Source organism: Amblyomma americanum, chromosome 6 (assembly GCF_052857255.1).
Source record: "Amblyomma americanum isolate KBUSLIRL-KWMA chromosome 6, ASM5285725v1, whole genome shotgun sequence".
NCBI lineage: Eukaryota > Metazoa > Arthropoda > Arachnida > Ixodida > Ixodidae > Amblyomma > Amblyomma americanum.
This window is the reverse complement of record NC_135502.1, coordinates 60,748,350-60,819,931: the sequence shown is the minus strand read 5'-3', so window position 1 is coordinate 60,819,931 and position 71,582 is coordinate 60,748,350. Positions and strand designations below refer to the sequence as shown.

Genomic DNA, 71,582 nt, shown 5'->3' with positions numbered 1-71,582 from the left:
GCGTGTAAACGCGGTTCACTAAAGTGAACGGCCCCCTATGTTGTGTTGTAGAACTGTAGTTACTCATGGTGATTCATAGCTCTCGCAAGGAGGTATACAACGTTTATTGAAGTCCGTACGCTTCGTGTGTCGCTTCATGCGCATTTACTGCCCGATAACCGCCGACTATGAGGGCCTGTCTGCAGTAGTTCACATAGCAGTTGGTAGCCTCGGGCACTAGCACGTTAAAACAACGCAAAGCACGCTTATAAGACGCCGTGCTAGGAAGTTTGCTTCGTACGAAGGTGTATGAAACGCGGCACTCTACTCTGTTTTAATCCTTCACAGGAAAAATATCAGTGTCACTGCCAATTTTGTTTTAATAATGAGTTTGAGGTACCACGCCGAGCTGGAAATCTCAATACCAGTGAAATATGATTCTTCCCGCACATACAAATGTTCCCGTGCGCTAGCTCAGATTGTTGAGCATGTTTGTGTGATGAATGGCAAATTAACTGTGATCGCTAATTGGATGAAGGCCTCAACTAGTTCGTAGAATATTGTAAAACTGCAGCAGAGAAGAAACGGCGATATAGGAGGAGCACACAGACGAGGACGATGCTGCACGAGCAGCTAAAATTTTGTTCAAAGAGCCACTCTCCTAGTTAAAAATATATGGAGATTTTCTTTCCTTTTCTTCACCTGCCTGCAGCAACGGGCAAGAGACTTCCTTCTTTGATAGGGTTGCAGATGCTCTTCTGGCACAATGCGCACCAGATTTTCGGATAGAGGAGGCTTCTAAAATCTCGCGATTCAGCCTGCGTGCATTTTTTTTTTCAGAACTGCACGTTATGAAGGCCTGGTAGGCTTGTGAATTTTTGGTTTTCTTAGCATTTTGTGCAGTCCATCGTCATGTTGGTGCCTGAAATTCCTTTTACTGCTGATGCGTACTCTCTTGTTCGATTTTTCACAAATTTTTCATTCTGTCCAGCGAAATGCTTTTCACTTAGGACAGGTAATCACCATAAGCAATACCTAGAACGCATTCAGGGAACCTTGTTTGGTGAGCGGTTTGGCATTTCTATATGTTCTTTTGCCCACTGACTCCCGCACACGTGCTTCTCGCTTTATCAGATTTCGCGAATATGATCCGGATGCCGTGACTATTGCCGACTTTCGTAAAGATGTTGGATTGCTCATGGACGCACGGAACAACCGAAAAATTCATTTGCGTTGCTTTTTCAGACATACCTTCTTTTTCTCTGCCACGCCTAATCTTCAGTACGAGGCTTTTTGCTGCGTTGCATTGCACCATCATCGGAAATCCCGCTTCTACAAGCTTAGCGATCTGCCGATGAAAGCTTCGGTCCATCTGATGATGGCACAAATGGCTTAGAGCGGACTGTAACGCCGCCCTTGCAATTCCTCTTTTAACCATCATGGAGAGGCCTGACTAGGATAGTTAGGAACTGCTAGTTTTCTTGTGGGCGGCAAGTCCAGCAGTATGCCATGGTAAAATTCAAGGCTATGTCCAGAAAGCGCAATGTGCCGTGGTCTGGAAACTGCACATGAATTCAAGCTCAGGGCAGCTTTTTTAAAAGTTGGCCATTGCGTCTCTTTAAGTTCTTTCGTTTTTCTAAATTTGTCGCCCTGGCCACCATTTTATGGGTCAGCAGCCGAGCACCATGGCCACCGAGCCGTCGCTCCAGGTTCCAGGTCGCATTTGTCTCCGAAGTAGTCAACAGTGTTACGAAAAACATAGCCTTACTGTGACAGCATGAACTTAGACTCTACTTCGCCGCTCAATGCTTTCCCATACTCAATATCATGAGAAGGATGTTTTGCAGCGGAGTTAAAATGGCGTAGAACATCGCTTGCCAAAGTACCTCGCTCTGGCCAATTTCTTGCCCTGCCCATAGAAACCCACTCGGAAGTTAATAGAACCCTCGTGTTGTTTCTCATACAGCGCCTGCATGAAAAATTACGAAATATTTGTCGTAACTCGGATATTTATTTAAATACCTAGCCTCCGAACACATCCCTGACGTGTATTGTCATAACTCGGACATTTCTTTAAAAGCCTAGCCTCCGAAAACATCCCTGTCGTGCATGTAGAAACAGAGGTGCTGCAAGTTTTTGTCTACTATATCGGAAATACGTATGTCAGGCTTAAAAAAATTGAGCATGATTCGCAGAGCACGGCATTTGCACAGAGGAAATCAGGTACTGCGTTAGACAGATTTACCGCGATCGGATGTGGATATTCAATTGTACACATGGGGGCTATATCTGTGCAATACACTGAGTCAGGCGCATACTTATGCACGCGGCGAGATATATCTAAGTTTGTAATTCCACGTGGAATTGGACGTTTCTTCAGTCGGAAAGAAAATTCGGGAACCTTCAGAGTGTTTCTTACTCGCATACGCAAATGCTGTCAATCACGCCACACCTTACCACGTCATGTCGCATCCAATTTTTTTGTGCCGCCTAAAGGGATACATGTGGCAGGTCGGTTGTGCCTGGTTGATGCGTGATATGCATACTAAGCCTAGTTACGTTACCAACGGCAGCCATTGTCCTTGTCAGCTCTTGTCATCTGTTTAAAGGGGTACTGATGTCAACTGTGTACTATTTTTCTTTTAGATAAAAATGATTTTTTCTTTTATTTGTGCCTATGTCGATGAGTAACGATACGCAAAATACATACGCATATTTATTGCTCGGAAATTTAAATTTTAAAGTGATATATTGCGTAACGTCATGGCAGGGAAGGATTCCCGTTTAGAAGTGAATGGTTTTGTAGCTTAGCCTTGGAGATTCGCGTAGGAAATCGGTCTTCTTGTCGTCGCAGTTCGCTCGTAAAAATAGTTGAGGGTGACGTCCCCAGCATGTCAAATTCTCAAAATTTTTTAGCTTATAAAGACTTCTTTTTCAGCTTAAGTAGCATATCAATCATTAGGACACGATAATCTAGCAATGTAAGCCGGCTTCTATTTGTAGTCCGTGTTCTTAAAAGCCATGATTATTGCTGATTCAGACAAGCTATACAACGGGACCTGTCGGGACGAGAACGCTGAACATGCTACGAAGCCTATGACGTCATTGAAGGTGATGATATTTCTACTGCTCAGGCAGTGACCTATACGGAAGAAAGCAGGGCGCGTTGCCGGCAGGCGCATCGGTCCATGCTCACCGCTGGAGTTGGTTGCACTGCCGAGCGCCGCAAGCGCCACCACCAGCAGCCAGAGCAGCATCTGCGAGAAAGCGCCCTCTTTATCTCACATGGTCAGTTTTACTGCACACGCAGATCAGCACTGATCAACAAAACACAAGGCTGAACAAATTAGAAATGCGGAAGGACGCGTGCCTACTGCTTTTACTTTTTTTCTCTGAAATTTCCTCGAGGGCTACCGCCATCCCACGTGCTCTTGAAAGTCGCGTACGTAAGCACAAATACGGATAAGCTGAAGAAGTTTCGCCTGAAGAATTTCAGACGTGTCAGGCGGCACCGCCTTGGTTTCCGCATAACGTGCCAGCGAGTCTGTCGCGACAATTATCTACTTATTGCCGGCCGATGATGCAGGGAAGGGGCTCACAAGATTCATACCGACTTGGCCAGAGCGTGTGCGATGCGGTGCAACTGATTCGAGCAAACCCGCGGGCTTGAGGGGAGGTGACCTGCGGCGCTTGCATTCACAGCAACCTCGGTCCTAGCGGCGGATGGCGGCAGCAAGTTTTGGCCAATAATGGGCTTGGCGCACTCGACCGAGGTCGCGTCTAAATCCCAAGTGACCAGAGGCGGGCTCGTCGTGAGAGGCAAAAAGGATGTCGGCGCGCAGGTCTGACGGCACGACAAGGAGGTAGGCGCGATCTCTGTGGCTCGAGTTTTTCTTCAACAGGATTCCATTGCGCATGCTGTTGCGTAAGTAATAAATTCAGTTTATAGTTTGCGCTCTGTCATCTTCTGCTCTTTCCTATGTACGTCTTGTCGTGTGCGCAACGCCATCCCAAGAAAGGAGTAAAGGTTCTGGGAAAACTCTCGGGGTGTCGCAGCAGTGCCGCACTCCAAATGGTCAATGAGAGATCGTAAGTTCATGTCACCTGGCTGCCATACCATTTCGCCGAAATCACTAACTATTCCAAGGAAACGACTGTCGTCCTCCATGCTGTCATCAGTTAGGTAGACCTCTTCGCGAGAGAGCGTGTCGTCATCTTCGTGCTTGCGTCCAGATTTATACGCAAAGGCGTAATCAAATGCCATCAGGTGGAAGCTCCACCTTGCTAGACGGCCTGACGGGTCTCGTATATTGGCCAGCCAGCACAAGGAATTGTGGTCTGTCACGAATTTGAAATGGTGGCTGTTGAGGTAAGGTCCAAATTTCATCGCGGCCCACACAATGGCGAGGCACTCCTTGTCGGAGGTAGAGTAGTTCATTTCGACGCGAGAGTATGTATACTGAGCAGACAAGGGAAGGTAAACGAGGGGCTCGTTATGACAAACATGAAGGAAACCAGCAGTCTATGAAAGCAAGGATCATACAGGATGTTTTTATTTCTTTCTTGAATATGTGGTGTTCATAAATGGGAGTTTAATAGGGTAATTGTTTAAGGAAAATTGGTTAGAAAGCACTAGAAAAAACAACCAGATGCCACTGGTAGGATCCGAACCCATGACTTGGTGGAGCACCGGATTCGAAATTCAGAGGTCGGGGGTTCGGATCCCATCGGCGGTGAAGCAAGAGCGCGCCTCCAGATATGAGCCGGAGGTGCCACTCCCTCAGCCAAGGGTGAATAATAATAATAATAATTGGTTTTTGGTGGAAAGGAAATGGCGCAGTATCTGTCTCATATATCGTTGGACACCTGAACCGCGCCGTAAGGGAAGGGATAAAGGAGGGAGTGAAAGAAGAGAGGAACAAATAGGTCCGTAGTGGAGGACTCCGGAATAATTTCGACCACCTGGGGATCTTTAACGTGCACCGACATCGCACAGCACACGGGCGCCTTAGCGTTTTTCCTCCATAAAAACGCAGCCGCCGCGGTCGGGTTCGAACCCGGGAACTCCGGATCAGTAGTCGAGCGCCCTAACCACTGAGCCACCGCGGCGGGGCAAGGCCAAGGGTGTGCAAAAACCGGATTCCCGCCACTTCTTGTCGGCGCGAGCCGCCTCCTGTCGTCAGACGAAGAAAATAGAGCGCCTCACCTCTCGACGGAACGCCCTGGAAGCTGCGCGAGCTCCATGAACGTGGCTGTGACACTGTGCGTCTGTGAGTGCCCGAGCTCGTTGGTATCGCTGAAAACGGCGCCGCTCACAGCTTTTCCAGACACCGACGTCGCGCTGGGAAATCCGCCTCGGCCGGTTGCATTTAAAGATTTCGACCTCTCAGAGCGCATCCTATTGCTTCGCCTTCGCATCGGGCGCATGCGCACGGCCAATAGCCACCACCGATTCCGAGGCAAGGACGATGCACGTTGCATCAACTGTGGCAAAACAGAGGCGGTCAGTTACCTGTTGCATAAGTGCTCGGCTTTTGTGCGCGAGCGTAACATTGTGCTCTTTGGTTACAGGGAGTTTGGCCTCTTGTTTACTTCGGCCGGATAGCTCTTTTTCCCACAGACCTCAGCCCGCAAAGAGCGCCGCGCTCTTAGACAAGTGGTTCACTTCGACGAAGAGGTGCACCTGTTTAGTGTGTACTGGGCTGTGCCTACCACCCTACTTCAGTGAGTGCAGTGCGTGTGAAGTCCACTTAGCGAGTCTTTTTTTTTTTTTTTTTATTCGAGAAGTGTGCCATGAGGCATAAGTTGAAAAAGGAAAGGGGGGAAGGAATGCACGGGATTGAAAGTTAAAAGAAGGAGTGAAGAACCGTTGCGCTGAGGTAGTCGCAGAGGTTGTTAATGAAACGGTTGTCCATTGTCCACTTCACGAAGTCACTTTCGCGGTTCCACCGCAGGCCAACCTCCCTGAGGAGCCGTTTTCTGATAGCAGCCGTCGCTGGGCACGTCCACAACAAGTGCCGCACATCACATATGTCCGGTGCAGCGCCACAGTGAGGGCACCTGTCAGGTAGTGGCAGATCTTTGGCACGCCACCGATGACGGACAGATGGTGTCAGAGCCGCCCCTGCCCGAATCCGGCGCACGGATACCTCCTCCTGCCGAGTAAGACTACGGGGGAGAGGGTGCGAACACGGAGGAATTAGAGCGCGTGTTCGCTGGCGCAGAACTTCGGAATCGGAAACGTGGGACAGGAACGGATCTGGGGGAAGAGGGGAAGGTGGCGGATCGTCTAATGTATGAAGATGAGTCATAGCATCCGCTTGAATGTTATGTGGATCCTGGGCATGGCCGCGAATCCAGTGTATGCGCACAAGACATGGATACTTTGCGCAGAGCACATGAATAGATTGTGAAATCTGGAACGTTCGTCGAACAGCCTTCAGCTGTTTAAGGGCGGCGCGGGAGTCGGTGTAAATGTGAACTGTATTGAATGTTGGAACGAGCGGAAGGGAAGCAATGGCATTGTAAATGGCTTGAAGTTCCAATGCCAGGGGAGTGCACGTATCCGCAGTATACGTCGCGCGAGAGTTGAGATGCGGATGAGATGGACTATACACAGCAGTAACTCCCCTCTCTGCAGAATGAGATGCATCCGTGTATAATATGCACCCTTCAGGCAGATACGCTGCTGATATCGACGGGGAAACTGTGGGGCGATTGTCAGTGAGCTGGCAATAGGACCACGGTGGAAGTGTCTTTAAACGATGAAGTTTGAGAGACTGTTTTCGAGCTCTATTTGCCACCCGTTGGTCGATGATCTCACTGAGTGTATTAAGTTGGGCGAACTCCTGTAGCACAGGTATGGGTGTTAAACGAGGCAGATATGTTATGACGCGCATAGCCTCACGATTGATAGCTTCAAGGGAGTCCCACTGTCTGCGGGTGAGACGTTGAAATTGAGCCTGATATACTATCCGTGGCTGAAGGATAGAGCGCACAAGCTGGCGGGCCGTATGAGCACGTGCGCCACCAGAGCGCATAGCTATGCGACGAATCAGACCTAGAGTAGCGTGAGCCGATTTACGAGTCAGTTGCGTGCGCTTCCCACGTGGGGTGGCCGTACTTTTTACACCTTCCGCTTCCTCTCTGCTATCCCTTCTGTTCCTTACACCGCGCAGCGCAGCCAAAGTGACCTTTTCTGGGGCGCAATGCCACGCACTGCGACACTTTCCTTTCCAATTTCGTTGAACAATAAATTTTTCGCTACTCTCCGCGTTGGCTGCCCTGCACGTCTGCCCTTTGCAACGCACTCACGGGGTCAGACGAGCCTGTAAGGCCCGCCGGCGACAAAGCCTACGCACGACAGTGTGTGCCTCGTCCGTCGGACGCAACTTCCGTAGGCGTCGCCGAGCGAGTTCCTTCTCTTCGAGCACCACAGCAGCCACACTGCGCGGACAACGGCGAAGCGCTTGCAACACGCTGCGGAAAGGAGAGACACTGCGTGGTCAGCGTCGACGCCATTAGTGGTGGTGTTGGTGGAACCATAGTGGAACGGGCACGGCGAGCGCCAATCGTCTGGACCGGTCGCCACGCTACGCGGCGATCGGATTGCAGCGCATCGGTCAGTCGATACGTGGTGGGTCCTTATTTGCACGGCTCTGCCCAAGTTGTCGGCCGGCTGGTGCTTTTTTGTTCTCGGATTTTCCACGGAACGCAAAGTACGCCGAGAACCGGACGGGCTCCTACGTGACAAGGCACTAAGTACGGGTGTCACTCTGTGCGCAGCCTGCGGTGAAGGCGAGTCTCCGAGCCAACCACACACAGGCGTTAACTGTGTGCAACCACCAACCCGTTCAGCAGCATATCGCAGTCTAGGGAGCTCGGACGAAATGGGCGGACGCTGACCTCTTTAGAGATTATTATTCCCAAGCATAAAAGACACTACGCGCCGGAAGATTGTTGCATCCAGAAGAACAAAAGGTAGGGGGCTTACCGTGGCTGTCGGTCGTCGTACGAGTCACGGACAGGGGTGATGGCCAGGGGCGATGACCAGGGGCAGGTGAAGCGGGTTCCTCGGCGGCCTAGTGAGAGATGCCCTTTCCGCAAAATCGGCGCATTTTAACACCTTCCCATTGCTCGTAAGAGCGGCAATGCATGGAGGAAAGAAAACACGGGAGGAAGCTTCGTCCGATAACCTTGAAGCCTAGTCACAAAAAGTAAAAAAGAGAGAGTCGGTTTGCACCCATTCCAGCCAGCGCGCCAGCGCCGGAGTCGCGGTGGCATCCTGAAAAGGGAGAAGAAGGTATGCCCTCCTCGACTCCATGGTGATACGTAGTTTGCATTGTGTAGGGTTATAGTGCTCTAGAATACAGTAGTGTGCCTCGATGGCCTTTCGCCTCCGCTTTCAGGGTGGGTACACCCTTTCTACCACCACTCTCCGCCGTTTCCCTATCGCGGCACCATGTTGGGTCCCACGCGCTGGTCGTGTGTACTGCTTGTGGAGTAGTTTCTGTGCGGTTGCGTGACGACTGCAATGATGCGACTCAACTGGAAATTGGCACTAACAGTTTTTTAACTCGTGGAAGTAACGTTCGGGACGTTTTGAGGCTGTTTTATGCATAATTCAGACGGTCCGACTACGCGGCAATAGAAAAGTTATAATGGACTGCTGTGCTCCACAGTAACATTCTGCACTGAGGGAGAACAGCAGTTATTTGTTTTCCTTCGTAGTAGTAACGTAGAGTAACAGGATCGCCGAATTCCGCAGCATTATGCTTCATTTGTTGTTCGAACGCAAGGTCTGCTCACAGGGCCCCTATTAAGTTTCTTGGGTATGTCAGTAGCGCGGAGGATGACCTGCCAAATATAGCTATTTCTTCGGTATTATAACAACCGTTTTTCTAACAATCTTTGAGATCCCCCGTCTTATTACTGCACCAGATGTGACACAGTAACGACAAATTTCTCTTCGAAATGGTTCGTCGCCACGCTGCTCTTGGGTGGACAGCTGAAATGTCTGAAACAATATTGCCCCATTTTCTGAACTGCTTCCCTTGCTGGCTTGTTCCGAACGAAATTATGCAGACAGTTGAGTTTATCTCTGGACGGTGTTTACACGTGGATTGATTGTACGATGCGATGACCTCTTGCTGGTTTGTAGTTGCAAAGGAGCCTTATTCGTGGTCATTTTTAACTCAAACGCATTCTTTTTTTCATAACACGAAGAAAAGAAATTATTACAAACGACTGATTCACAACGAAACGAGAAAATATTCCCCTGTTAACCACTTCTTTTGAATGACTGCCAGGCTAAACTAAAAAAAGGGGAGTCGAAGCAACACAGTCTGCCTTCCACGCTTCCGCGGAGCCGTCTGCTCCAGTTGCCAAGAGGCGCTGGTTTTCCGCCTCACTCGATATGGTTCGGGTGAGCCATTAGATCTCTCAATAAGGGGTCGGTACGGGCCAGTTGCAAAACTGCGTTTGGCGTAAAGCGCGCAGAAAGACACGGACGATTGAACACAACAGTCGAGTTCTGATCCCCGCTGCTGTCGCCAAGAGCGGCTAAAAAGGTAAGCTTTAGTACTCTCAGGCCCAGAAACGCTCGTGGGAAAGTTTACTGATCAGGCTGCTTGACGCCAACATGAAGGAGCTTTTCTTCCCCACGGCTGTGATCTCACGTCTGCAGCAAAATGTTTCTGGTCGTAGCAGGTGTTTGTTGCCACAGGGAAAACCATGCACCAGGCCGGGGACACTTTTCCCTCAGGGAAAACCATTGGGTTGCGAGCTAAGCCACTTGACATTGAGCCCGGTACATCCCGCACACGACGCAACTGGTGGGCCAATATTGATCGTCGCAAACGTGAGTCGTGTCACTCAGAGACGAACCGTGCTCTTTTATTTATTTATTTATACTTTCATGGCGAGAGGGCGTTACACAAAGCAAATGTGTGACAATGTGTCAGTGCAGAAAGGAAAAATAAAGAAATTGCAATAAGGCGTTGGTGATGGCGGTCATGATACTAGCGGATTGTGGGATGGGGAGAGCAGACAGGAAGTTGCCTGAATTTAATCCAAGTTCTCGGAATTAAACAATAGTCGTTCATATTCTCGCGACAAGATAGCACATGTCCACTGAGTTCTTTCGTTTTGTACTACCTGGGAGCTTCTATTAATGGCTACTCGTTATGCAGTGAAAACGGTCAAACCTCCTACTTGCTGCTTTTGAGAATTTTGTCGCCTGCTTTCAGTGCGAGTGGATGCCACCGACACAGAACAATGGTTTCTCAGCTCTGATCATCTGCGTCGGCATCCTGATTCTGATAAACTCAAAATGCTGCCGCACTGACCTCTTCTGTGGTTGTTCTCCAGCAGTGTGATGAATTGATCTGGTGCATGTTGTGAGGCATGAGGGAAGTGGACAAAAAAGTCGTTGTGCGGGTTTAACTAGTTCCTCTTCCGGACTCATTCTTTGAGCGCCACTAGTCTCCGAATAGAAGACGTTCATTTGATTTGTATGTTCACATTTTATTTTATTTTACAACGATGCTCTTTGCTCGTTGCTCTGTCTCGAGTGGTTAATTCACGTTCAAAACAGTAGGAAGCGCGAGTTTAATACTCTAGCAGCCGATTGGGTTAATAAAACTTGGATATAAAGAAGTGTTGCTGAAGGCTCAGATAGGCAGCCCAGACGCTCTCGAAGCATGCTACCGCAAAAGGAGCATTGAAGGTAAAAAAATATACAGTTGCTATAAAATACCAGGAGGAAACAAAAATGGAAAAAAATATTGGTGATAATGTATAACGAGAAATCGACGCATTAAACAAGCTTTAGAAAAGTCCCAAAGCTTTGTGTACATTGGCTCTCTCAGACGTGGTGTTGGAGAGTTTTTCCTAGAAAATGAGCAGTTAGGTGTGTGTCTCATAACGCGAAAAAGAAGATATGTTTTGGCAGTCCGTTTTTCTACAATGCATTTGTAGGACATGCGCATTATTTAGTCAGTGATCCTGTTTTTAAACTATGAAAGGTGCACTTAATGAGACCGTCGTAAGTAGAGAATTAACACGTTTGTATATCATTATGTGATGCTTTTATTGCGATAACCCAGCTGTACTCTTTGTTCGCATATTTCTCCACATGATTGTGTCTGAACGCTGTTGTGCCAATGGCAGTTGACTATACAGTTGAATGGGAGTTCAGCATCCCGAGCACCGTAGTGCTATTCGTGGTCTTGTATTTTTACGCTTGATGAGGGCAAGGTTCTTTTTTCAGACGCTTCTTTCTCTGCTTCGAATTTTGCTGCGTGTAAAGAGAGAGAGAGAGAGAGAATGAATATTTATTGTGCAAAAGAAGACAGGACTGGATTGTGGGTGGGGTTGAGCGTCGAGCGTTTGAACGCTTTTATCTCAGATTTCCTAGTCCTCCTTTGAAGGCCTGCTTTTTGCCGAACTGTTGCACAGGAAAGCTTGTTCTCGTTTAGACAGCCGTAAGCACGGCAGTGTGCACCTCGAACTTCATATGACACCTTTTCAGTTTATGAAATCTGAAAAATTAGAGAAAAACGCTCCAGTAGTTAGGCTCAGACCGACGCTGTCTTGCTCGTTTACCACGGTATTTTTTTCTCTGGACTTCAGCAATAGACTGGCCTCAATATTGTTTTATCGCCCCCCCCCCCCCCAAAAAAAAAAAGAAAATCAGCGGCGTGTTCTCATTTTAGTGCCACTTTGTGAATTAAGTCGAATGGTGCGCTTTTGTTGCTCCACTGATAGTGATCACATTATGAGCTCTGACCGAAAACACGGAGGTCTAACCATCCGGGCAGTGATCTACGAAATTCCGGGCGAGGAAGCGAGAGAGAGAGAGAGAGAGTGGGGATATCACAACACCATTCTTTTGATTCTATGAACGTTGCTTAACCAACTCAACTATTAAGAGTCGTCCTAATTTATTGCGTGCTCTTTTGTTTGCGTCGAGGAAGGAATGCAAAAGGAGCGGCAAGGTTTGGAAAGAGTGGGGGAGGACTCGCGCAGGCTGGCGCCTGTGTAAGGGCTCCATCAACCGATGAATTTGTCACACAGAAAGTTGAGCGCACGCATATATGCGTGAAGGAGAGAGAGAGAGAGAGACGGACCATTTTCTTAGGCGAGCAAAGCTGGGCTTTTTTTTTTATTACTGCGCCGCGCCCAGCTCGTTGCGCAGCCAGTCGAGGTACGCGGAGACGCGGGTGTAGACGCCCGGGAAGCCCGGAATGGCGCAGCCCTTTCCCCATGAGATGATGCCCACCACGTAGTAGCGGCCCTCGTACGGCAGCAGCAGTGGACCTCCGGAGTCGCCCTGCAACGTCGCCACAGAGGGAACAATCAGCGGGAAGAGGAGGAGGAGGAGGAGGAGGAGGGCAACGTCCACCGGACATCCTCCTTGGTGCGTCCCGCGAAACACACCGGTCACAGGGCAGTTAAAGCAGGACGCGTTCTGGAGCGAAAGCTCTGCTTCACGACTAAAGCTGCAAAAAACTGGCCATCGCTGAAGCCTTGACTTTCACCTTGATTAAATGAATAAAATAAACATGGCCGCTACTGGGATCGGAACCCGCAGCGCCGCGATCAGATCAGCTTCACTGGTCACTGCACGAAAGCACTATGCTATCGTCGCACGCCTCGTGTTAAACTGCAACACACTCTCGAGCTGTGCATTACACGTCGTCCTCTTCATAACTTCTGTCTGTGGCGTGAACAGACCAGATGAGCTTATTAACCTCGATCAGAGCTTAATTAACCTGGGTCTAATATCGTCGCCAAACGTGCCGACGACCCAGCAAAGCAGTACCATGAGCTTATAAGGCTAAGGACATGCTTTCACACTTCTACTCGGTTTATCTGCGTTAAAACCGTACCATTTTTTGCGTAGAACGCAAAAGGCTTTCTTTTAATTAAACGGAAAACTTTACTAGGCTATGCTGACAAGGTCGTGTCGGCAAAACGTGTCCGCTGCAGTTGTGAGGAACTTAGAAGAGGTAGCATCAAAGGAATGGCTGTAAATGAAAGATGATGATGTGAGGATGCTGCGCAAAAAAATTATATCGATAGAGTGATTAGTTAATTAATCAGAGCCAAAAATTCCCAAAAAGTTGTCGGAGCCAGGGCAACGTGTGGCGCCAAATTTGAAAAACCGGAAGCTTGGGCGGAGCCAACGCGTGGAGCCAAATTTGAAAACGAAGCGTGGCGCCACGTTTGAAAACTCAAAAAAGGCAATTGATGGAACTTAAGTAAGACAATTATTTGTGGTAATTGTGAAATTGGATGAATTTACATCAGTGTTTAATCGAGTGAATATGAGAAGGGACAAGTGAAGCAAAGAGAGGCAAAGAGAAACGAGGAGGCGTCAGTGCTTTCGGATCCCTCCAATGTGAGTTGCCGCAGTGACCTCAAACGTTTTTGTTTTCAAATTTCCCGTTTTGATACCTGTACTCTACTACATACCTGCGAAATGCACTGCGAGTGAAAGGAAGAAAGCAGCGACCTCCATTTGCAAGATTCAAAGTGAGCAGAGCGCACACATGAAGCGGTTATACAGGGTGATCGAAAGTTAGGTTTACAGATTTATTAAAATGAGGAAGTGAGAATTACGTGAAATCAACCTCTGCACAGAAGCTATGTGGTCAAGCGGACAAAAACTATTTGGAAAAGTTGCCAGGGGCATGCTATAGGTTCACAGACAAGCGATGAATTTCTCCCAGTGTCGTTGAAGGAACACAAAAAAAAAAGAAAAACTCCACTTTACGACAAGGAATTGGCTCCATCTGTTAACTTGAAACATTTGTATTAAAATCAACATAATTTAGTTTGAAAGAATATTCCGCGTATTCGCGGTTGTGTAAGATATATCGATACAGGAACATGGAGGTACTGTATGCTAAACATTTCGTCGTTTTTGTGGCTTCCGGGAGATAAGCAGTGCACCACCACTTGCAGCCAGTGAGTGGATAGGGCTGGCGCTCGCCACATGAGGGGCCGTTACAAGACTGACTGGCCTACATTCGCTTCTGAAAAAGTGAATCGCAAGGGGCGGCAAAAGCAAATTGGATGTCAGTGAATCCCAGGCTAGCAAATGTGTCTATTTTTCCCAGCGGCTCCTGAGTTTTTTTTTTTTCTCGAAAAGCTGTATTTGGCAGCATTGTTAATGTCGATTCGAAGCATCTGATGAGAATATGTATCCTGATTTATGACTGCTGTTTAGTGACAGCAAAGATGGCGGCACATGAGCAGACTGCAAAAATAATTGTTCGAAAGTGAAAATTATACGCAATGCAGTGGCAGTGCAGTGTTTTACAAAAACGTGCCCACTCCGTCGACAGTGACTTAATCAGACCATCCGAATGACAGTGCCCGCCAAATGCCTGAGCTCTTCCGATGTTGAATTAGCCGAGAAGTTTGTGCCGCCCGGTGATTGCAACGCCTCAGAAGGTGAGTGCGTGATGTCGAGGCTCAGGGTTCACTGCACTTCCTCGCAAGGTGTGCCGCGAGTTTCGACGCTCTGCTCTATTACGGTAGATGGCGCAGCAGTACAGTTTTGCTTCGCTCCACCACGCATCGCAGGTCCCGCAAACTTTTGCGGCCGACTGAACCTTAATTCAGCTCACACAAGTTTGATAATGCTTGTAGAACCCACCAGTGGATTAATTTCGATTGACTGGGTTCTTTAACCTGTAGTGACATCGCGCAGCACAAGAAGTTGCCACGTTTCGGCTCCATCCAAATGCGGCGGCCGCGGCCGTGATTTGACCTCACTACCTCTAGCTCAGCAGCCGGACGTCTTAGCCTCAAAGCCACAACGGGGTGTGTATTCTGAAGATTTCTTTACTTGAATACTATGCGATGGGGTTCCTTAGAGCCTCGCCTCCCCGCACCAATGCGGGCAAGCCATTAAGCTCGTGACCATTTAATCCCTCTGCCAGTACTCTCAAGAGGGGGTGATGAGAGTGATTCGAGTGCTGTATCACCTGGCAGGCGTCGCTCTCGCCACGATTGTCTCCTGCGCACAGCTGCTCTTTGGTGATGACTAGGTACCGTTGGTACGCCTTCTTGCAGTCGTCCTCGGTCCAGATGGGGATCTGCGCTTGCCGCAGCTCGCTGCTCCCATCATAACCTGCACGCGCGTGGCTCTCTTAGTCATAGCCATTTTTATCCTTTGAAACCGTGCCGATAACATGAACAGGGGGGGGGGGGGGGGGGTACGTTCCGCATGCTCCCGGCTGAGAAAGTAAGCGAAAGCGAGGCGAACCTTACAGGGAGACTCAAGAACATTCCTTATTCCACAGTCGTTAGCTTTGCAAAACAGGATGTACAGAACGCCAAGTAAAAGGTCCACTATATAGTTACGCCCCTGAGCAGGACAAAGCGACAAAGCATTTTTGACACCGCTTATTGCCGCTTCTAATCTAGAGCATGTAATGCGTGCTGTGAGAGGGGTGTTAAACCCACTGCCGTATTCCGGGATTGGCTGTGTAAGGTATTTGTTCTCTTCAGTAGGAGTGCATCCATGCAGTAACAAACGATATAAAGCAGATCAATTTACATAGCGGGCGACGGTGCTTTCGTGTCTTATCCTCATTATTACTAACCATCCACCGCAACCGACGAACTTATCCCCCTTATGGTATGCAAGACTGGAAAGGCATTGATAGCTTGTTAGCTGTACGAAACGGATCATAGTACGTAATACACCTCGGAAATAGAACACGCATGGGAGCTTCCAGCAGTTAATTGAAAAAGAAAATAGTGTGCTTAAACTGGAGATAAGTCAGGATATTAAAGGGGGCAAGCTTCACAAATAGGCCTAAAAATAGACATCATAATGATCATCATCATTAGCCAAGAAGCGGAGAAGAAAGCCAGGAAATGAAGAAACGAAGAATTTCCATCCTTCGTAAGTCTTACACGCCTTATCTACTGAAATTTCCTTTTAGTCTCGTCTCCGCAAATGACGCTCTGCTGCCCGCGGTTTCATTCATTAGTATGCACTTTGTTGCCCCTGCCCTGACCCGATAGAAAACCTATAAGTTATTTTGGAGACAGCTCTGCTATGCATGGAAAGAAAAACGGTGGGTTTAAAAACAAGAAATTAACCGAGAAGCGTGGTTTAGGGAACCAAACAACTTAACGGCACCCGAGCTAAAAACCTATGGTTCCTGGTAATAATGCTGTGGCTGTTAAGAGAATGCAAATTTAGACGTGTGACAGCCGAGCGTCAGTTGGGCAGACGAGGTTTAATAAATCCACGAGAACAGAGCGGCCACAGCTGGCGGAATACGAAGCTAAGTGGAGATCAGTGGTAGTCGCCGTGGGAGTAACTGAGCCACTGACGGCGATGAAGTATCTGAACACTTCACATTGTTCAGCCAAAAATCACTATATGCAGCGTGGAGGCGAGGTTTATATCTATCTTCGGCAGCGAGACCGGTCGTTACATTTCGTCCGCCTTTGGGCGCCTGCCGAGGAGCTAGGCCTGGCAGAATGGCCCTTGCACCCTGCACTCACCGAATTTGGTGGCGCCCCAGCCAATGATGAAGGCGTTTCTTCCCTCCAGGGTCTCGGAGGCCAGCGGACCGAAGGGCAGACACACGGGCTGCACAAAGCGGCTCCAGGTGACTGGCTCGCTCAAGACCAGCAGCGCGATGTCGTTGGTGTATGTGCTCTGGGCGTAGTCCGGGTGGCGCACCAAGTCGGACACCTGGACGTCCACGGGCGCCGTCTGGTCGTTGGTCGAGTTCAGGTCGTGGTCGCCCAGCCGCACGGTCAGCATTTGGGCGGTCGGCCTGCGTGTGTGTGCAGAGTCAATAGAACACTTTAGCATAGTGTTACCGTACAACGTTACCACCACGATTTAAATGCACTTGGGCAGATTGCCCCGATAGGGCAAGCGCGGGTCGTACCATCGTACCAACGGGGTCGTACCAACGTAGGTGCGTACCTGTACCGGACGCCACAGATCCACACTGAAAATGCGCAGGGACCAGATGTGGGAGAGCTCGCGGAACTGTGGATTAGTGGCAGCCCGAGGCTATACTGTTATCTGTCTACGCTGGTGGGCCTCTGGCTGTGATAAAACATTGTAATGTCTCTTACTGGGAGCTGGATGCCAGCACGGGCTTCTCTCAAGCTGATTCATGAATTCGTTCGCCACAGACAATATATAAAGTGTTAGATAATGCCCCCAAGTGTATTAAGCAGGCCCAATAACATTGATCTTTGCGTAAATTCGTTTACTGAATGTTCTTTAAAATCCATTCTTGGTGGCACTCAAGGCGGTTGCTGGTTTGGTTGCGTTCAAAATGCACGCTTCGCCTCTAAAAAAGTTTCTGCGCACGTAAGATTGACGCCCTACAACGGCAGCTTCCTAATAAGATCACAATGCAATAATGGGAAGTGTCAATGCTGAAATGAGAATATTTTGCATGCCCGCAGTGAATACCTTGCTACCACTAATATCGTCACAAGTGAAAAACGTCAAGAGTACAGTTTTCAGAGAGTAAAAAGTCAATGAAAAATCGAGACTTGAAATTTTCTACATCACGTTTTGCAAAAACGGAGCACACGCAATCGACAGTCAATTAAATGTGAGAATAATTACTATGAGGGTAATTATTGCAAACTTTTGCAGTCGTTCAAGCTGCGCTGACCGACACAAGACCATATTTAAGAGAAACGGAAAGAAAACTGGATAGATTTTTAGGCGAGCCAAAATATTAGCTTTATGTGTGCAGAGTCATATCGTTTATTTATTCCATACAGCCACCATGCACGTATGCGTCCGAAACTAGTGCTTCCACTGAACATAGCTTCTTGTCCTTTTCATAACCACTGTAAACTTAAAAGGACCGCTCCAGTCGCTGCTATGCTGTCGTTAAATTTTTGTCGTGCATACTTGCTTCCACAGTGCGAAATATTATTAGCGGAAGCAGTTCCGACGCTACTTATGAATGTTTTGTACTTTTTAATTCTCTGCTTCAGTGGGAGGCCTTGGCTTCTCAATGTCACGCTCTTTTGGCCGTCGAGGTCAGGAGCAATACGCGCTATTTTGTCGAGCCTTGAAATAGCCTTAGCTGAATGTGATGTGTTTTTCATCGCTTGCTTTTTATGCAGCGTGCAAATGAGCCGCATTGCAAGTGGCGCCGGCATTGAAGTACTATAAGGCAGCAGACCGAAACGAGGCCCAAAATGGCCATCAGACGGGCAGAGGAATAGATCGACTGGGGCTCAAGCTTTGGCAGCTTTACAGTCAAACTAGAAACAAAAAAAAATGCAGTTGTAGCTCGATCTTGTGCTATATTCTGCAGTCCAAGGAAGATTTTTCGAGGCAAACGTTCCGGAAGAGCTGGAGCCTTATTTGTCGGCACTGACATTGACGAAACAAAAAAGCTGTGTCATTGTGAAGCAAAGATGCCGACTTTTGTATCAGATGGTGGAGAGAGCACTTATGAAAGTGCGTTCTTTTATTTTTATTTTCCGGTAAATGTGGCAGCGTTTAGACCGCCACTGATGCGCTAAATTATTGATGGACCACAAACTACCTTGTTTTTGTTTAACAACACAAAACAAAATTTGGACGACGCTTAACCTATCCTCGTGTCATACCCATGCGACAGTATCAGAGATTCTTCCCGTGACAGTAGACCTCTGTCGCCTAGGCTCTGCCTACGCACCCATATTTGCACCAATTGGTCATTCTAAACCTTACTTTAACTACCCTCCGTGGCCGGTTCCTCAAAACCAGGTGGGCAGGTTGCCACCAGTTGTGATGACGTCACGACGTCTCTCGCCAAATCAGTAAAGGTTGTGATGATGTCAATATGTCATGCGACTTCTCTTTTCGTGAAACCGGACGGCGGGTTTTGCTCCTGACGTCAACTTTAATGTTGTCACACTAAAATCAACAAGGGTCGAAAGGGGAGTCTTACTCCGCTAGCCAACATTTCGGCACCAGTAATCGTATTCGTCTTCTTAAATACGAAGACGACGGCAAATCCTTTTGTCGAAACTTTGGCTAGCGGACTGACATTCCCGTCCTGACGCTTGTTTGTTTTGCTTTGCGTTGCCAAGAGTTCCGCTTGCTTGCCTTTCTTTAGTTTGTCAGCCTGCGCCTTTCATGCACCACTCCTTTATTTCTGTTTACCTCCACCGTTGTGCTTGTATTGCACCGCCCAATTCAAGTTGCTCTTAAACTGGTCTCCTTATTTCAGTTCATACGTATATGTATTTCTGAACTCATGTAGCGAACAGCAAGGTGTCCGAGCTAACGAAAGAAAACGAACCGTCGCCACATGCGAAGCCAACTTAACATTGTTAGTCTTAATTTGAAGTTGCAAAGAATACCGTCGAGCCCACCTATAACGAACTTGACGGTCGTGCAGATTGCTTTCGTTGTATTGTTGCATTTGGGTTGCAAGCCCCAAGGGTAGCGTTGGCCTGGCGGCCTGAGGCAAAGCTGGAAACATCCGAAGGTCCCGGCAAAGGATGAGTCGACTGGCAACAGAACAACTTGTTTATTCTGGCATCGCAAAAGAGCAGCCGGTCAGGGCGACCACGTTACTCGAAGGACGAAATCGAAGTCTCTCTCTTGCGTAGTAAGTGGATGAAAGGGGAAGAGGAAAGGAAAATGCACGGGCCTGTGACTGGTGTTAAAGCACCACCACCACTGCCGGCGTGCAGATAGAGAGAAGGATACCTCTTGCGTCCGGCGCAGCTGTCTTTTTTATACCCTCGGAGTCGAGGGCAAGAGGGAACGGCTTGGGAAGAGGCGCCCGATACGGCGTCGCTTCAACATGTCCAGACGTGACGGGCGCGTCCGCCAGGCCGGCGCCGGTCAGACCTCCTCGCCTCCCAGTTGGGGAGCTCCTCTCCCCGGCTGCCGCGCTTTGACAAGCGTGGGCACCAGCATGCACACACACACACACGCACGCACGACGACACGTGGCACTGAAACCTGCCTGGACGCGCTTGGCGGGAGGCGTTGCGGCAGCGATGAACGAAGCCGCGGCATCAGTTGCATCCGCGCCGGCTAAACCGCGCGTCGTAGGCGAGACGTAACAGACCGCCCCGCCGGGAGAAGGAGATCCCGATGGTCAGGGGACTGCATCCGCTGTCCAGAGGGATGTCGCTCGATGATGCTCGTAAACGAAACCGGTCGTCCCTCGACGTTGCTTGAGCGCAGCGCACAGAGAAGGCCTCGTTCTCAGGTCCAGGATCACACAGGGCACTGCAAAGTCACTTCAGGAGAGTTGCCATTTTTGTGCTCGTTCCCAGCAAGCGTTAGAACTACGCCGAAACGCAACCGCTCAGTCAGCAAGCACGAGACAACCCTCACTAAGCTCTGCCAGGCTCTTTCCCCTTTTATACTACTGCCTAGTTCCTTACAGTAGTCAAGCAGCACTCAGAACGCGTCCACAAATTGGAAAATTGCACTAGAAAGCACATAATCACGTTGAAACACTAAACAAAAGCAATATGTTAAAAATCCTGCCTCAGGAAGAAAACATCAGTAACAAACAACGTTGAGGCGGATTCCTACGTTAGGGGCTTCGACTTAAGCCATCGGCGTTACCGTTGAGACTCCCCTTTTTGTAACGCACCTCAAAGGAATATTGTTGCAAAGCGAGGCTCCAGCGCAGGAGGCGGCCATTTTTGGGAGATATGGTCTGCAGCCATTGGAGAGGGCAGTGATCCGTCTCAATGATAAACCTCGAGCCGGCTAGGTAGCATGACAATTTCTGAACGGCCCACACGAGACACGCACACTCTTTCTCGGTGGCGCTGTATGCCTGCTCACGACAGGTCAGCTTACGACTAGCATACAGGACGGGGTGTTCCACTTCTCCATTGTCCCTTTGGCACAGTACAACGCCCATGCCTCGATCACTAGCATCGCACTGAACAACGAACCCTTTTGTGTAGTCTGGCGATCGTAGCACAGGCTGGCTTGTTAGGGCGCTCTTTAGGGCGCTGAAAGCTCTTTCCTTGGTCTCGCTCCAGACGACTGTTTGGGGCTCTGTTTTTCTTAGAGCATCCGTCAGGGGAGCCGCGATATCGGAGTACCTGGGGATGTACCTCTGATAGTAGCCGGCGACACCTAAGAACGACCGAATATCGGTCTTCGTGCGCGGTTGCGGGAAGTCTCGCACAGCGGCCACCTTTATTTCAGAGGGGCGGCGACGACCCTGTCCAATCACGTGACCGAGGTAGACAACCTCGGCCTGTGCTAATTGGCACTTGGGAGCCTTGACTGTCAAGCCCGCTTCGCGCAGGCGGGTTAGCACTGCCCGCAAGTGTGCCATATGCTCAGACCAGGAGGCGGAGAATATCGCTACGTCGTCTAAATACGGTAAAGCGAATTCTTCCTGTCCCCGCAACACTTTGTCCATGAGGCTTGAAAAGCAGTATGGCGCGTTCTTCAAACCAAAACTCAAAACTTTAGGACGGAATGTTCCCATTGGTGAAATGAAAGCCGCATACCTACTAGCCTCTTCTGTAAGTGGAACCTGCCAATAACCCCTGACAATATCTAGGGTGGAAATAAACTGAGCGCTACTAACTTTCTCAAGGCGCTCCTCGATGTTAGGGATCGGATAAATTTGATCCTTAGTGATGGAATTAAGCCTGCGGTAGTCGACGCAAGGACGAGGTTCCTTGCCCGGTACCTCAACTAAAATCAAAGGGGAGGTATAATCACTCTCACCTGCCTCAATAACACCGAGCTGTAGCATTTTCTTTACCTCAGCCTCCATAATATCGCGCTGGCGGGGTGACACCCGGTACGCCTTGGATCGTACTGGCTCTGGGGAGGTAAGTTCTATATCATGAGTAAGGACAGAAGTCCTACCAGGCCTCTCAGAGAACTGACCTTGAAACTCTTGTAAGAGTTGGTGTAGTTCGGTTTTCTGCTCAGGAGACAGCGGTGCTTTAATGATTAAGTCACTAATGACCTGATCAGTGTCTTTCCTGTTCGACACTGAGCTTAGTCCCGGAAGCTCGACCGGAAGCTCTTCTAACTTGCCCGTGTCGGGCATTTCCTCTCCAGTACCTGGTGCCTTCAACGCTACAGGCTCAATTTTATTCAGTTCGGACGTGCTCTGAATATCAGCTTGCTGCGCCTCCGACCCTTTCTCATTGTTCGACAACGTCGGCCTCGCAACTACCGCCTTTGCAGCAAGCTCCCGAACTCTCGGTCTGGTTAAGGCCTGAACGCTAGCCTCACCAAACAAAAGACCCTTCTCGCGCAGGAGGTGATCGGACCGGTTCGAAAATAGGTACGGGTACTGGGGGGGGGGGGGGGGGGGGGGGGCAGCCTAGATGACACTACGGCCTCCGTCTCAAGTGCTCCGAAAGGTCCTTCAATGAGCACTTTTGCTACGGGCAGACACACGCTATGAGCTTCCACGGCTTGCTTGATCCATGCGCACTCGCCCGTGAACATATCGGGTTCTACGTAAGAGGGGTGAACTACATCCATTGTAGCTGCGGAATCACGAAGCACTCGGCACTCTTTCCCGTTCACGAGGAAGTCTCGCATGTAAGGCTCGAGAAGCTTCATGTTCTCGTCAGTGCTGCATAATGACAAAAACCCGACTTTTGTTTTTGTTTCTGGACACTGCGACGAAAAGTGACCCGGCTTCTGGCACGTATAACACACGCGCGCTTGCCTCGCCTCGAACCGCTTTCTGCGTTCGGCTTCGGCTGCCGCCGTCTCCTTACGTTCGGTCGGACTGCTTTCACTCGCATCCGCACTACGCGTGACCCCCCTTGCTCTCATGGGTGTGAACTTCGGCCTCTCAGACTTGGAGCCAAATTCACCCTTTTGACCGTCCTTAGCTCCGCGAGCCCGACGCGTCACAAACTCCTCGGCTAGCTCGGCGGCTTTAGCCACTGTACTAACGTCTGGCCTATCCAAGACCCAATACCGCACGTTCTCAGGTAACCGACTATAAAACTGTTCCAGCCCGAAACACTGCAGAATTTTCTCGTGGTCACCAAACGCTTTCTCTTCTTTGAGCCACTCCTGCATGTTTGACATAAGCCTGTAGGCAAACTCTGTATATAACTCATTTCTGCCTTTTTCATTTTCCCGAAACTTCCGACGGAACGCCTCCACTGACAGCCTGTACTTTTTTAGCAGACTCGATTTCACTTGGTCGAAATCCTCTGCCTCCTCTCTCTTCAAGCGAGCGACTACGTCGGCCGCCTCGGCGGGTAACAAAGTGAGCAAGCGCTGTGGCCACGTTTCCCGAGAGAACCCCTGCTTCTCGCACGTTCGCTCAAAGTTAACCAGGAACAAACCAATGTCCTCTCCAAGCTTAAACGGCCGCATCAGGTCAGTCATTTTGAACGATACTCGTTCTCCTGCACCGTGTGCCTGACTTCCATTACGAGCGCGTTCCATCTCTACCTCGAGACGCTTCATTTCTAAAGCGCGCTCTTCTTTCTCTTTTTGCTCTTTACGTTCGCGCTCGTCTTTCTCTTTTTGCTCCCTCTCCTCAATGGTCTCAAGGCATTCCGACAGCTCGTCATCCTCAGCCTCCAACTCAAGAATCGCCCTTAGCAGTTCTGGTTTTCTGAGTTTGTCTGAGACATCAAGACCCAACTCTCTTGCAAGCTCCAGCAATTTCGGTTTGCGCAACGACTTCAAATCCATGGCTGCTCCGAATGCTGCTTTCTCTACTGCCTACTATTGTCTTGCCGCAAACTAACCCGGCAGCAACGACAACCACAATTACCAGCTCTGTTTCTGACACTAACAAAAGCCTGGCAAAACTCAGAAGAAGAAAGTCCCGCACTCACCAAACCTCGCAGCCAAGAATTCAGCGCAGTCGTTCCGCTGCAGGCAACCAGTCATCACACAGGGCTCGTTGCACTGCTCCCGGATGGTCGTTGTGCTGCTCAGCATACAGTTGACCGCATATCTTCGCTGCTGGCCTCCGTTGTCGGGATCTCACCGCTGGCAACCAGTTGTTGCATTTGGGTTGCAAGCCACAAGGGTAGCGTTGGCCTGGCGGCCTGAGGCAAAGCTGGAAACATCCGAAGGTCCCGGCAAAGGATGAGTCGACTGGCAACAGAACAACTTGTTTATTCTGGCATCGCAAAAGAGCAGCCGGTCAGGGCGACCACGTTACTCGAAGGACGAAATCGAAGTCTCTCTCTTGCGTAGTAGTAGTAGTAGTGGTTGGATGAAAAGGGAAGAGGAAAGGAAAATGCACGGGCCTGTGACTGGTGTTAAAACACCACCTCCACTGCCGGCGTGCAGATAGAGAGAAGGATAGGTAGGGTTTCAGAGGAAGAAGGAAGAACGCGCGCGCAGGGGCGCGCGGCCTCTCTCTTGCGTCCGGCGCAGCTGTCTTTTTTATACCCTCGGAGTCGAGGGCAAGAGGGAACGGCTTGGGAAGAGGCGCCCGATACGGCGTCGCTTCAACATGTCCAGACGTGACGGGCGCGTCCGCCAGGCCGGCGCCGGTCAGACCTCCTCGCCTCCCAGTTGGGGAGCTCCTCTCCCCGGCTGCCGCGCTTTGACAAGCGTGGGCACCAGCATGCACACACACACACACGCACGCAAGACGACACGTGGCACTGAAACCTGCCTGGACGCGCTTGGCGGGAGGCGTTGCGGCAGCGATGAACGAAGCCGCGGCATCAGTTGCATCCGCGCCGGCTAAACCGCGCGTCGTAGGCGAGACGTAACAGTATCCAATGTTCGTAGTAAGTGGTCTTCTCGTTTTGTAGTCACAAATGCGAAGTCCAACGAAACTGGTGTTTTCTTCTTACAAGCTTTCGTTATGCGCGTCGGCTTTTTCAAAAGAAATCGTATCACGGCACTTTCCAAGCTTTCAAGAGCGGTCATGCTTCATGTTCCTCGACGAGCTAGGCTCCAAGTGCCGACAATCAAGCTGCTTTAAGAACAGGACATAACTAATCGTGGTTAACGCGTTCACGGCAACTAGTGGCGGGCCGTCCTCCTCGTCAACATCAGATTATTGGCAGCTGGGCAGCATACGTACTTCGCGTGCAATGGCTTCGTTAGTGTATGCCAATGCGCTGCCCGCATCATAATCCCCACCAACGCAACCATCTCAGACGAAATCACATACGGTCTTTTGTGCATTAACAATGCTTTTCTACAAACCCACATGTGGCCAATCAAAGAGGTGTTGAACAGTGTTATCATTCGTTCCTTAGCCCGTAAAGTATGTTATTTATTGAAGCAATTCCTGATATACTCCGCAGTCAGTCTCATCCGTATGGCCTTAACCATTTCCAAAACAGCAAATATATCCAAACAACAAAATCGTCATCTGGTGTTTTAATTGCTTTCAGTATGAGTTAGGTGATGCATCGATGATAGGAAATCTTGAGCACGTGAATGGCGCACATTTCCTGTGGCTGGAGCTTGCGCTTGACATTTAGTGGCGAAAAGGTAGTTGTTACCAAAGCCAGAGAAGTGTGCACGTGGTGCTTTCCAAGCTCCCAAGCACAAGTTGGAATTCGTATTTTTTATCCATGTCATGGTCGAATTTCACAAGCTACCCAGCAAGCAAATCATGCACAATACACATCGCGCATTGGAGCTTCTGCCTGGTTCCACGCTGGTCACATGAATGAAAAAAGCCACGGGCTATCCAGACCTTTGTGTTCTCCCTTTAGCGTCCGAAAACGTAGCTCCCAAAGTACCGAGCATCGGACCTACCTCGTGCGCAGTACGGTGCTAACGCAAGAGCTTGCCCTCTCTTTCACTAGTGTACATTACGCCTCTCAATGCTTGCGTTTTCGACGGCAGCATTTAGTAACACTGTGCGTTTTTGTCGGCAATGTTCTTTTTATTTAACAGCGTTTATGGGTCCCGCCGCCATCTACGAATGTAAAGTAGAGAATGACCAATTGTGCATATATGGGCATTAAGTCACTAAAGATATCCCATCATACCTGTAAGGCAGAACATAAGTGACCTCCCCAATGGAAGAATGAACATCTGATTTCGCACATGTACTTGGTTTAAATAAGTTAAACGCTTTCCGCCTTTCTGTGTATGTCAAAAACTGGTGTGCAGAGGTTTTCCTTTTTTTTATTTCTGTAATGTGATCGAGCGCTCTCGGGCAGAAAGAAAGCAAACGGGGGGAAGTATGCTTGCAACGATATTGCAGTGAATAGCTCTCAGACGTCTCTCTCAATGCCGTGGAAAGAAGTGGGAACAATGGCGCTTGTGGGGCCCCGCCGTCTCTACTCGCCCCTCTCTCTCGTACAGCACCTTTTACCGTTTCATTTGTGCATCCGCCTGTAGGCTGGAGGTCCAGGGTTCGATCCTCAGTGTAGCCGGGTACTAATTGATTATCCAATGTGTGCAAGCTTTCCAGCGGTCTTATCCTCGCTTTCTCTGGGGTCACATGCTTGGTAAAATGAGTATTTGACCCAACCTTGAATATTCCGAAACTTCTTATGCGATGGCACTCTTTGGCAAGATGCCCTTGCGCCATAAAGAAATCAACATCATCATCGCCTCGTCGAACACCGATAACCTTCTCATCTACCTCCATGCACTTGGACGAAGGAGTTTTCGGTGCCAGCTTACTGCACTGACTGCTTTTACCTCGAGAAAACTTTCTAGTATGCCGCGTACTGCTACCGCAATCCGATATCATCAGTTGTCAGTGCGCGTGTGCAGGTACCCATGACATACTAGGTGCAGGCCAGCTGAAGGCGCATCTACGTCATTGGAATCATCTGCGCATGATTTGTGAATGGCGCTCGCGGTATGCTTCACGGGTACACGCTGTGCTACAACTTCCTAATAAAGTATCCTGAGCAACGAAGGCCATAAATGAAAGAAGGCGTACTCACTGTTTCCCTCCTGTGTCGCGGCTGAGGCAGGTGGCCGCGGTGAGCACGTGGCGATCCGTGACGAGCGCGCCACCGCAGATCATTGCGGGCTCCGCCCCCTCAGTCTTCTCGTAGATGGCGGCCTGCGAGCGAAGGCACAGACGGTCGCGGCTGCTGTAGATGGCGTACGCTTTTTCCGCAGCCGAGTCGAAAGACGAGAGAAGCCTCTGCTACGCGATATTCGCTGAACGTCCGCCGTTTCGGCGCCCATAGTCGTTAACACACACACACACACAAAAAACAATAAATGAAATGCTTTTTTTTTTAAACAGCATGACGTAACAAATTCTTTGCTTAAATCCAACTTCCCTGTTCACTCACATAATTTTCAATGGCTATGATGTTCCAGCTGTCACTGCTAGCACAATGAAGGAATACAGTCGAACCCACTGATGACGGCTGCAGTTGCAACGAACGCTCACTTATTACGAACGAGGTTGGTGCTACCGTCGGAATATATATTAGGACAATAGCATTGGATCTAAGATACAACGAACACCTATGGCTGCATAACTCAGTTACAGCGAAAGAGGAGGTGCCGTAAACTAGGCCCCGCGGTTGAAAACCCTCGCTTCATGCATGAGCGGAGAGCGGCGAGCGTCTCCTCGCAACCATGCCACCAACTCCTCCCTTCCAACGGAAATAACGCGGTGACCGAAAAAAAGCAGTAAATATAAAAATAATTATAAAATAGCAAATACATCACTTATCGAATGCCGACAACACTTTTTACCAGACGCGGCCTTCAAAAATGCACGCCTTGAAAGGCGATGCATAGCGCTGGTGGAAAGTGCACCAAGCTTCCGTTGCCAGCTTTCTATACATGCGCACGAATGGCAGCGGCCGCCGCTTGTCATAGAGGAGACTCGCAATGCGCAGTTTTTTGGAAGCTACGTTCTAGTGCGCTGAATGCACGGCACAAAGGACCGATAGATGCGCGACTTTTTTAATGCGTACCTATTACTTGCCTCACGCGTGATGTGTGCAGAAAGTGTCCACACTTTCAGCAGAAAGTGTCCACACTTTCTGTCCACAAAGTACCTCGTGTAAGCTCGGGTAAGTTCGGAGGGGCGCCTTGATAGTTGCAGCCAATTAGAGGATCCTCGGGTAAGCTGTGAATGTGACTGCGCTGGAGTGCTTGGAAAGCACTGTAAAGGGTGTGACTTGAATAAGCAGGCGCGCATAACACTTACAGTGTCCGATTTTGTACTTTTCGCCCTAAATTGAGAAGTACACTTTTCTACGAACTTCGGATACAACGAAGGCAACATTGCCACCGTCAGGGTTGTGATAAGTGGGCCAGACTGTAATTAGTACTTATATTGCTGTCTTTATGCCAATGATATGCACAAGTTTTCTTCACTACAGTGTGATACTCTTTCTTGGTTGCTTGAAAAGAAGGCGAAAACTAAGCGCGCATTTTCACAAAAGAAAAAAATTATCAAAAGGGTCTCGATTACTCCTTAAGAAATTCGCTAAGTGTTGTTTGATACTTGTATCCATTTTGCAAATCTCGATGAAATATCAGACAGCATGTTGATTAAAGACGCGGTTACTGTTGTGTGCAGAATGCAATTAATGCGCAATTTCTTAGAGTTAATGAAGAAACCACGGCGCCCGTAGACCACGTACCATCCATGGCCACGCGCCGACGTCAGCCACCCGTCCTCCAACCACCCGAGACTCGATGACTCTGGCTATGCCGCAGCCTGCGTACCAGACGTTGCACGTAATGTGTGGTCAGTCACTCGCCTTCGAGCGCCAACGGCTTGAGAGTGGATGTAGAAATTATACGAAATCAAACGCTGCTACTGGGCTTGCCGAGCAGATGTTAAGACGTATACACACGATCCAAACAGGTACAGTACTACACTGCACTGTAGATAGTTGCGCCTAGGTGCATTCCTTGAAGTCGTCATTGGCCGCGTTTAGACTCCGCGAATTTTTCGCATCCTTGTACACAAGACTCTTATAGGCTTACGAAAGAATGCGTCCCACAGATGAAGACACAGGAGCCCAACACCTTGGGGCTGGAGCTGTGGTGTCGCGTGAACAAATTATCTCGCTCATTGCCCGACTGTTCTCAAAATAGTCAGCCTTGACCACTTCAGTCCTTGACCACTTCAGAACACATGCTAGCTGATAGTTGCATCTCCGGACAGGAAAGTTCGCTGTGGGATAGGGCCGTATGCTCTGATACTAGGCCCTCGGAAGCAGCCGTAAGCTGCGCAAGAGGGTAGGCCGGTGTCGAGTTGATCTACTCTTCTGTTGCCTTTTTAAAACCAAAGAAAAGCCTTAAAAAGGTGAAAAAAAAGAGAAGGAATGGCGGTTTCGAAAAGTTTCGTTTCTTCTGTTTAAGAGCCCTGTGTGTAAACACACGAGAGCTCTCGTAATCACTTTTGGCTTCGAAGATGTGTGTGACGCTAAAAATTCATAGGAAAATATTGATGATGGTACTCGTGGCAAAAACTGTTTGGATGAATATCACGGGGGACGCACTGGAATGCTCAACCTTTTGAGAAATATTTTGCTGCCTTCGCTAGATGACATAAAAAAAGGAAAGACACTAATGACACGAATGACACGAATGGCGCTAAAAACGGAAGAAAAAAATCGCTGCTTGGTGAAGCAGAATCGGACAAAAAGCTGCAAGTTCCCAACTATGTGCGCAATTTTTGACGTAATGCCGCAGACAGATAACTGGAAAACAGCCGAATGTGTGACGGCTTCAGTCCGGCCTCTCATGTGCCTGGCACAGAACAGCTATCCTCGCCCCGTGTAGGTCGACGCCATATAGTGACTGCTTCGCCAGCGTCTGATTTGCAAAATCACTCAGTGGAGGCCATCACAATGTGAAATGCAGCTGGGAAGAGAACATTTCAAACGTTTTCACTCCAGCCTAACATCTTAAGATTTCCTCACTTCAACTCTAAATTTCACACGTTCATGCATATTTTTTGTTGAAGGCTATAGAAAGTTTATTGGAACTATTCCTTCAAGAAAGTAGAGCGGGATGCGCTGAAGGGAGTAGGAGCTTTTCCCCCACCAAAGTTCGGGCTTACTTGATGGGAGCGCGGAATGGGAGTCGATGGGCAGGGGGGTGTCAGTGGGAACGGGCGTGCTCGGTGGAGTCGGTGCTCCATCCGTGATGGCCTGGAGGGTTACGGCATCCGTCGAATTGGCCACCGCCTCCGGCTCGGGAGCGCAGCACAGCTTGGCCTGCCGTCTCCGGTAGCCGCACACGAAACTGAACAGCTCGGTTCTCGAGAGGTTGGACAATGACGTGCACTGCGACGCCAGGATGCAGTGGCCGTCCCGGCCATCGGGGGTGCGGCAGTTGCTCTCTCCCAATCGTCCGGCTTCATGCGCAGGAAAGACGGGGGCACTATAATAGCATCACGTTTGCACTGGAGCACACTGCTAAAAAGCTGGAGGGGACGCTGCCGCGTGTACAAACTCTTCGCCAGAAAAAAAAAATGATTATTGTCTTGGTACACAACACCATAGTCTCTGTTTAAGCTGTGGACAACGACGCCATTTTTGTGCCCTGCGAGCTTTCGCGCGATGATACTACTGGCGGCAGCATTTTTCGCCTTGCTCGACAGCACACCGCTATACACTGCTGTCAGGCCTCTAAGTTTTATAGCATGTAAAATTTAGAAACCTCGTTTCCATACATAGCCCACCGCAGTCTACGGACTCCAAAACTGCTTGTGGAGGCCAAGCGAACAATGAATGTCTTCCCCTTAAAGCCAGTAGCAAACAACGAGGCACTCCAGGACGACTTGTCAGAGGCGCTTAGGAAAGAGCAGCCTCGTGAATTAATTAAAAAAGTAGCAGCAATAGATGAACGCGCGGATAGAGAAGTGAGTGCGTTCTTCCGTTATCACGATGGTCACGATAAAAGAATTCACGTTTTTCGTTTTATCAGTGTCATGCGCTCTGGTGTAAACCTCAGAACAGCGGGGAAACTTGCCCGGTTGTCGATGCTGGTATGTACACGGCGGGCGTTAAGCGCTTATCGAAGTCCGCACGCTTTGTGTGCTGCTTCCCATGGGTTTATTTCCGGATACGCGCCGAAAGGGGGTTTCTCAGCAGCAGTTCAGATAGCTGTTAGTAGCCTCGTGGGGAAGCAACACAAAGCACGCTGAAAAGACGGCGTGCTGGGAAGTTTGCTCCGTAGGAAAGTCAATAAAAAGCGCTTCTCTACTCTGTTTTAGTCATTCACAAAAAAATTTGTCTCACTGCCGATTTTGTTTTAATAACGAGTTTGAGGTACCACGCCGAGCTGGAAACTTCAAAACCCGTGAAATATGGTTCCTCAGATACAAATATTCCCGTAGGGTAGCTCCCATTGTTGCGAATTTTTGTGCGTATATATGGCAGTTCAACTGTGATCTTAAATAGGATGAATGCTTGAGCCAGTTCGCACATTATTATAAAACTGCAGCAGGCAAGAAACAGGGATATAGGAGGAGCAGATAGACAAGGACGATGCTGCATTAACAGATAAAATTTTATTGAAACACCTGTTATTTCATATTCAAAATAATGAAGGCATAATCTTTATTTTCTTTCGTTTCCCTTACCTGCCTGCAGTGTTGCGCAAGAAAATCACCTCCTTCTTTGATGGGGCTACAATTCCCGTCCTGACACATTCCTCTCAAGATTCTCGGATGGCCAAGGCTTCTGCGTACAATCTCGCGAGTCAGCCTGAGCGCATTCTTTTTCAGCACTACACGTTATGAAGTCCTATGGGGCGTGTGCATTGGTATCTTACTTAGAATTTCCTCAAGTGCATTGCAGTGTTGGTGCCGGATGTTCCTGTTTTTGCTGATGTGTACTCTCTTGTCCGATTATTCACAGATTTTCAATTCTATCCTGCGAAGTGATTTCCACAAGACAGTGGATTACTATAAGCAATTCCTAGAACGCATTCAGAGTACCTTCTCAAGGAGCACAGGTAATCGGCCCATTATTGCAACAGGATGGTCTCATCCTGGTCCTTTGTAGGGCCGGCCTTTGCCAATACGGTTCCAATGTTGGGCTAATTCAATGTGCTGCTTGGGATTTTTGGTGTGCGATTTGACATTTTGATTTGTTCTCTTGCCCACTGACTCCCGCACTCGCACTTCTCGCCTTATTAGGTTCCATGAATATGATCCAGATACCGTGCCTATTGCCGGCCTTCATAAAGATGTTCGATTGCCAATGGACGCACGGAATAACCGAAAACTTCATTTGCGTTGCTTTTTCAGACATACCTTCTTTTTCTCTGCCACGCCTAATCTTCGGTACGAGGCTTTCTGCTCGGTTGCAATGCATCGTCATATGTAATTCCGCTTCCACAGGCATAGCGAACTGCCGCTGAAGGCTTTGCTCCATCTGATGATGACGCGAATTGTTCAGAGTGGACTGCAACACCGCCTTGCAGCTCCTCTTTTAATTATCATGGAGAGGCCTGACTAGGATAGCTAGGAACATCTAGTTTGCTCGTGGCTGGCAAGTTTAACAGAGTGACCCGGCGTAATTCAATGCCTATGTCTAGAAAGCGCAATGTGCCGTGGTCTGAAAGCTCGCAGGTATATTACTTTAAGTTCAGGGCAGCTTTTCTGCTAGGTGGCCAGGGCGATCGCTAGCAACACAAGTTAAGAAAAATGGAAGAATATGAAGGGATGCAATGCTTGTATGTATGCATGCTTATGGGCAACTCAGGCTAATGATTTCATATGCCCCTTTGCTTATATTTTATGAGATTTAACGTCCAAAACGGCTCGAGCTATGAGCGACGATGTAGCTCTGAAGAACTCTCATGGTAATTTCGACCACCTGGTGTTCTTTAACGTGCGCTGACATCGCACAGTGCACGGCTATCTAGAATTTCGCCTCCATCGAAATGCGACCGCAGAGGCAGGGTTCAAACCAGCGTTTTTCCGGTCAGCTGCCGAGCACTATGACCACTGAGCTCCCGTGGTAGCCTCCAGGTTGTATTTGTCTCCGAAGTAGTTAACAGTGTTACCAAAAGCAGGACCTTAGTGAGAGGGCATGCACTTAGTCTTTAGGCCGCCGATCAATGCCTTCGCTTACCGATAATGGCCAGGAGGATGTTTTGCAATGCAGTAAAAATGGCGTACAGTATCTCGCTCAAGCCAATTTTTTGTCCTGCCCACGAGATTTCACCGGCAAGTAAATAGAATGTTTGTGTTACTTTTCACGGCGCCTGCATAGAAAATTACGAGTGATTTGTCATAACTCGGAGATTTTTTTAAAACCTAGTCTCTCAAAGCATCCTGAACGTGTATAAACAGAGCTGCTGTAACTTTTGTTTACTACAGCGGTGATAGATATGTTAGGCTTGAAAAAGTTGACCGTGATCCCCAGGGCGCAGGCTCTGCACAAAGGGAAGTGAGGTATCGCGTTAGACAGATTTACTGCTGTTGGATAAGCACATTGAATTATTCACACTGTGCCTATATCTGTGCACTTCATTGAGGCATATGCTTACATATGTGCGCACCGAGGTAGATCTAAGTTTGTAATTCCACAAGGAATTGGACGTTTCTGTAGTGGAAAAGGGAAGGAACATCCAGATTGTTTCTTACTCGTAGTCCTAATTAAACGAAAATGCTGTCAATTTATTCTTCCACTAGTTCTTCGCACTTTGAATTTTAAAAACCCAAGCCACCTTGGATAATTGAGAGCACTTCTGTGCATGTGTCTGACTTAAATTCACCTCCTACTACGACCGTATATACTCTCTAAGCCTGGCGATGTGATGCGGCTTGGTGCACTTGGACGCGAATTCATCGTGCAATGTTTACATGTGATTCCAGAGTAAAAACGCTTCCATAATGCTCTCAGGACGTTTTTGGAGAACATTAGCAAAACAAATGCGACTCGGGCTGTTCGCACCCACCCGTCGCATTAGATCACGAGCAAAAGAAGGAAGCAAAGGCAAGAAGGAGGCCCTGCAGAGGCGTTTCCGCGCGCTCTCTCCTCCTTCATCCTTGTTTTTTTTGTGCCACCTACACTGATGAATGTGGCAGGCATTGCTTCGACAGGCCGCTTGTGTCTGGTTGATGTGTGATATGCATAGTCAGCCTAGTTATGTTGCCGACGGCAACCATTTTCGTTGTCAGCACTTGTCACCTGCTTATTATGACACTGAGGTTAATTATGTATGTAAAAAAAATCGTTTTTTTTTTGTCTTTATGACTATGTGGGTGCTTGTCGAGCTCTAAAAGACGGATATTTATTCCTGGGAAAGTTCTATTTTAGAGTGAAATTTTTTTCTGCGGGACGTCAAGGCGAAGGAGGATTCACGTTTAAAAGTGAATGGTGCTGTACACTAGCCTTGAAAATTCGCTTAAAAAATCGGCCTTGATGTCCGCGCAGTTCACTTGTAAAAACTGCCGGCGGTGAAGTCCCTTCTATGTAATTTCCTCAAAATTGTATACCTATAAAAACTTAGGTTTCCAGCTAATGTAGCCTATTAGTCAGTAGGACGCGGTAATAAATCGATACAGGCTGACTTCTATTTGTAGTCAGTGTTCTTAAAGACTTTGAGTATTGCTTATTCATACAATATAAGATGGGACCTGTGCGGCGAGAAAAGTGAATATGCTTAAAAGCATACGGCGTCATTGAAAGCAGTGGTTCCTGCTTCTCGGGCAATCACCTATACGGAAGCGGGGAACGTCACCAGGAGGCGCGTCGGTCCATGCTTACCGCTGGAGTTGGTTGCGTTCCCGACCGCCACAAGCGCCGCCACCAGCAGCCAGAGCAACATCTGCGAGAAAGCGCCCTCTTTATCTCACATGGTCAGTCTTACTGCACATGCATATCAGCACTTGTCAACAAAATACAAGGCTGACGGGAGTTGTAAGCGCGAAAAGAAACTCGCGTATTGCTTTTTATTTTTCTTTTGCCTGTGTCTTTCAGCACCACTGCAATGCATTCACTGATGGTCAGTCTGCATTCACAAGCGACAAAAGTAACTGAGATAAGGCGTGCGGTATCATACGGGGCATTAATTTTGAACACACCAGTTTCCCTTGATAAAACGCTGCCAGCTTGAAATACGATAACATATTAATGTCGAAGCCTTCTGACTAGCACCCTGCAGGCACTCATCCTGCAAATGTCAGTTGTGATCGCACATAAACATGCAGCCTCAGTGGATTAGCACGCGAAATCATCCGGGGGCTAACGATGTTGTTGTTGTTCACGATGTCGCTGGAAAGGCGTCGTTGCGATATCTTCCCCCAGAGTAGCCACGGCGGCGGCGGTGGTGACAGCAGAAAGTATATATTTCGTCTTGCTGCAGGAAGAAAGGACACCAGCCCAACCTCGAAGGCAGGCGAATTTCGGCGGTGCGCCGACAATTCTTTCTTGAGATACACATATCCCGGTGGCATGAGGTATAGAAACACCAGCAAAAGAGTTTCCTTGGGAGGCGCGGTACTGCATTTGCAGATGAATAACCCGTCTGCTTGCAGAAACAAAACACAAGGTGCTCAAACAAACATGCCTGCTACTGAGCGCTCCCACCGTATCGCGTAGCCGGAAGAAAGGGCTGTCAGGGCAGTCGCTCTTCAATCAACTATGTAGGGGCAACTAGGAAACACAGAACTCGGACTGCGCAAGCTGTCTCAACTCCCCGCAAAGATGACAGATCACCTGCGAGAAGTGCTTTGGACCGTCGATTTCCAGGCGTCAACGGGTAATCACACCAGTTCTATATAAAGAGTGGGACGTGCAATAAAGGTTTTGGAGGAAAAAATTAACGAGTTCCGGAGCAATTCCGTATCAGCCACAGAGCCGAAATATATTTGTTTGTAGCAGTGCTGGAACTATTTTGGAGAAACTTATGAGCATGAACACAGTCAACGTTTGACATATTTGCATGCGAAATATTTGCAACGTTTGCTCCAGTGGGAGTTGCATTGGTTGGTGGGGTTCGCAGATCACGCCGCATACCATCTCATGAGCCAACTTCAGCTCTCAAGTGCCGCCTCTTGCCATCGCTCCGTACCACCACGGTAATTCACGCGATTCTGATCGACGCGTGCCGCTTACACATCCAGCTGTGAAGCTATGCGAGGTCAAAGCCCGATTCTGAGGGCACTCCTTCCCCGTCTTGGGCGGGAAACCGCTGCAGGAACCGGATCCCCGCTACTCGTCATCGGCGCCAGCGGCCCCCTGTCGTTAGCTGGAAAGGAAGAGGGTGCCTCTTTTCCTCTCGACGGGCCGTCCTGGAAGCGGCGCGTGCTCCGTGAACGTGGTTGTGACATTTTGCTTCTGTGGGTGCAGTCGCACGTTGGTGTCGTTGGAAGCGAGGCCTCTGACCGCTTCTACAAAGTGGCGCACAGGTATGCGGTCTCGATGACGGAACTATTTTCGACGCGGCGGGGAGACACCATCCGCCGGAACCCTGCACTGAGCCTTTCAGACACCCGCGACGCGCAGGGAAATTCGCCTCGGCCGATTGCCTTTCAAAATTTCGGCCGCGTAGAACGGACCATCAAGATTCGCCTTTGCTGCGGGCGCGTGCGCATGGCCACGCACCACCACCGCCCGCGAGGCGAGGACGGTGCGCGTTGCATCAGCTCTGGCAACACAGGGACGCTCAATCACCGGTTGCGCGATTGCCCGGCTTTCGTGCATGAGCGTAGCACTGTGCTCCGTGGTTACAGGGATCTTGATCACCACTGTATACTTCGGCCGAGGACCTTATTCCCCCAGACCTCAACCCCCATACAGCGCCGCGTCCCTTCGACAATTGGTTCACTTCGTGGAAGAAGTGCACCCGCTTAGTGCGTACTGGGCTGTGCGTACCACCCCACTTCAGTGAGTGCTCTGCGTGTGAAGCGCGCTTAGCGAGTCAGTTGTGTGCGCACCCCGCGCGGGGTATCCGTATTTTGCACACCTTCCTCCTCCTGCCAGTTCTCTCCGGTATCCCTCCAATCACCTACTCGCGCAGCGCAGCGACAGTGGCCTCCTCTAGGACACATTGGCGCGCACTGTGCAAATTTGCTTTCCAGTTTCATAGAATAATAAACAGTGACTTCTCTCCGCGTTGTCGGCACTACACGCCTGCCCGTTGCAACGCGCTCACGGGGTCAAACAAGTTTAGAAGTCCTGCCGGCCCGTACGCGAAAATTGACAGCGTTGCCCCGTGCGTCGGACAGAATATATGTTTCGCCGTGCGAGTCACTTCTCTCGTACCATCACAGCAGCCACACTACGCGGACAATGGTGGAGCGAACGCTCTGTGGGGGAAGTCGACGCGAATAGTGGTGGTGTTGGTGGACCGGGCCCGGTGAGTGCCATTCATCTTGACCGGGCGCTTCACTGCGCGACGATCGGATTGCAGCGCATCGGTCAGTCGCGACATGCGTGTCCTTTGCAGGTCTGTGTCCGAGTGGTCGACCGCGGCTACGGCTATTTTGCTCGTATATTTTCCATGGAATGCGAAGTATGTCTAGAAGAAGGCGTACTGCCACGCGATAAGATACGCAGTATGGGGGTCACACTGTGCGCAACCGGCGGGGAAGGCGGGTCTCTGATTCAACAGACACATGCGTTAACTGAGCCCGACTCGTGTCCCCCAATCCATGCAGCAGCAAGTTATAGTTTCGGGAGTTCGATCTAAATAGGCAGAGCTCGTTAGAAACTACTTATCAGTGACAAGCATAAAAGACAAGGCACTACGCGCCGGAAGATTGTTAAACCAGAGCAAAAGGTCGGAGGCTTACCGTGGCCGTCGGTCGTCCCACGAGTCACGGGCAGGGGAGATGACCAGGGATAGGCGAAGCGGGTTCCTCGGCGGTCCGGGGCGAGAGAGACAGGCCCTTTCCGCGAAATCGGCGCATTTTATCGCTTTCCGGTTGCTGCTAGGAGCGGCAATCGTTTGTCCTCTTTTGCCCTCTTTTTTGCCCTCTTTTTGCCATCTTTTTGCCCTCTTCTGATGAACAGTGTTTGTTCCCTTTCCCCTTTTGTGAGCGGCCACTGCGCCACCACCGGTGTCGCGGTGGCATCCAGAAACGGGAGGAGAAGCAGGTGTGTCCTCCTCCGTTCCCAGGTGGCGGGCGCGGTTTGCCTTTGTGGCCTTCGCACGCCTGCCGCTGGCTGGTGGAGGAAATGGTGTGCGCTGTATCCCACAACGCCGCACCGCTTCTCCAGGAGTGTTATGAGGATTTCCCTTATCTATCAATGTAATGAATAATCATCGCCTCACATATGGACACGTAGGCAGAACCTAGGCGAAGTGATACGCAAAAGAGAACCCACCCAGGATACTAAAGGGAGCCATGAACTGTATAGCGTCATACCCTTAAGGCGGCGCTTAAATGTGCCCTCAACTTTTCTGCTGTTCTTTGGCAGTGCTCACATTACCGCGAGACAGCCTTACGTGAGGCTTTCGTCATTTTGGCGCGCTGCTGCATCGCGCACTCAGCGCATGCTGTGGAAGAGACTAGCGCCTTGCTGCGGCCCGTGAGGATAGGGACCGTTGTGTTTGGCAGCTCTCTCTACAGGTTGGGAGATCACGACCCGCACCCAGTCGAGCGGTTGACGGTTGAACGCAACGAGAAAGGCATCTCTGGAAGATAGGTACCGCTATCTTTGTGTCTCTCAAAGAACGCTACACGCACGTGCTTGGCGTTGCGGTTGACTCGCACAGCACAGAGTGCACAGCAGTAAAACAGGACGCGTTGTCCGTTCTCAGCTGCTTTGGGAAATCGAACCTGGTGGATACGTTCTGCAGCTTCTCAATGATTACTTGTGCCGTCAGATTTCTGAGCGGAAACTGTTCCAGCCACTTGCTGAGGTCATCCGTGACCGTCAACAGGAATATGTTTCTGCTTCGTATCATGGAATGCAGTCCCACGATATCACCCGCCTCGATTCGCCAGAGGGCTTGGATGTATCGATCGGCTACATAAGGCCCGGCGATAGTCAGCCTCGGGGATTCACACTTTGGCACACGTTGAACGAACAGGAGTGTACCGTTTCGTGTCCCTTTTCATGCCTGGCCAGGTAGCGCAGCTAAACTACCTGCAGGTGTTGAGGTCGCTGACGTGCCCAGTGTTGCACGAGTCGTGAAAGTAGCGTAAGAGTGTCGCTTTCAAAGCTCGTGGTATTACCACCTTGAACGATTCCGTCGTCCTGTGTTGTCTTGGTACTTCAAAATACATAGGAAAAACATCGGAAATTATGGCTTTTCTCATGACCAAAGAAAAGAAAGTCAGCTCGAGAGCCCACCCCTCTAAAAAATGAACGTATTTAGTGCTTTCGGGCACATCTTACTGCGATGGCAATGGCAAGGCCGGTTTTCCGGCGAATTTCGTATAAATTATCGCCATCCTCTTTTCTATAGAGTTGGCGCTGGCGGGCGGTGGAGGCAGTGTGGCCTCTTCGTACCATGCTTTGTTTCTTGCTCTCACTTTCCCATATAGGTTTCATAGCCGGCCAACCATGGCCCACTACACAATATACTAAACATATATATTGTTACTGTCTGGCGGGTGAGATGTATATTGCTTTTTGTTAGAGCGCTTTTGCCGACCTGCAATCGCCACCGCGCTCGCTCATCATGGTTTTAAGCAACGGGATGCATAAAAACGGGCGCATGCACTTATTTAAAAAAAAATCGGTGAAAAATTTCTTACAGCGTTTACAATAAAACCGCTGCGGAATAAAGCACCTTAGGCAGCAAGCTTTCCATTGGAGCGAAAAAAACTGGGTCCTTAAAATTCATTGTTCTGTCCCTTCAAATCCACCTGTGCCTTAACATACTGTACCGGGCCTCACTGGTTGGACGCTATGAAAGAGCTTACTGTATTATTTATTCCTTTCTTGACGGGGACAGCGCGCACCATATCCAAACTGTACTTCTGTTAAGAAGCCTTTTGAGAGACGGGCACTTCATAACAGAGGTAAGGAGACTTCATGAGCACGCGCCGTGGCACGCTCAAGAGTGTAGTCATCATTATCATGTGTTGCAGTTCTTACGCTCAATAAAACACAACATAGTAGACAACGTGGCATTACACTTTATTCTTTCTTTTTGTAACAGTCATACACTCATCAGCGCTGAAAAAATAACGCGAATAGGTTGACGAGAACAACATTGAAACAACTGTAGTCACAACCAGTTTTGGCGGATTTGAAATTTTTTTATTGCGGTTTTTCTTTGCCACGCCCATTGGTATCACTACGAGCTCTTTACGGTGCTTTTACAGTGTTCTGGTAAGAAGGTTCTGCCTGTCAGAAATTTATGTGACGCCAGTCAACAGCAAGTTTCCATCTTTTTACTGTCGAAAATAAAGTCCATGCATTGTCAAGGCACGTGGGCGATTCACTATCTGTGCTGGCTCCTTACGACCGCTCGTCAGCCACATTTTTCTTTCGTTATTATTTTACTTCCTTTCTAAGACCAGGGCCCTCCTCCAACGAGGCATCCGCGAGTGCGCTTCTTCAAAATGCTGCAACATTTAAAGCGCTTGATATGTAACAGGCTAAGCGAACGCCCAATGTTCAGTTTAACGCACGTGCACTACCATGCCCGACAGCACTCTGCTAACGTTACTGGTATAACACTGCGGCCAGTGCAGCTAAAGTGCAAAGGCAGTGCACAGCTATATTCAATTGCATGCCGTTAGTAGTAGGCCAGACATGGTTTCCGTCGTGCTAGCTCATGACGCTGGCCACCATACTTTTGCGTTTGTAGGCTATGTCTACTTGTGGTTCGCTGCCGGTCTGCTAATATGCGACTACTATGGCACGTCGGAAACACGGGGGAATGCCGAACGTTCGGCCATTCCTCCGTTGGTTTCAATACATATGAGCAAAACACAAAAGCGAAGAATACAAATGTTCACGTATATGTCGAGCTTGTTTGCTGCAATTAGCTAACGTGAATTACTAACAAATAAGCTTATCAGGTTATGTGTGACGTAGCACAGAATATAAATATTTTTTTCTTTTTATGTAGAATATTTTATTTGTCGCATGTTTGTACATTTCTTGTTTTTTTTTCTGTAAATATTTTTGCGCAACACCATCAGCAACCACAAGAACTACATGAACAATGTGTTTGCGCGACGAACACCTGTCGTATCCCAACGGTCAACAATAGAAGCGTGGACAACAACCAGAATGCGGGGACAAGCACGTTCATATCATTGAGCTGTTGCACATTGATCGGGCTTAAGTAAACTAGCGCAAGTATGCTGAAATGAGAAAGACTTACTGCGACATCTGTGTCGAATTCTCTGCCTGTTTGTTACATTCTGCTTGATTCATTCACGTTTGCTCAAATTTTTGCTCAGTGATGCAGCTGTCTATTTGGTGTAATCTTACCAGAACAGCGGATAAATATGAGTAAAGAAGAGAAATACCACTTACTTGCCTTAACTGTTTATCGAAACATGGCCCATAACTGATAGGGGCCCTGAAATATTCGAGTATTTGCGCAGGGCAAAAATTGTGCCGTTTACTTACACGTCTCTCCAGTTCACGGCTTTGAATCTGCCAGGAATAGTTTCGAGCTAAATGATACATTCTACCTTCGCTCTGCCTCCTCGCTAAGAACAGTTCACTTAAGCTGGCTTAAGTCACCTGGCTGGCTTACTGTCATCTAATCGACTAGCCAACACACAAGCATGCCTTTAGAATTTTAATGAGTGCTTTCCGAAAAATTGTGAAGTCAGCGAGTCAGCTGATACTAAGCAAGGCTGCCTGCTACAGCGTTTCTACACAGTTAGGGAACACACCGTTCATATATCCGGCATTGCTGTTTAAGCAACAGAGAGGAACAGCATTGATGCTGTGAGCTTTGTCCCAGCTAAAATTTAAACAAACAGCAACACTTTTGTTTCCGCAGTTTTGAAGCTTGGCTCTCCAACGTCGTAGCTCCTGATGAGTGGGAACTTGGGCATAATCACAGGTCACTCGACTCTTCCGAATGGCAGAAGACTGCTCGGCCCGAATTGCGACGCCAGCCTGTCGGCACAGTGGAGGGGACACAGTCGACGCCATCTTGCGTACGGTTTGTGCTCTCTCGCGTACCACAGAAGAGCGCACGCAAGCAGACACGTATAGCCTTCTCTGAGACTTGCTCTGCTAAGAAAGCGATTCCGAAACGTGATGGAGCCTCGTCCATTGTGAACAGAAGTGTCCTACTGAAGTCTCTCGCTGAGCCATGGCAGAAACTCGGTGAGCCGCGTGTAGACGCCAGGGTAGCCCGGTGTAGCGCAGCGTTTTCCGAATGACACGACGCCGATGAGGAAGAACCGGCCTTCGTCTGGAAGCACCAGCGGACCTCCCGAATCACCCTGAAAGCCGCAAAAAAGACACCGGCTGTAGTGCACAATATGTCTCCAAATGTCCTGCAATGTACAGGAAAAGAAGATGCTACTGAAGCATAAATTTGCACATGGGGATGAGTGGAAGCCTCAGTCGGCTCACCGATGTTCTGACAAGAAGACTTGTCACCAGGATGAAAAAAGTTAACATACCCAAAAAATCTGGACAAAAGCATTTTTCAACGGGAAAGAGTTTGTGAACGTAATTTTTTCATATATTTTAAGATTTCGCTATAACAATAAATATATCCGCAGATCTCCCGTCAGCAAGCTTGCATTTTATTGCTATTATCTTTTTTGCTATCGCCAAAAACGTTCCCCGTTAGTTTTCTATGGCAGATTTAGCTGCTCGATTTGAGCGATCGGAAAACTTTAAAAGAAAAGTTTTGCTACGCATAGGAAGAATGAACCATTACCTTCAAATATGTCCATAAAAGTATCCTACAGTATTTCAATATTCAACATTTTTGTCCAAGAATGTTTGTCGAAACTTGGTCAGTGTACAGAGCCTTACCTCCCCGGATTTGTTGAAATTTGTATTGCAAATGTCCAGCACTCTACGCATCCGGTGCACCTCAGTTTGCGCGCAGCGCAATGCTGTCGGCATTTCTTTCCCGCTGATTACCAGCAGTGGCCCCGGCACTCGCTAAAATCTGGCTACGCCTTCTGTAAAGCTGGTGCCTGTTAGTTTTGTTTTCAGTACCGAAGAGATTACGTATTGCGACAGAGACAATCCCCCGCAATCAGCGGATTGCCGTTGTGTAGAAAAACGATGAAACGTATACGTGCAAACAGTGAAGCATGATGTCAGGACGCCTATACGTCTTCTTGCATAGTCGTTCACAGGGCATCAGTATTAACGGTTTCACAGACTCGGCGGTGATGGTAGCCCCTCCATTTTCTGTACTACTTCACGAAAGATGAAGCGCTCGCTTGCGACCATAAAGCTAAAATGAGCTGTGGTTAATTCAGGCAGAAGGCAGGGTTGGTGTTTCATAAGCTCACAAGGAGGACAGCTAGACGGCCACCGCATCTCGGTATTTGTATAACCCAGGCCATCGAGTTGCACTGTCATTTCTTTTCAGTGCAATAGTAATAGTGCTCCCACTAAGACGTTAAGCCACTGTCTATGACGTCCCTCTGTGTGCCCACCTTCTGGTGGCCAACCTGCCCTAGGTGGCCCCATAGGTGGTAAGTGAGCAACCTAAGTCACGTGACCTCGTGACGTTACCGCAACCTGCCCACTGGATTGTGAGCAAACTGCCCACTGTGACAGGTGGGTGGCAGTTCAATTAGTGATTAGTCGTGAGAGGCTGCTCGGGAAGAGAAACCTGGATCTCACAAGCTCCACTAGTGGCAGCACCTGTCATTGCAGGGCAGTGGCGCAATGCTTAATCTCTGCACCACTGCGCCAGGAATGGTATGAGGACTCCCAGCGATCTACTAATGTACACAAAGCAGAGAACCTTAAAAACCAGACTCGAACCGAAACTGAAACCGAAATGAAAACTGGTGTTAGTACGCCTAATTCGCATTTGGCCTAATTACGCTAAATTGTTCGTAATTTTTTTTCTATTTAAAGGAAGCTGAGGAAAGGTTAGCCTGTATCGAGAGGGTGATACGGTGAGGCCGCTGTCACCGAAAACTGAGTTTTTTTAAGTCAGAAAAGATTACCAAGTAAAACGTGGGTGTCGCCATCGGTGGCCAATTTCGCAAGTGAAATGCGTGGGTGACGAATTTTTTTGGGCTCGGATCCCAGAGGCTACGCTACACTTCTATTTACTTCAAAACGGTGGCAATCCGCACTTTTCGGTAACTACGTCATGCGTTTGAATCGACTGGCGGGAAGATTCTCAAATTCATTTTTTTCGGCGGTAAACACGCAATTGTTATCGGAGAAGCGTCGGCATAGCCAGCAATAGTCAGATTCAGTTTACACCGAGAACAATTATTGAATGGAGATGCATTCGGTGTCTCTTTAAGGATTCAGGTACCATGCACCCAACTCCAGTTTCCGCCACATGCCGCATTGAGTTGAATACTCCGACGCAAGCGGCCTAGAATACTCTCAGAGTAGTGCATTCATTTCAAAACTTTGTGGTTATGATGTGGCGCGCACTCCAATGGTAGGAAACAGCTGTATTCTCTTATTTTAATGAGATCAAGCAGTGCGTTAATTGCTCCTATTCATATGCCGGCGTCAGACTAGTTAGCTAGAAGAGAAAAGTGGAAACCTCTAGAAATGTGGACGCATCTACAGGCGCGGCTGTGTCGGTCATCATAATGCCTGCAGGGATCATGAAGCGTGAGCGTAGCACAAGCGGCTATAGTGGACTCCAAGAACATCCCAGTAAATATATAACACCCTCAATGTGGTCAAGAGAGTAAAAAAGATAAAGAAACGTAGGAAGAGAGCGAGAGAGAGACCGCGAACAATTTCACATACATTAATCTTTTTCGCGTCAGATCACGCCAGGCAAAATGCTTGCGACTACTACAGAGGTAGCCGTGTCTCTGGCATTGCACTGCAATTCGTGAGTCGCACGCATCAGACAGTAAACCTTTGGGGGATCGAAGTCAACACCGTCGCTTTGACACGCGCGCACGATGGCTGCGACGCGGGTCCAATATATTTTCATCTTTTTACATCTAATCATTCGCACTCGATCTCCCTCTACTAACTCCTCGCGACAGTGAAAGAGTAACAGATGGGGCCAGTTGACAGGCTATTTATTACACGTTTCTGCTCATCCTTCGTACAGCCACTTACTATTTCAAGCCGCCGCGGTGGCACATTGGTTATGGTACTCGGCTGCTGACCCGAAAGACGCGGGTTCGATCCCGGCCGCGGTGGTCACATTTTGATGGAGGCGATATGCTAGAGGCCGGTGTACTGTGCGATGTCAGTGAGCGTTAAAGAACCTCAGATGGTCGAATTCATCCGGAGCCCTCCACTACACGGTGTCCCTCAAAGGATGATTAATTTTATGGCGGTAAACCCGAAAAAAAAAGAATACAAATCAAACCAAACTTGCTACTTCTATCTCCTGCGAGCGTTATGAGAAAAACAGTCCTCTAGGCAGCAGGGTCCTCGGCTGACAACTTTGTATTAGTGAAAAGAGAAGAGTACAACGTTTTCATCCGCTCCACGGTTAGCTTGATCGCCCTGTATTGGCAATTTCAGTGCGCGAGGACATGAGTATCGGTGTCTAGGCCCTCCCACGAAAAAGCTGTGAGCGGGCAGGTTACATATAGCGACAGACAACTAGGACGCAACCATCACTGGCCGAATGAAACATTATCTGCGCTGTATGCGCGCGCTTTAAAAAAGACCGCAGGCACCTGTTCAAATTGTGTTTCCATTGGAGCGTTACCTGGCACGAGTCTTGGCGTCCATTGCCGTCGCCAGCGCACAGGTAGACGCTGGAGATGGGCACCTCCTTCACGAACGCCTTCTTGCACGTGTCCTCGTCCCAGATCTTGATCTGCGCCTCCTTGAGCACGTCACTCGATTCGCCGTCTGCGTGCGCAACAAGACAAAGTCGTTAGCTACAAAAAAAAAACAGCAAGTTGAGCAGTCATTGCCCCTTTTTGAAAAACTCTAAAGGTGCTATTCCACATGTTCAAGTTTTATTGAACCAAAGCCCTAGGCTCATATCAACCATAAACTGGATGGGCTTTCCGGCAGAAAAAAACTTGAGGGGACGCTTAAGCTCTGCCTGAAGGGCTTGATTCGATAGCTTAAAAGGGGTCTCTTGAGTGGCCTGGGATCTGCTTTGCGTATCCCTTCTCAGACACCGATACTGTTCTTTCTTTAACCATCACATAACACTTGACGTACCCTTAAGAGAACAATGCGATAGCATTGGACGTGCCCCGCCGAGCAAGTAATCCTTCTCTGCCGGCTAGGTTCTGACTACGTGACAATATATGCGAAACTGGTTTACTTTCATAAGCCTGGTTTACTTTCATAAGCCTGGTTTACTTTCTCTGCTTTAATGTCACAGGCCGCGGGAAGTGCTCATAGCATTACTGGCGCAGTGTTCCCGCGGTGAAGCGGTGCACTGCTGCTCCGAGAGTGGCTGTTCCAAACACGGCCACCGATGGGTTGTGGGAGACCCAAGTTGCTCTTCGCAAGCAGCCACTCGCGGTCATTATTCAATTTAATTGCCACCTGCATTGACGGCCGCTTTGCTCACAGTCCGATGGGCAGGTTGTGACGATGTCACAGGGTCACTTAACCTAGGTGGCAGGTGGACCATTTTTTTTTTCGCTCAGAACGCCTCCGCCGCCAACGACGACGTCATCACGCTGGATCTCGTGCAGGAGTATTAACGCTCTCGCCTTAATATATTAGCACGCACCCACATGACCAAAATAATGTCGATTTTGTTTGTAAATATTTTTCCCTTTGTCCTTGACCAAAGCACCGTCACCAATAGGGACGCTAGAAGATTACGATGCAGAAGCCTGGAGGACAATAGCTGTGTCATACAGACCCATGTTCAGCTTCACCACCGAGCTCACTGAGACCGAATAATTTCGTATTTATGAAACTGGCCCAGGAAATACCAAGTGAGCCAGGAGACTACGAGTCATTTTGGTTCCTTAAAAAAATAGTGAACATCAGATAAAAATTTACACTTATGCATTGGTAAATGCACGAATTTAACTACGCGACAGTTGGGCAGTAGCAGTCACTTGCACCAATTTTCAGCCTTTCAAGTGCTTAAGAAATTCGAATCCAGTTCTTTATTTGATCTTCGTTTCGCGCTTTTGTTGCAATATGTCTTTTTGCCAACATTATTTCCAGCATTTTGGAGCAGCTACCTTCAGCAAGCGTCTCCAGCCAATGTTATTTATATTTGGTTTGGCCAGGCACACCTGAATTTGGTTTTAAGTGCCTAAAATTCCCCTGCTTAGCATTTTATTTTTGAAAGTAAAGAGGCAATTTAAAAAGCAACACGGTCGGTTTTGCACTCGGTGAGGCGCGAGTAAGTCTTACTGAACGCCGTGGTTCCCCAGCCGGTGACGAAGGCGTGGTAGCCGTTGAGGTCGCGCGTCTTGAAGTCGTCTCCGTACGGCAGGCACACGGGCCGCACGAACTTGTTGAACGTCACCGGGCGCTCCATGGTGAGCACGGCCACGTCGTTCTTGAAGGTGCGCGCCACGAAGTCCGCGTGCCTTTCCACCTTGACGACGGGCACGTCGACGGGCATGACGTGGTCGTCGCTGCGCACCAGGTTGTGGTCTCCCAGGCGTATCGTGAATGAGGACGCCGGAAGGCTGCAAGACAACCACCAGGCCTCGTCACGACGCTGTCCACCAAATCACTCTCATTCTTGGTTTCTTTAGCCTGTGGTGTCGGTTTCATGCCCGGCAATTCTGGACAAAAGCATTTTTGAGCGGGAAACCATTTATAAAACGCAATTTTTTCATATGATGTAAGGTTTCGCTATAAAAATTCATATATCTATAGATCAGCCGACGGCGGTCTTAAATTTTTTTTCTTTTAATGTTTTTGCAATCACCAAAAGCGTCCCCCATTGGTTTTCTATGAGATTCTTAACTGTTTAACTAAACTTTCATCTTTGTATCCCGTCACCCCTTTCCCCCGTGCAGGATAGGAAATTGGTTTATTCTTCCGGTTAACCTCCCTGCCTTTCCTTCCCCACCTTAACTATTAAATGAGACTGATGGAAACACCTTAAAAGATTTTGCTACATATCACAAGAATGGACCATTACCTTCTATATTACCGTGAAAGTATTTTACAATTTTGTAATTTGCGAAATTTTTCTCCTAAATTGCTGGACTTGTATTTGCCGAATTCTTTAGTTTATAAGCTCGACGTAAAGACGGCACATGGATGGACGAAGACCCCCCCCCCCCCATTTTAATTCCTACCATAAATATGGGAATGAGACATTGCGCGACTTTGGCAGGGTATATCCACCAGGTGACTCTTAACACATACATTTCTGCAAAAGAGCAAAACTATTTCACCGATCGTAATATTTTGTAACCCAAAACCGACGAGTCCACCTGGTGCCCGACGAGGACGTTATTCAATCTAAGTCCCGTAATTTTTAAGGATTCTGTTCGCAATTCATACTTTTTCACTGTGGCTGTTCGTAGCTACGGGTTATGACGTCATGACTGACAGCTATAGGCGAGCAATGCCATTCGCCCGCTCCGGTACATCCACGGCGCGACTCGCCAATGACAAGGAAGCGAATGAATGAATCGCGAAAAGGGTCGTCGCAAATGAGGTCCCTAGTGGGCCTGGCCCATAAGAATTACACGATGGGTGGCCACGTGATTAATGTAGGCTTAGGACTGGACTCTATAGTGGACGAAGTCCGCCACGGATGCTCTGTTACTTCTTTAGCCCCGTGGCTGGCGAAAAGTGTGGTTTTTGTTTCCTCCACTAATTTTTTTCGCCCATGAGCCCCAAAATATATACACCCTTCTACTTTTATAAGCAAGGTCGGACGCCGTAAGCGGGTATGTTGAGGGTAAGTTTGCCCCTTGCTGTTGTAGTGTTTGTGTACGGCACCCGTCAGCCCTCGTTAGCGTAATTAAGTCTCCTAAATTGCTCCAAGTATACGCAGGCATCCATACAGCATACTTATAATTGCTAGCCGAATGCATGTACCGTACGATCTCTTCTAAGTCGAATTTTACAGGAAAAAAGAAATTGTTTCGCTTCACGTCAACACTCTCTCTTTGCAACAACACGATTTGGCTAAGTGGAAACAATCTGCAGGCCAAAGAGCAAAAAAATATTGCAGCAAGAAACTAATGACATATGATTGCACTCTATAGTTAATATTGTGTTGTCCGGGAGACAACCATTTTCCGTGAATTTTCTCTGACGAATTCTTGCTTCGAAACATACATCCATGAAGTCGACAGTCACTCTGTCGAGCGGCGTATTGAAAGTTTGAAAGTGAGAAGCCGGCCGTAAAACTCTTCCTCATTTTCAAGGGAGCATGAGGCAATCATACCTAGGAGATTATTTTGAGTTTGTTTTTAACTGCGAGACAGGTAAGCCGCCTCCTGCCTTCGTTGTTAGGCATCTCGCTCTAACATTTACATGTTGTTTCCCTGCGCCAGATCGAATCCGGGATTTGCGACGCGCCTCGGCGAGTAATGACGCGAAGTCGCGACATACTTTCACAACGATCACTTCAAAGCGCCTACTTATTTCAGAAAAGCGTTTCAAAGTTTGTTAATCTCGGCAAACTATCCTGCAAACAGGCATGTGTCTGTAAAACTTATAAGCCTCAGAACTCAAAAAAAAAAAATCTGGGATTAGGGTTACGGTTGTTTCTACTGACGGCCATGGGTACGTTAGCGAAAAGTTCACTTTATGCCTCCCGGGCTCACATTATCTGAATGCTGTATAGCTGACACGCGTCTCGCTTCTAGTGATTAGGGTTAGGTCAGAAGGAAGAGAGTTTAAAGGGCTGGCAAAATATCAGGCACAAGGTGTGGTACCTCTGTCTAGTAAGCTGTACTCAGGTCAATTATCTGCAGGCAGCCGACAATGCCTAGATGAACTTCGGTGTGCAGTGCGAACGCTTGCGGTAGAGCGAAAGCAATCGATTATCATCCATTGCCACTGACGTCGTCAGAGACACGCAAAACTGTGAACATACTTGGTAGCTCGATGCCCGACGACGACGCAGTGGGCGGCAGTCACCACGTGCCGGTCAGTAACCAGGGCACCACCACAGGCGGCGCTGTTGACACCGCCACTGTTGATGTAGATGGCCGCCTGCAGGTGTAAAGCGGTTGCAACAGCCTTTCCTTACGACAAGGAGAGATAATGGTTACTCAAACAGACTTTACTGCATCCATTCGTGCAGGTCCGCGAATGTAGTTGTTAATGGGAACTGTACTAATTTGTGGAACTGAAGTGAAATACATTTCAGTAACATCATCCATGGAGTTGGTCGTTCGGCCTTTACCTTCGAACATCTTGCCTTACTAGTTACCTAGCTAGTACGATGAATGCACTTAGTTTAACAGTAGTTTCTTGTTCCAACCCCCCCCCCCCCCCCTAGCCCCCCCCCCCCCCCCCCCCAGGACGAAATTTTGTCAAACTACGAAGATTTAGAAAGCTGTCTCAGTATGGCTTAGCTCAGGTAGGCGTTCAAGGTGACTGGTCATTTGATCGAAATTTTCTTCACCTCGCGAGAGTTCCTTGATCACACTGGACTAATACAACCCCTTAAGGTTTTTGAAATTCAAGAAGAATTATTTTTATTGTGCAGCGGGGGGCCTAGATCTGCATAAACGGATTCGATTAGACGTTGAACTGCGCGCGTTACTCTAACCACACGTTGTCGTCTATGGAATGGACCCCCAAACAGCATATTTAATATATTAAGGCGCTACAATTAAAGAGACCGTGCCATGACGGCCTTTGGAAAGTAGCATTGTCGACTTTGTACACGCTCCGCGAGCCATATTTACTGACGTTGACGCGTGGCATCGCCGAAGCAAGAAAAACCATGCAGCGTGAATTGTTTCAAAACACTGGTCCGAACTTTATTCTTTTCAACACAAAACAAAGTGAACAAGGGTAGGGGGGGGGGGGGGGGGAATCTCACTGCAGTGTGCCAACTTTTCGACAATACGACTTGTCTTCCAGATGAGGACAAGTCCTTTTGTCACAAGTTGGCACAATTAGGCCCCCCTCCCCTCAATCCTTCGTTTTGTGTTGCCAAGAATCCCATCTTTCTGCCGTCTCTTTAAAGTTGTTATTCTCAGAGCATTTTCCGAGCTAAAGAGGAAAGCCGATTTTTGACGGCGCTAATCAGAATCGGGTGCAGACTACATGACATGAAAGGATTTAATTTCTCTCTCGAGCTTCCTTAGTTTCATTGCATCTCGATTTCAGATGTGTGCCAAGCACGTGCTGTTGCATGACCCACATGAAGGTTGGAATGCTTAAGCAAAATATGTGAAATCCCGTTGAGGGTTTGGTGTAAGCAGAACGGCAACGCAGTGCACCCACCATCCACGGCCATGCGCCGGGTTCCGACTCGCGGCCTCCCACGATGCGGCTGACGCTGACGTTGGTAAGGCCGCACGCTGCATGGCACGAAGAAAAAGAAACTGGTAAGTCAAGTCAGAGACATACTCTCTCAAAATCTTTTATTCTCTATTCAAAAATTACGAAATTACGACTAGAAGTGTTTCTTTTTCAACTTTCTCGGGAGCGAAATGTATCCAAGGTCATTATTTTGTGTGACAGCTACAAAGTCAGGCATTGTCTTCTCGCGACTGATCTCTTTGGCGTTGACGAGAAGACCGCGCCATGCTATTCCGCCTCGTGTCTTAGTTAAGGTATTTCTCACAATTTTTCGTTGAGAGTGTATTGCTTTTATTACGTCAGTAAAAGATGCGTTGCAGTCTTCGCCAAAAGTTAGCTGCAGCGTTTAGCTTCACGAACTATCCTTTTCAGCTGAACCATCGTTGAGAACTCAGGTTTGACCTTTGGCTGAAGTCGTATTCTTCAGCTAAAATCCTTGTTCGTTTGTGTCACGGACCACACACGTCTGTCATTTCCTTAGTGCAGGCATGGATCATGCGCTCTTTGAACATAAGCGCAAACCAAGCAGAATTGAGAGGACACGACCTGGAGAGATGCAGACAGCGTTGAGAGATCCCTTATTGCGCCTACTTACCGGATGGCAAGAAGCGTGGATAGTTTGCGATTCTGGGTCCCTCGAATAGGTCCGAGTTGTCTCGGGTCGGCGGGCCCTGGGTAGGTGGCCGTCGGGTGGGTGGCTGCCGAGTCGGGGGTTGCCGTGTTGGAGGCCGCCGGGTGGGTGGCTGCCGGGTGGGAGGTTGGCGAGTGGGCGGTTGGCGAGTGGGCGGTCTCTGTTGCCCGCCTCCCGGGCAGCACAGCAACGGCACGTTACGCGAAAAGCCGCAAATGTAGCGCCGCAGGAAATTGAAGTCTCGGACGGACTGCAGCGCCGGGCATCGGGCCAACTCGAGACAGCTGCCTGGCTCGTTGAACGGCGTGCGACAGCCGTCCTCGTCGGGGAACTCGAAAGAGAAGGCGCCCTGCGCCTGAACCAGGCCCTGGATACTGGCCGCCGCCAGAGTGAACAGCGCCAGCAGGACTCCCGCTGAACCCATGGTGTGGGCGCCGAGTGCTCGTTTAGTGTTCCTTGATGTGGTTAGGCCTGGTGGCGCGGACACTTGATGGGCCGGAGGTGGTTTCACTCCTTCGCTGACTCTGCGCGTGCAATCGTCAGAAAAGAAGCCGTATTTCATTAGATGCGCCCTTATCGACGATATACCTACACCACTGGAAAAACTTCCTGGTTTCACCGCTAGCACCAGTTTCGAACAGACAACACTCTTGAAGTATAGGCATGGGCTTCATTCCAGGACTGTATTTCGAAATGGTTTAAGAAACATCATTGAAGCTGCGTAAGTGGAGCCGGAAAGCGTATATCTATCACCCGATCCCATCACAGGTGTTCAACGGCACCTCCTCCTTCTTGCTAAGGATGTCGTTGACGTGCTGGACCATGCAAGACGTACTCGCACCCATTTTGCATTGCTGCACGGATGAATGGCGTTTTTATTTTTGCCTTGCTAAAAGCGTACAGGTGAGAACAGGGTTGCCAGCGAAAGTGTGCCACGTCACCAATTTTCGATTCAAAGTTCAGAAGAGAGAACCAAGCAAATTTTTGACACTGCAGGACCAAGTCATTTAAAGTAAGGAATTTTTAATTGAAAATATATAGTATTTTGAGCTTGCCTGGAGAAAATTTCTCGCTACAGCTGCAGAAAAACACAATCCTCTCTCAGTTCGCCTTTGCTGCCTGGAAGGGCAGTAATGGAAGGGGAGCCTTGCTATGCAAGACACCTTAAACAGGAAGACGACTCTGCCTCCCATTTCTTTATTGAAAAAAAAGTCAAGAAGTGCATATTTGAATAGGACCTGCCCTCCAGAGAGGTACCCATTATTATGTCCGTACCTTAAATTTTCTAATGACCGCGAAGCAATTAATTGCGTTACGCAAGTTTGCTGACAAAAATGATACTGGTTGACTGCTATACATCGCATGCACATGCGTGTGGTGAGAGCCTGTGCTGCACATTCTGCTGCAGTGCAGCAGCGGCGGGAGCCACCTCTTTCTCTCTGTAATATTCAGCGTGTAATGCAGTTCATCTTGGTACGAGAGCAACGTATAATGTCTGTTCCGGGAACACATCCTGCTCAGCGATGACAGATGACGCACTTTATTAAAACTGACGCCCGGGTGTGTGCACCTGCCTCTCGCGTGGAGATAAGATGGGTCTGCGAAATTCTCCTCCGGCCAGCACAAATTTTATTCCTCCCGCGAGGAACGTCAAAACACAAATAAAAACGCGGTTGCCTTTCCCGCTCGCCGATGCACAATTTATACCCCTGAAAAAAAATAATAAAGAACCATACGAATTACGGGAAGAAAGAAGCTGCCTGGAACTAAGAAAATACGGCGCACTCAATCACGTTTCGGGCAGAGGGCTTCGAGACAATTTGATGATGTTGGAGCCAGTTTGTAGGATGCTATTTATCTCTGCTATTGCTTTATTTTCTACGCAACGCTGCTTTTTAATCAGATAGCAGAGGAAGATCAAGTCGCAGTCGTGGCCCAGTTTTTGAAAGCGGCTTCGGATATCAGTACACTAACGAGGAGAGTCATGCGTAGGTATGGAGGGTAAACGTATTGCACGAGAGATCTAGGTCCAGCACACTGGCCTGGCGATGTGCCGCCGAGGTGGGCAACACCTTTTCTTTAGGTCAGCACGACTCACGCGTTATTAAAAAAAAAATCGAGTTCATAGGGGAGCCAGTGTTTAGACACCAGAGATAGCGAGTATAACGCAAAGTGTCATACTCAGTGCTCTTTCGTATGTGCCAACACTAACTGTAAGGCTGATCGCTTTGCAAGTGAAGTTTGGGGGAGTGGTGGCCTCAAGAACAAAAGGTTTGAAATTGTTTAAAATTTGAGCCATTTGACAAGACAGCTAACAAAAATGCGTAATTCATTTTTTTTCTCATTCAAAGCAGGCGAACACAGGAACAGCGCTTTTTCAGCTTTATTGAGGACTGTGCAAGACCATGATAACATTGACAACCTGACCAATACCACCTTTGGCAGTGCCCGCGGGCGTGTAGCTTAAGGATCTGATAAGAGTTCCGAAGTGTGGTCGAGAAAAGGAGCTTAAGTACACACCTTTAAAGCGGCGAACATGCAAAAATTGCCTAAACAAACATTCTGCAGATCATACCTATAATCACACAACTTTCCAACTAAATATTTGGTCCTTGCTTGACTAAACAGTGGACGCATTTGCGGACACAAGCGCTTAGCAGCCGCGGTCGTGTTCGGTCGAAGAACTCCTTCCGGCGCAACTTACAAACACAGCCAGACTCCCTCCCCTTTAGGAGTTCACATATAGTTGAAGGGCCTCACTTGTCCGGCGATGATATCGGTGAGTCCGAGTTCCTCCCGCGAGATCTTCCTTACGGTCTTGCCTCTTAATCGATCTGCGACGTTTTTCCTCGGCCGTCTGGCGTAGCTGGGCAGAACATCCGCTATGGTTGCTTCTTTTCACGATGAAACCCGTCGCACACCTCCGCGGTCTTCGGTACAGCTACGCGCGCAGCCTTCTTCAGGTAAGCCCGGCTGTTCCCTCCATTTATCACTTGCCTAACGCGCCGCTCGGCCCATTGCGCCGTCTTTCAGACGTGGTCGAAAGAGAGCGAAGAGACGACCTCTCCTATAGCGAGCAGTTGCACTTAGTCTCACTTGTTTCCGTTTTCCTCAAAGAATTCCCTGCGGTGTTTCCATCGGAGAAGTCGCGCACCCATCTCTTACGAAGAACAAAGATTAGTCATGTCCGTGAATCGTGTCCCGTACGGTTGGCAGTGACGTCACTAATGACGTTAGGCTGACTCCCGTGGCAGAATCTGTAACCGGGAGTCTGCCGGTGCCTGGTCATAATGGGTATCCTTGGTGGTGAGAACCCATTTTGCATTCGGCACTGCTTTTGTGATTTCCCTACCTAGTAGAAAGGTGTGAGAGCGGGCTAGTTGGTAATGCATGGTAAACGTTAAGCGCGGAAAACACAGGCATGTAAGAAAGAAGAAGGACAACGGACAGTTGGAAGAAGTGTTTGTCCGTCGTATTTCTTTCGTTCCTGTGTTTTCGGCGCCTTACGTTTACCCGCCTAGTAGTTTTTCATCATCATCATCATCATCATCATCATCATCATCATCAGCATCATCATAACCATCAACCACTTATGTCCACTGCAGGGCAAAGGCCCCTCCATATGATTGCCGATTAAACCTGCGCTAGACCAGCTGCGGCCTCCCTATACCCGCAAGCTTCTTGAGCTCATCTACCCACCTCAATTTCTACCGCCCCTTGCGCCGCTTACCTTTTCTTGACATCTACTCCGTTACTATGAGCGTATCAGTTCTCTGATCTTCCATATAATCACACCAATTAAATCCAAGTTAGCTTAGTGTACACGAAAAATCGATACAGCGAAAGGACACTTTGTACTGAATTTCAAAAGGAGGCACCTCACGCCATCAACCTGTTTCTGTTGGTTTAGAAAAAGGCAGGTTTTAAACTACGAATAGTCCCTATTTGTTTAGAAACTATTTAAAATTCAAAATCTTTTTTTCTGGGGGAATACAAACTCTACGCACGAATTCTTTTCTAATCCAATTCTTTTAAATGAAAATACAACTAAGGTATGACGACTCACGTCACGTCAGTGCCAGCGGTTGCATAGTCTCTTTGAAAGGCATTTTTTTTCTGAAGTGTGAAATCCATATAAGTGGCATGAGCTTTAGATAATTAAGACGCCTACAGGCAGTGATTTAAAAAAAAAGAGAGGTTTTTCACTCGCCATGAGTTACAGAAAAGAGTCGAAAATAATCGGATGCTCGTCTAATGAGAACGTAACCTTTGCTATCCAGGTCACAAGACCAAAGCCCTTTCTTTTAAGTCTACAGGCTATCAGCGTCACCGTACGCTATGACGATTCATGCTGCTGGCCGCGCGTGTGCTGAGCGCGCGTCGAATTAGAGTCACTGGAAAACGTTTCCAGCCACTCTAGTCGAAAGAGGACGACAATATAAGGGTTTCATAGCGAGAATTACGACGATGAAGGTGATTAGGACTAAATGAGCGACATTGAGTACATCCGCTGAACAGACCCTACAGCGCTTTTTAACGGAGTACCAAAATGCCTTGGGCAATAAAAGACGCTGTTTCATTTAGATCTCCTCGCTCCTTTCTCGATATTTTTTCTTCTTTTTTTTGGGGGGGGGGGGAGGGGGGGGGGGAGGGGGTATTTTGTTCCAGTCGAGTTGCGAGTACCTAAAATCCGCGCGCCACCACGTTCAAAATTATACCTCTCTTCTCGTAATTTCCGGCACAATAAGAGCTGAGACTATTCGCCGGCACACGCGATGCTTTTGTCCTGAACGCTCGTTACTCCGCTTGGCTCACGTTGTTGTACTTTTTATTTTATTACTTTTTTTTTACTTTCTGGCCTGGCACGAGATTTTCAGCGATGAGATCGCTTTTTTTTTTTCCACTGGCCTCGATCTGTTTTTCGCAGCTTTGTTTATTTTATTTCCCTTTTTTCCTTGCTGTTAGTCTTCTCTACGACTCTTCTCCCCTCCCCGTGGATCCTTCCCTTGGCGAGCTTTTTCATAATGCGTGAAAAAGGTCCGCGAATAATACCTCTCGGCGCGTACATGTCTCGCGCGATTGATGGCGGGTATCTCAAGCGGCTGTTAAAAAGGAACGGCTGTTTTCTCAGGCAAGGTTATGCGCTTTTTTGCTGCGTGCGCAGGTGTAGCGTGCCTCAGACGTTCAAGAAAGGGCGACCAAAATAATAGGGAAATTCATTTGCCGCCCTAAAAGCGTTTCGGGGTCCGTTTTGAAAAATTCCATAGTTTTTACTTGCGCCATAGAATGGGCTGTAATTTTTTCCCCTGCCTCTTAATGCATTGCGCGCGAATTCACTTTGCTGGCACAGTAAGGGAGATAGATCTCGTTGGTAGAACGAAAACAGAAAATCCTAAAATAAAGATAGTTTCTTTACTGCGAAGGAAAAAAGAACTATAGGCGTCGGTTTTCATATTGCTGCTGTGTGAGAGGTCAGAACCCAAGGCTGCGCTGCCTACGTTGTCTGCGTCTCAAGTGGTTTGAGTTCCCTGAGCCTCAGGATATTGTTGCGTTGTAGCATTTAGTCAACTTTCTATAGATTTCACACAGGCGGCTTTAGAACTGGAGACACGAAGTTCATGAGTGTCACGGCAAATCCGGAACCATGCATCATACTTTTTTTTTCCTTAATTACACTAACTTTGTGAGTCCTGCATGCTTTTCGAGAACTGCAGAAGTTCAAGATCGCAGCATGATTTATAACCTAGATGGACAAAGCGTGGCCTACTTTGCGCGCCCGTTAACTTGAAGGGGAACACCGGTTTTGATATCGAGATTTAGAATGCTCCGTTGAGGCCACGCAGATCACGAGATATGTAGGGATCATTGATAACCGCTCTATAGATTATGTCAGTCTGTTTACAACGGAAGAAAATAGTAGCTGCTAGTGACATCAAAAGCTCGTGATTATACTGCCTCGACTCCCTTCGGCTGACTACAAATTTAGAGGAACATCCGCAATGGGTAATGAAGTTGAAATATATTCATCCGGCCCTATTTGCTTTTGTACACAGATATATCCAGAAGGTCCTTAATAGCGATCCTGGCTGAGCTCACGTCTGGTTTTATATGTAAGGGTGTCTCAGAGGACCGCCTAAAAGCACTTGACGGCAGTTTTAGCGCAAAAGCCCTCATACAGCCGTGAGAGCCAAAAAATTCTTGCTTGCGTATCTTGTCTGTGCATCTTTGATCTTGCTTGTGCATCGTTCCTTGCTTTAGCAACTGTGACACCAAGCCGCAAAAATTGGGCCCGGGCCACCCCCGAGATTTGACCGTGGTTGATTTAGACCACAATCGATGTCCAACCGTAATTGACCGTGCCCGACACGATGGCGATCTCCATATTTGACCTGGGTTATTTCAAAAATTTGGTCCGCGTCACATCAGCACAAACTGTTCAGAGCTTTGAGATTTGCGCCATCTCGTTCGTATGGTGTCGCTTGTGGCATCACCATTTACGTCACCGCGCTTTCGCACGTCACACATTGGTTTCGGAGTTAAACCTTGGCTAATTTTCTAATTTGGGTTATTTAGTTCGAGATGCTATGAAAACAACCACGAGAAAGGATATACGGAGAAGAAAAAAGTGCTGTGGTTCACATCCTCCACGTTATCATAATAAAGTAGGGATATCCGGCACGGTAATCAGGATGTATAGTTCTCACCTGACGAATACAAGCTTCTGTGGCGTTAAAGATAGCAAGCTCCATTCAACTCAGAACACAGGACCTTCTGCTGGCTTCGCGCCCTATACCATGGCGTGTTCGTAGCCCGTCTGAGGTTTTTGTGAGCCAACGTGCTCCTCCGCTGCTAATAAACAGGGACGTGCCTATTCATTTATTGCATGCAGTAGCTAACGTCGTTCTGTAGTTTATTTTGTCAACAGCTATTCATGAAAGTGAAAGAAACGTCGCTCAAAATTTCTTCATGCGTTCTTCTTTGACGCGCTACCATCCCATGTTGCAGTTACGTTTCCCAACCGGAGATCAATATCGGTTGACCGTGAAGAACATTGGCGGGGTAATTATACGAACGACGTGATTTAATCAGCGCAGCAGCGCCACTTTGTTTCGGTTCAGACTTGTAATGGTTCGATGGGCGTGTCTTCACGACGGCCGGAAGCGTCACGAGTTGGTGCAATGAACGCGAAACAGTTTGTCAAAGGTCCATGAGTGCGTGTGCGTGTGTGGGCTAGAGAGAGAGAGAGAGAGTGAGGTAGAAAGACATAAATAGGTAGGATGAGAATGAAGGGGGGTTATTTATAACATATATTCCGCTTCCTCGCAGACTTATGCATGCACTCCTGTTGCAGAACGTTGTCTTCATAAGCAGCGGCCGTAAGATATGCTGAAGTTGCTTTGTAGGTAGCGAGATATCCAGCCTTCCGAAGATGTAGAGTGCAGATTTTGGGCAAATTGGTAACAGGTGAGCGAATACTTGGTCTGACAGCAGAGAAGTTAGTGTCTTTTGTATAAGAAACTTATCTTGTCTACTTATTTGCGGGTAGTGTGTATGGATACTACATCACTGAGGACGAATGAGCTCGCGACAACGACCTCTGGCGCCATTATCTTTGCGATTTAATTATAACGGAATAAACAATTTAGAAAATGGAATTTAAGATCAAAAGAGTTGAGGGCTTTTCGCGCGAGCGTATTCGCAGGTTACATATACCTGCACTACAATCTCAGTAAAATGCGCCGCTACTTGAGGTTCGAGGATTCAGGCTGTCATGTATCGGGTGCTTTTTTACGCTCGTCGGAGCAATTGTTATTGCTCGAATGCTATGCGCTCTTAAAAATTTTATCCTGCAGAAAAAAATAAACACATCCTGGCCCAAAAGGCTAATATAGTTGCGCGCATAGACCAGAAAAAAGGATGTTGTGGTTGCCATAACGAAACTCTCCAAGTGGCTATAGCCATTAGCTTTAGAACGGTGTTTAATAAAAACGTCAGCCCACCATCAGAAGATCGTTTGACTTGTGGCAAAGTTCGCAGTACCAAGTGCATGGAGGTGAATGTGCTTAGCATCATTGGATGAGGATTTTATTTTATTCGACATTTATTTCAAATGTCCCTGTGGTTTTTAAAACACTACCAACGGAGGAGAAGGCCTGTACCGCATTAGAGATATGTCATAGCAGTGAAGATGCTTCAGGCTAACATGAACAAAATAGCATCACCCCTTTTTTCTGGGCGCGCAGTTAAAACTAAATGATGGACAGAGTCAATCATCTAGAAGTTTTCGTGGCGAATGACAGCTGACTACTTTCGGTGACTACAAAAACACTCTTTGTACCAACTGCACAGTACTGTATAATGCGTTCTTTTGCAGTGTCCTGCTGTTCAGAGCTTCGTTTACATATTTGTGTTGTGTTAATCGGGAAATACTATACAGCTTTGGCAATACGACGCTTCTCATGTAGTTGGTTCTTGTTCTCGTGGTGTCAGAGCCCACCAATACCTCCTTGGTCGCCATTCTGTCGCATCAGGCTAGCTTGTCAATGATACCCACAGCGTACGGGTAATAAAAAAGCAACCTACTGTTTACTCCCATTTGGGGACTTCTGCGCCGAGCAGTTGCCTTGCATTGATCGGTTTGATCAGAAACAAAGAACTTCCCTGGTTACCTGATTTCAGGACAGCTTATCTCATATTTTGTAATTTTGCCCTTTTTGTGCTAATGTTCCTGTTCACTAACGCATGGGGTGCACATTAATATCATCGCGGAACCCTCGCACGGACTCAGCGCAGTACCGCGTCCGAAAAAACCCACCGGTACTCGTTCGCACAGCGCATGCGAAAACAAACGATCGGATGCACGACGCAGCGCGTATAGACTGGGCTCGCTGGTGAAGAATGGAAACCGTCCGGCGGGTGCGAGGTCTAAACTTGGGATCCAACTACAGCGCTGCACGACCCCGGCCTCCAGCCCTCCTCTGCAGGGGACCGGGGCACGGCGCGTGTTCGCTCGCCTCCATCAACAAATGCGCTCGTCGTCTGGGCCGCGCGCTTGAGAAAGGGGCGTGTTGGGGCAAGGCGAGAGTAAACAGGCTTGCACAGCGTCAAGCCGACCTCAGCCGTCGTCGGCAGCGCGTGATGACGTCAGAAGGAAAAACACCCTCCCCGCTTCGAGTACACGGTCGAGCACAGCGTCAGCTGGCGGACAGGACCGGTTTTCCGGTCGTCGAGTGCGCCGTTGGCGCGTCGCCAAGCCGCCGGCTTCTTCTGCGGGCCGTCGTCGCAGCCTGTTCAAGGGATGGCAGCGCGGGGTGTGCAAGTGCTCAGTTTTAAGGGCGCCGTAGCAGCTACGGCTACACCTCGCCGCTACGGGCCGGGAAGAGCAATGCGGCGCTGCTGCAGCGTCTGTCCGGGCGCAGTGCAGCTGCACTGGGGGGTCGTGGTGGTGGCGCGTCGCGACGTTATCGAGCGAACACCATTGTCCTCGTTATGCCTCGTTGAAAACGCGCCGCTCTGAAAGCGGAGCTGTGTCCTGCACTGCATTTGTTGCGTAAAACTTTGTCTGCCCAGAGCGGCCGTTTCTCAAAATGGCTCCTTTTGCTTTGTGATGCGGAGTACCCATTTCGTGAAGCGCGATAACAGCTTGACAGTTGCGTCTCATACTAAAGCCTGCAAGATGGGCCGATTAATCTCAGCATTATTTTTTTTTACTTCATTTATGATTTACCATTGCCTTTGACCGCTTCAGCATCTCCGTTGAAATGTTCTCTGACAATTTATTTCAAAAAGGCCTTTCTTCGCAGTTAAAAATATACATTGCTCCACGCACGCAACATAACGGTAATGATGTTTAGTAACCGTGCTACTTCGGCGTTTTTATCACATTGAGCCGGCACGTTTATGCTGTTAGTTACGCATGTCTCTTTTCGTCTCTTTTGGCGCCTTGTTGCATTGCGCTTTGTTGGGGGGAATCAGTGGACCATGCATTTGACATGTAGCGAACCCATAGTGGCTTCTGCAAAAGTTTATATTCGAGTGACCGATATGTTCCTTGTCCAATGGTTAACATTACTAAACATTGAAATTTGTCGCAATGCTTGTGTACTTTGATCGCAGATGTCTTGGATGCCTTGGACGCCTGCACACCGCTCAGCATTCATTTTAAACAGTGGGTGTGGTAGAGTGATGTCGTTCTACGCCGCAATATATTCAGTCACGGCCTCGCCTGTCCTTGAGTGAACAATATACACTAGACACAAAATGTAGTTGTAAAATTTTGCGTATATTGCCTTTTAGGAGGAGGAGGAAAAAAAAAAACTTTATTCAGGGCCTTCACTAAGGCCCCGTGAAAAGCAGCGCTTGCGCCGCTTAAGGCCGCTGATCATCTGCAAAGCCCGAGTGAAGCCAAGCACTTTACTCGGGTTAGAGGTTTGAACGGCTGGCTATCCTGCTGGTCGCGCCTTACTCCAGTAATCCCCACTCCCTTAACATCCGGTCTAGTGTTGCTGATGGCACGGCTAGCTACCCACTCTGACCTCCCTAGACATGATACCTTACTCCCTGCCTGCACAGAGTTATCTGGTTTAGAAACCGGTCCCCTCGTTTCTTGTAACCCAAGTCGTAGCAGCACATGTGGCAGTGTTTCCTTTCTCAGACGCGCAGCCTTTACGTGTTATCCTGGACGGCACCCGACGCTGTCGCGTTCCTCAGTTTTTGGCGCCTCGCACTGACCGCTTATTTAGCTTGAAAACGGACCCCCGCGTTTTTTGTCACTTGTGTCGCCGCAGCAAACGCGATAGCGTTCTGGTCTACATGCGAAAGCCCGCACGTGTTATCCTGGACGGACCTCATTGCTGTTCGCATCCGTTCCTGCCCGTAGGCGTAGCATCGACTGAAAGAGGCGCAGAGGAATGTTTTGAGGGCAAATAGGTCAAAGGCGTCGTTGCTATAGGCACAAGTGGCGCGTTAGAGGTGTTAGCAGACAGCGATGGAAGCGGTAAGCACTTCGAAAGAAAACAGAACCAATTTGAACATTGTTGAAATCTAAGTACGGGCTGTGGTCAGTGAGTCAAAGCTCGTAATTCCTTAGTTAGCTGCCGCTTTATATTCAGGAGGGTTTAGTGACTTATACATAGCAGCCTGAAAAATGTCTCATTGCATGAACCCAGGGTTAAACCAGTGAGCAGTGATCGAATTTCTAAACTTGCAGCCAAGACATCATGCCACCGAACTTCTGGATGTGTTCGAAACGAAAGGAGACGTTAAACGTACGCGCCGAGAGTCCCGCAGAAATATCACCAATTTCAAGAGGTAGCCTTCTTCTATCGAAAACAGATTGGCTCCTTGGAAGAGGGTACTCCAGACTTTAATTAACGGAGAAGTTGCAGCCCAAGTTGCGACACTTATGAAACAGCACACAGTTGTGTTTGAGCTGTGTGCAAAAATCAAGGTATCTCATGCGTTATGAAAGCATAAGATAGTTTCGATATATATATATATATATATATATATATATATATATATATATATATATATATATATATATATATATATATATATATATATATATATATATATATATATATATATATATATATATATATATTAAGGGAGCACACAGTCACCGAAACCAAGGTGCATAGGGGAATGTTCATCTTTTTTAAAATTTTTAATACGTTGTGCTTAACAGTGGGATAATAATACTAGATTTGTCAAATTTGTCAAACGGGCCCCTCATTTCCTTTACCTTGTCTGCATATATATACATATATAATTTGTTAGTGCTTCGCTTTGCTGCTTTGTACTTATTCTCAAGTTGGTAGCCTTGACGAATTTCGCTGTGTCTGTCACGCGTACATTTCACGCCAGTAAAATTTCTTCGCTGCGCAAGACGAAATCCCTCCTCCATCCATCAAGTTGCGCTCGGAAGCGTCAGCGCGTCCTCTACGCGAAGGCGGATGCATGTGCCGTCCTCGACCTCCGGTATTTCCCGAACCGCGATATCGAGGGAAGCAGCGACTTTCTGCTAGGAACTGTCATCATTATAGCGCCCCATTTTCAGCCACCGCATCTCACGTTCTTAATCGTAAACCAGGAAAAAAAAAAAAAGGAGGGCCTGTGCTTGTGAGGGAACCAGACAGGTTTCTGCGAATTTTCCCATTGCATCGGCAACAGCGCTCCGCCCCTGAAAGGCTCACCACGCAAAGGAGAGAGCGTAAAATGCAGACGGTATATACTATTGCGACAAGCGCGCGTCACCAGTGCAGGGGCGTAAGGTATGAATGACTCTCGTCGTCATGATGTTTATGCCATATGTGGGACAAGGTCAATTATATCCGCAACTTTAAGGTGGCTACATTTTGTTTCATTAATTCAGCGCCCATGGGACAGATAACATTGCACACGGGACTCATTATGATTCGACACAACAACGTACAACGTTGTGCGGCGACTAGCACTAGTAAGATGAAATAACTGTGATTACACAATGTTACGGACTACTTCACTTATATCGTGCTCTTCAATGAACAGCTGAAGACTGCGATAGTGAAGCTGTTTTAGTGTGTCAAGATTTGACTACTGCTTCGTAACGGCGATCAATACAGGCCGCAGTTGTGAGACGAGTAAATCTTGCACCTATCCTGTGGACGAATTTCAGTATATGATACAGTTTTGAGTGATGTCTTGTGATGATATGCCGGTGACCGTCATGTTGCACGGAGCAATGTTCTCCCTAATTTGTTCCCAGTATTGGAAAGACGGCAACACGACGAGTCAGTCTGAGAATCAACCTGGATGCCATGTCAAATGGACTTCAATCCGCTTGAGTAGCTCGCCCTGTTCACTGTAGGACGCGGCTGAATGTTCAATCTCCTTTGGCCAAAAGTAGACTACGGCATGCCTCCAATGTTTCTGAGTGAGTGCAGTTTTATGATGACATCCGGTAGCCAATTACCATCTCTCTGGGCTGGGGCTTAGGGCACAACGGATAGTTTACCAGCCTGGGGAACCTCTACTCATTGCCAAGGACGAATTTTTGCCGGTCACGCCCAGCGGCGGGCGGCTTTGTGAAAGGGGCTGCTTTCTTCACTCGACTCAAGGGACATTAAGTTTCTCCGGCAGCTGCAAGGTCGACATCGTTAGCCGTTGTGCAGTGGATGTGACTGACATGGAACAGCTAAGCTGACAGGTAAAGAGGCAGCATTTTTCATGAGGCCATTTTCTCTCCGACGTTGTTTGAGATGTTGGTTCTGACGACACTAAGTCGCCAACCTCCGTCTACGTCGGGTGTGTCACTTTGATCCGGCGCCATGCCGCCGGAGTACGTCATTCTCATGCTCAGCTTGACTTTTTCTAGTTCCAAGGATCCCGTCGCACATCGCTCGAGTTCTGTGCATTGTGGAAGGCAGGTCGTCGCTGAGGTTGTTTCCGTAGAAGTTCCGCCTCTTTGACGCCCATGTGCTTACAGAAATGTCGGTTTTTGCCTTCACAGAGCTAGGAATGGAGACAGTATAGAGTTCTTCGTGGTGCGAAGACAGCCTTGAAGTCCTGTCAAGCAACTTGCCGGACTCTTGGGATCAGTGAACTGTGCTTCAAGCTCTGATACTTTTTGTTACAGCCCGATACATTCCACGTCCTAGCTCCAGTGTCAAGCTCAGGGTCAACTGTCTAAAGCCTAGAGTGTTGCCGACCTTTACCGAAATTATGCTGGCTCAGGAACACACGATGAGACATCGACCGTTGATTGACTGTCAGGTATGACGTGGCTGTACTCAGTTTCTTTCATTCGGCCAGCTTGTAAAGTGCGACGTATAGGTTTGCCTACTGAAGCTACCAACTAGGCCCGTTTTTTTCTGAAGGAACAACATGTTAGCTACTTTGGTATAATGCAGCACGAGCCGTGCGGTGAGCTTGAAGCAACAGTCATATCGAAATTATAGATGCAAGGAATTGCGGATGGAAAGCGAAAGGGATCGCAACCCTTTTGTGCGCAGCCGCGCATGATGTAGCAACACAGCATACTGAAAGTCTCGAACATTTCCGTTGGCGCCACCGACACAGAGACTCCATAGATTTTGTCCAGTATTGTTTTGTAATGCAATCTAACGTTTTTGTCCTGTAATGAATGCGGCTTGGCTTGTGGGAAGACGATGATTATGAGCCGATTTTATTAGGCGGCCACCGCCTCCGGCCAACTGTGCGCATTGGTCAGCACTGCCAAACTGTGGGGGCGCTGCCTTCTTGAAATCGTGAAATACGGCAGCCGTAAAATCTTTCGATTTTCCAAGCGCGCCGACCTTGGTTGTGCAATTTCTCTAGTACATTCCTTATCGATAGTTAATATCCCGCCATGTAAACTTTGTTGGCAAATAATTATGGCTGCGAAGTAATAATAATGAAGTGCGAGACAAACTAAGAAACTTGACTCTGGCACTGCCAAAGCTTCTTCCGCAGTCCAATGCTTCTGCCTTCTGCTCGAAAAGTCTTAATTCAGAATCTTTATGGTTAGCATCCGGTATTTGTACCTTCCTGTTTCTCAACATTTTCTGTGTATATTGTGCAATCCGCAGACCTAGCTCTTGCTGCTGGTTAACGTTTGTCGTCTCTATCTGATGTTTGCTTTGTCTAGCTCCGAAGCCGCTTGTATTTCGCATTCCGTGAAAAACTAAAAGCTAATGGCGGAACGCCAGAAAGCGTGGCCACGCGCAGCGGTTGTCAGTACAGCACTGTTTTCCTAGAAGAAAAGAGAGAAACCAGCGGAGCATTTGCTTTTGATTTCTTTCCTATATCTTTCCCTCATCGTTTGCGTAGAACCAACTTTTTTTTTGTTATTGCTGATGCCATCACTCTCGTCCAGAAATCAGTGGCGCGTACACGCAAGAAGGATCGACCAAGGCTTGTGCCAGTAAAGAAAAAAATGGACGGGACACTTAAGCGCCGCCTCAAGGGTATGACGCGCGATAATTAGTTAATGCCCATAGTGCGGGATTGGTCATTCTCAACTTCGCATTCATATGTGCGTGGGAGTCTCGCTTCTTGCTTAATGGTGCAGCGGATAAGGGATGCGCCACTGCCCCGTGATGAGAGGTGCTGCCACTGGTGGGCCCTGTGCAAACCAAGTTGAACTTCCCGAGCAAGCTCTCGCGATCAACCATTAATAGAACTGCCGCCTGCCAGGGTGGTTAGTTTGCTCACAATCCGGTGGGTTCATTGTGATGACCCCAAAAGGTCACGCGACCCTGGGTTGCCCGCCTAGGTTTCTTCTACGGGGGTGGCTGCCTGGGCCACCCTACGCCACCCTATTTATCGTTCACAACGCCGACAACGCTGTCGCCGGATTTTCGGGGTCACGGGGCCTTCAACGCTATCGCGTTAATATAAGCCCCTGTCTTCATCATTTGCACAATCAGCTTCGTCAACATCATCGCCGACTAACATAGCGTGAGTACTACAGAACGAATCTCACTCGTTTGCATGTGTTGCTTCACCTTGTCAGTTCCACTTCCTTACTGACTAATGTGTGTTGCCACCGGTGGGAGTGCGGCTGTATTCGACTACCTTTGTAAGGTACTGTGACCTTGATACCAGATTATATTCAACACCCTAATTCGATTCAATTATTGAGCAATCTCGGAAATATATATGGTTGTTGGCGCGATTTTATGCTCAGTTTCATGGGGATCCAACATGTAGCCAACCAGGCGCGGAGTCCAAAGCGCGGACAACCCTTTCACAGCATTTTGAGGCCGGCCCTTGGTCGAGGGGTGACCTGATGGGATGTATAAGATAGCAGATCGATGCGTCAGATGAAGCGCAGCAGCTCGTAATTAGAAATATAGATCGAACCTAGGTCTTTACGTTTGCTGCGGCGTACGATAAAAAGAGAATTTAAAAATCGACCACTCGCGACCGTTATATAAGACGAGGGAAGAACGCCCATGGGTGTCCTTAGGCAAAGATTGAATAATATACCAGTTCGACCGGGCCAAATATATTGCCGGGTAATCATATAGAGCGCACTTGTAGCCTTGACACGAACCGCTAACCTTGGCGTTGCCTGAAGTAGAGGTAGCGATCAGCCCACCTTTTTTCATTTATTTAAGCATCTTCCTCATCTCTCATTTCATAACCTTTATGCCCTGAGGCAATAAACATCGCTTGAAAAAAAAAAGGTAGAGGTATCGCTCAGCTTTCCTCAAGCGCAGAGTCCTAACTCACCTTGAGGTAGACTCCTGTGCTCTTAAGTGTGCTTTTATTTCTTATGCAGTGAACAGAACAATCTAGGGGAGGCGGGGCATGTCGGTGCAGCTCGTGCGGAGAACACGAGGCGGCGCTCACATAACAAGAATGTCAACGCACAGCGACTTTTTCGTTTTTCGCTAACCCGTGTGTGAATGCGATTTACGCTTTTGGCTTTCTGTCAAACGCATGACGACACGAAAAGAAAAAAAAAACGTTCCGATAACTAGTAACTACTTGGTTCAGTTCGCAACCCTTGCCTTGATAACGTAACAAAGTCGCGTAGACTGGAGGGGCATTTAAAGACGCGCAGCAGATGGTAAACAGGAAGCATCAGCAGGTTCAGCAACAATTTAAAGTGCGTCTTCTGGCGACCTTGTGCTGACCTTCAGAAGTTACGTTTAGTGCGTTCGTAGCGCGAAACCAAGAGCGTAATTTATGGGAATTGCGCAACGTACCTTCTGATTACGAGAAAGTGATACGAGTTTATTTAATGCGCTCATAGACGCTGCATGTATAAATGAATATTTTCGAACAATTTTGGCTGAGGTCGGTAAGCGGGCCATTTTATTGCCACGTATGAGTTAAAACAACGCCGATAACGGACTGCGGTGCTTAAAGGACAACTGAGCGTTTGCATCTGTCTCATCCTACTGTGCGCCGGTTCTGCGCCCTTTTTATATTTCATTTAGCTGAGGAGTAGTACTAGAAAGCTTGTAATGTATCGCTGGACCACCGGCAATATCAAAGCTAATTAACCCCCATTTCTTTACTTTTACTGTATCTCCTTCGTAATATACATCGGCGATGTGCATGTCGTAAAAACACCTCAATAATTTTGAAATAAAGACCTGCGCAGTGACGTTTTTCATCGAAGCCTGTTCAGGTTGTGCAGGTTCTGCGAAGTCGTTCAGCCATATTCAGACATCTGTGTTAGACTCTTGTGCTATTTAAACTTTGCATACGACAGGGCTAGAAAGCTGAAGACCTCATGTGCTCGCCTTTTATTTCCGCGAAACCTGGTTGAACAGCGAAAAAGGATGTCCTTGCGAACCGCTTTTTAATAAGTCCACTACCTTGGCGTGCTTTTTACGACCAGATAAAGAAAAAAAGGCACAAAAATGTAAAACATTTTTCAAGGTGTTCAGACAGGCACAGCACGTGCGTATGTATCTCGTCTCCGCCTCAAAATAAAGACGAAATGTTTTTCATGACGAAATAAGAAGGAGAGACTTTAAAGAAAAATGTTGACGAATAGCAGCACTTCACGATCATACGAAATGAGAATCTCAACCAAATTTCACATATTTCGTTTAACGTCACTCATCCTTCACGATAGCGGCTGGTGCTAAGGGCAAACTGCCGATTCGCATCTGGAAAAAAAAACAATAAAGTGGTATTGACTAATTGGCTGCAGAGTAGCAATAAAAACTATAGATATGAAGTTTGCTAGGAATCTTCCAAATTGATGCACCTGCCGTTTAGCTCAAAACTAAATTGAAATTTGTTTATTATTCTTGTTTTTTATTTATTTCCACTAATGTAACGTTTTCTGAACATGCATTGAATGCAAATTCCTGAATTTTCTTTTGACAGCAGTGACGCTTGTTCTACTCAGTTGGGACTACAGTTATGCTCACTGAGCCAAAATTAGATTATGTTTTCATTTCTCCCTCGTTGCTTTAAAATTCTCACGCACAATTGGTTTATTTAGTCATAAACTATGAATTCACTTAGGCTATTGATTCTATGTCTGGTCATGTAAAACGAATTTATTGAAACATGCTGAAGAGTCAGTCTCCTTACGCCTTATGGTTAAAGAAAAAAAGTTGCATAAACCTCCAAAAATATCGTTTTGAGAAAAATGCAAATAAAACATAAAAAACTCCAACTTTTCCTCTCGACGCAACGACAAAAGGAATAAAAAAATCATTTCTCGTGATGCCGCGTGATATATTTCCTGAAAGGTAAAGAAATTGGCTATCATGAGGTCTAAAAATCTAACGATCAATCTTTTTTTCACAAAATAAAAATCTCTGCAGACTTTAATTTATAACAGCGCAGCAATGCCCGTGCCGGAGACATGCCTGCTCTTATGAGCAAGACCCGTGGCCACTGCAAGGCTTTCAGGATGCTTCAATAATTGCGCCGAACAGTCGGCAGTGTATTCTGATAGCTAGACGCAGCGTACTTCCCTGCGATATCTAGGCTTTGTGGGCTCCTCTGGTTTCCGGAGTTTGGAGCACTACATGTAATACTTTTCGCGTGGTGTTTTCCGCCTCAGACAGCGATAACAACCCGACATCCGAAAAAAAAACAGCGACAAAAAGCGACACACGCGGACCGCAGATACAAGCGACTATAGCACTCCCAAGTAAGCCAAAACCACGTTTGTCGCACAAAAACGACTCAGAGTCGCTACAAAAGCGGAAAAGGAGTGGCCGACAGGAGCTTATTCTTATCAGGCAGCGGGCCTTGTAACACAGTATACGCTCGTCTTCGTCGTGACGGGCAAAAACCCGTGTGCAACGTGTTTTCCGCGGCTCTACACACTGGGCGAAAGGGCTGTGATAACACAAATACATCACTGCTGCGGCCCGAACCCCGTCATATCTGTTTTCCATAGTAATGTCCTGTTGACGTTGACAAAAAGCTAGTGCCTTGTTGAAGAAGACGAACAAACGGTAAATCTTCTACGTGACCAGTAAAAAAAATTTATGGCTATAATTATCTGTTCTCGACGATTTAGGCACAACTTTACAATTTTAAGCATGTCCTCGTGATATTAGCGCGTGTCTGCTGGAGGGAAAGCCTTATCGATGCGCGCCGCCACTTTATACACCGAGGAGTTTCTACGGGTTGAAAGGCCTTTCCTTCTATCGCAACAGCAACGCCGACAGTCGCACAGAAAAGCAGATTTGTTTTTTTTAAGTAGTCGGGTTTCTTTTTCTTCAAAAACATCCTCTTTTTTCAGCCGCCCTAGTCATACAGCAATGCCGTGCTTTTCCATAAGTGAAGGCAGCATCTGTGCATCTGTGGTTCAGGTGTCCAACGATATATGAGACAGATACTGCGCCATTTCCTTTCCGCAAAAACCAATTTTCAATTTTTATTTCTGTGCTACGTGAAGGGTGGGGGCAATAATTATCCCTAAAAGGAGGAATGCTAATTTGCGCTTACCCGCCGCGGTGGCTCAGTGGTTAGGGCGCTCGACTACTGATCCGGAGTTCCCGGGATCGAACCCGACCGCGGCGGCTGCGTTTTTATGGAGGAAAAACGCTAAGGCGCCCGCGTGCTGTGCGATGTCAGTGCACGTTAAAGATCCCCAGGTGGTCGAAATTACTCCGGA

General features: G+C 48.1%; 2 protein-coding genes across 2 annotated transcripts in view; both read right to left on the bottom strand.

Moving 5' to 3' along the window:
- Positions 1–3,896, bottom strand: part of LOC144095300 (venom protease-like) — a 13,577-nt gene extending 9,681 nt beyond the window's left edge. Inside the window, exons 1-2 of the mRNA XM_077629078.1 lie at positions 3,744–3,896; positions 3,176–3,236 (exon numbers count right to left, since the gene is read on the bottom strand). Coding sequence (XP_077485204.1) covers positions 3,176–3,236; positions 3,744–3,896 — 214 coding nt within the window. The remainder of the gene's footprint in view (positions 1–3,175; positions 3,237–3,743) is intronic.
- An 8,225-nt stretch (positions 3,897–12,121) lies between these two features.
- On the bottom strand, positions 12,122–60,639 carry LOC144095299 (transmembrane protease serine 9-like). Its single transcript, XM_077629077.1, has 14 exons — positions 60,578–60,639; positions 51,959–52,518; positions 51,286–51,362; positions 49,922–50,040; positions 47,263–47,543; positions 45,632–45,777; positions 42,075–42,227; positions 34,618–34,678; positions 29,952–30,248; positions 28,522–28,598; positions 26,851–26,972; positions 16,513–16,790; positions 14,976–15,121; positions 12,122–12,310 (listed from the first exon to the last, which is right to left on the bottom strand). Exons 1-14 carry the CDS (start codon positions 60,622–60,624, stop codon positions 12,146–12,148), a joined length of 2,529 nt encoding a protein of 842 aa, XP_077485203.1. The 5' UTR covers positions 60,625–60,639; the 3' UTR covers positions 12,122–12,145.
- Between the last annotated feature and the right edge of the window lie 10,943 nt (positions 60,640–71,582).

What these genes read in the sequence shown, in the direction of transcription:
- LOC144095299 (XM_077629077.1), bottom strand. Translation starts at nt 60,624, where the DNA reads ATGCAAGGCAACTGCTCGGCGCAGAAGTCCCCAAATGGGAGTAAACA. An exon ending in CTGGGGAACCACGGCGTTCA is followed by an intron (nt 45,778 to 47,262) that starts GTAAGACTTACT and finishes TTGCGCACGCAG; the next exon opens with ACGGCGAATCGAGTGACGTG. An exon ending in CGCGACACAGGAGGGAAACA is followed by an intron (nt 16,791 to 26,850) that starts GTGAGTACGCCT and finishes ACACACACGCAG; the next exon opens with GCCGACCGCCCAAATGCTGA.